This window comes from Schistocerca nitens, chromosome 7, assembly GCF_023898315.1.
Source record: "Schistocerca nitens isolate TAMUIC-IGC-003100 chromosome 7, iqSchNite1.1, whole genome shotgun sequence".
NCBI lineage: Eukaryota > Metazoa > Arthropoda > Insecta > Orthoptera > Acrididae > Schistocerca > Schistocerca nitens.
This window is the reverse complement of record NC_064620.1, coordinates 559,762,239-559,834,327: the sequence shown is the minus strand read 5'-3', so window position 1 is coordinate 559,834,327 and position 72,089 is coordinate 559,762,239. Positions and strand designations below refer to the sequence as shown.

Genomic DNA, 72,089 nt, shown 5'->3' with positions numbered 1-72,089 from the left:
GCAATAATGAATCTTACAACCGTCGTTTGCAGGGCTGTTCTCTCTGTGTCTGGAAACTGAAATCAAGGCGGTTCCAGATATGTTGCTGTTCTAACTGACCGAGTGTTTATAGATGCTGTGGTTAGTGGACTGTTACCTAGTTCCCAGCTACGGAAGCTGAGGTGTAATAAAAAGGAAGATTAGAGTTTAAAGTCCCTTTGACAATGAGGTAAGCAGGGAGAGAGCACAAGTTCGGATAACGGAAGGATAAGAAGGTGATGTTTCAAAGGAATCATCTCGATATTCCCCTTAAGCGATTTAGGGAAATCCGAAATCTGGATGGCTGCATTCGGATTTGAACCGACGTCCTCCCGAATGCAAGTCCAGTGTGCTAATAATCTATAATGGCTTCACAATATGCACCACCTGACACCTTTCAGTCGTTCTGCATTTGACCCTGACTCGTGTGTCGCCTTCCAACCCTGATTACTGATTATTACTTTAATCGTCTCAAGACCCTCCTTTTCATTAACACAGAAATTGTGATGAGATGTAGCACGTACTAATTTAGCTGCATGTCTGACGTGAAAGGCCATTCGAATCACGCGCTCAAAGCATCGTAAGCGAGTTTCAATGGAAAGCATGCGTTAAAATTTCCGTCATTACTTTATCAAGGCCATCCAGAATTTTAAAATCCTCTTCTTTTCGAAGCACAGTGGGAAATACAGTTTTAATCCTGTGCAACTTCATATTTTCGCTGCGCAAATACTTCAAATACTACAAAATTGGATTTTTTTTCTAAACATAAAGTTTAAAACGTAACAGCTCATTCATTTTTTCATAAATTAAATAGATTCTAGAGTTTCAGACACCCGTAACTATGGTTTTTACGCTGTGCAAAATTCATCGAACAATGTCTCTTACTTATGAAGAAAAGTGTACCTAGAGCAACAAATGCAGCCAATAGTAGGTGAAAAAATAATGAAATTTCACATGTAAAAAAAATATTTTGTTATGTTTTTGATCTTCCGCTGCTACGAGTGTGAATCCTGCATCCTTCCTGGTCATGCTGACAAAGTTTTATGAATATACTTGTAAAAGTATAGACAGTGGAAATTAAAATGTCCTGTGGTGCCTCTCCTGCTCCAAGTCGGCCCGTTTGACGTCCTACGCCCCTTAAATGAAAGTGACATGCTTTCATTGATGAAGATTGTGACGAAAAATAAGAGTACAATGTTGAAGCCTCGTTAGCTCCTTTTATGTCGTCTAGTTGTCTCTGTAGAGCTGATGTTGGTTGGTGGGCGGTGTCCTCGTTCTATAACACAAACTGCACGCAATTATTAACTGATTCCTTTATTAACATAAACAAAGATCTACAAACGTAATCTTCCATGTATTGTGGTACAAGCTGTGCTACATAGTCCACTTTAGCCTCGCTGTCGGTGAAGTAAAAGTCCACTATGTTCACTATAAGGCTACTATGTGCTGCCTGTCGCTGTGCTAGAGGCTCTGACTCGGTGCCACGCTGGAACTCACTAGATGCAACAGGCTCCAACTAACTCGCCGTAACAGGTTCGAACTAACTGAACTAACTGGTCTCTGGTTCGCTGCGGTGATCCTAAATACTGGCGACCGAGAGGGCGTTGGCGGGCCGTTTTCAGCGAGTCTGTCGGTGGCATCGATCGATCTCTTGTAACCTCTATGCTGCATGGTGTGGTAGCGTCAGCATACGCCAGCACAGGCAAAAGCTGCAAAACTCACTGGAGAACTGATCACACTTGCGAACACTGTCAGCATTACATGAAAGGAGCTCCATACGGAGGGAAATCAGGACGGCCTGGAATTCCAAAGCCACTCATCAGTGATGCAAACCCTCGTAACAGGACAACGAGGTGCCGAAGCCATAAAATCTGGGATATGGAGCGAAGGAAGAAAGTAATTTGGTCGGATGAGTCTTGTTTCACACTGTATCCAACCTCTGGCCGAGTTTACGTCCCAAGAGTGAAACACGGCAGGCGTTCAGTGATGTTTTAGGCAGACATACCACAGTATTCCTTGGACTGCATGGTTACTCTGCAACCCTGCATTACTGTCAAGGATTATGTGACCATGAGGCTGATTAGGTCTATCCCATGGAACAACAGGGGAAGCCTAATAGTGATACTGTGTTCCAGGACGACAGGACCCTGTTGGTACAAATGGCTCTGAGCACTATAGGACTTAACATCTGAGGTCATCAGTCCCCTAGAACTGATAACTACTTAAACCTAAGGACATCACACACATTCATGACTGAGGCAGTATGGTTTGTATTCTGTGCAAAATTCATCAAAGAATCTCTCATACTTGTGAAGTAAAATGTACATATAGCAACAAATGCAGCCAACAGTAAGTGAAAAAATGGTGAAATTTCATATCTAAAAAAATTTTTTTTGTTATGTTTTTGCACTTCCACTGCTATGAATGAGAATCCTGAATCCTTCCTGGTCATGCTGACAAAGTTTTATGAAGTTATTTGTTGAAGTATAGACAGTAGAAAACAAAATGTCCTGTGGTGCCTCTCCTGCTCCAAGTCGGCCCGTTTGACGTCCTACCCCCCCATAATACACAGTTTTCTCCCCCTTGTGATAAATTTGATGATATTTTTCCGCTTTCCCTGTATGCAGTTTAAATTTTCGATACGGTGCCTCTTGAAACACTTCAGCTCCTTTGGTTACGGATGCACCCACCATATAAGAACAAACAATTTGCTCACATTCTAATTCACTTAGCTCCAACGTAATATACTCACAACTACACGAATCGCTGTTCTGACCTCGACTGAGATTTTCACTGCACTGAGGACATTACACAGCTGCCGTTCGTGGTCTAATACAACAGCACAACCTACAAACATTCATGCACTCATGCTCAAGCATGAATTTCTCGCAGTTTTTCCACATTTTTGTCGGACGCTTGCATATGGAATGTCTCATCATGACGCACAGTTAATGGAAATAAACAGTATAGCACCTTAAAACCCAGAATCAATTTCATACAAAGCATTGAGGCTTACTGATGAGAGAGAATACAGTGTATTAAAAGTAAGCAAATACGAGAGGTATGGGATGAGGTGTATATGGAAAGAGACACTAATGTACGATTAAATTTATTCCATAGTAATTTTGTGTCAATATTTGAAAGTTGCTTTCCTAAAAAATTATCCAAAAGATCCATTAAAAAACTAGTGAGCTGTGCATAACTGTGGGAATTAAAATTTCATGTGAGGGGAAGAGGGAAATTTATGTAAAGGTCAGAGTAAGTCAAGATCCGACTTTAATTGCATACTACAAAAAATACGATAGTCTTTTTAGGAATGTCATTAAAATGTGCAGAAGTATGAATATACTGACAGAAGTAAATAATGCAGATAATAGTATTAGAATTATATGGGACATTGTTAAATGGTAGGCAGGACAGCCAATCAGTACACAAGAGACTATAACACTTAAAGTAAATGAGAATGCCATGAGCGACAAGTCACAAGTTGCAAGTACTTTTAATAATTACTTTCTATACGTAGCAGCAAGTATAGGATTAAATGATTCAGTTCAAGAAGCAAGAGAGTATATTAATAAGGTCACTCCACAAAATTTTAAGCCACTAGAATTAGCACCAACATCTTTCACTGAAATTAATACAGTTACAAAAATTCTAAAACAACAAAAGCACTTGTGGGACTGATGGAATCTCAAACAGAATTCTGATAATTTAACGTAATAAGTAAGGTAATTAGCTGTATAGTATGGAGTGCAACACTGTCACAGAGAATTTTTCCATACAGTTTAAAATACCTAATTATTAAACCATTTCATACGAAAGGTGAGAAGATTCCTGGCTGACATCTTTTCCCAAAATAATCGAAAAAGTATTGTATTCAAGAGTAGTCCAACACTTAAGCCGAACCGGTTCACCTAGAATATCACAGTCCAGATTCCAGAAAGGTTGCTCGACTGAGAAGGCTATTTATACGTCCACTCATCAAATAGTACAAGCCTTACATAACAATATATCACCAGCTGGTATTTTTTTTCGTCTCTCCTACGCCTTCGATTGTGTAGACCAGGACACTCTCTTAGAAAATCTCAAGCTTTTTGGAACTGATGGCTTTACATACAGCTAGTCTGGATTATACTTGACAAACAGAATGCATTAGGTTGTGCTGAATAATTCAGTGTCGAAAGTGTGGAACATTTTACTGACTGGGGTAAAAACTGAAAGAGAGTGCCACAGCGTTCGATTTTGGGTTCACTGCTATTCCTTGTATATGTAAACAATCTTCCACTCATCATTCAACAAGAAAAATAGGTACTTTATGAAGGCCATACCAGTGCAATAAATCCCATTACTGAAAAACAACAGAAGAGTTGGTAAATGATATTTTCCAAAGAGTTATTGAGTGGTTCTCAGAAAACGGATTCTCCCCAAATTTTGAAAAAACGCTCTACATTCAGTTCTGTACAACAAATAGTCATACCAACAACTGATGTAGCACATGAGCGGCAGTAAGTAAATAGGGTAGAAGGCTCCAAATTCTTGGGTGTATATATTGACGAAAACTTGAAGTGGAAGAAGCATATTACTGAGCTTCTCAAACAATGAAGTTCAGCTACTTTTGCTCTTGGTGTAATTAATCTTGGAAACAAACGTATCAATCTTCTGAAATGTTTTGCAGATTTCCACTCAATAATGTCTTACAGAATAATAAGCTGGGGTAACTCATCACTTCGAAAGAAAGTGTTGGTTGCACTAAGAATAATTTGTGGTGTTAACCCACGGTTATGTAGGTACCTCTTCAAAGAGCTATGCATTTCAACCGTGCGTCACAACACATGTTTTCGCTAATGAAATTCGTCATGTACACTGAAGAGCCAAAGAAACTGGTACACCTGCCTGAATTAGTATGGGGCCCCCACGACCACGCCGAAGTACCGCAACACAGTGTAGCATGAACTTGACTAATGAAACTTACTGGCAGCTTAAAACTGTGTTCCGGACCGGGACACGAACTCGGGACCTTCACGTTTCGCAGGCAAGTGCTCTACTAACTGAGCTACCCAAACACGACTCACGACACGTCCTCACAGCTTCAATACTGCCGGTACCTCGTCTCCTACCTTCCAAATTTCATAGAAGCTCTTCTGTTTGCAGGGCCGCAGAAGAGCTTCTGTGAAGTCTGGAAGGTAGGAGACGAGGTATTGGCAGAATTGAAGCTGTGAAGACGGTTCGTGAGTCGTGCTTGGGTAGCTCAGTTAGTAGAGCACTTGCCTGCGAAAGGTAAAGGTCCCGAGTTTGAGTCTCGGTCCGGAACACAGTTTTAATCAGCCAGGAAGTTTTAAATCAGTGCAGATTCCGCTGCAGAGTGAAAATCTCATTCAGGTAACATCCCCCTGGCTGTGGCTAAGCCATATCTGCGCAATATCCTTTTTTTCCTGGAGTGGTAGTTCTGCAAGGTTCGGAGAAGAGCTTCTGTGAAGTTTGCAAGTTAGAAGAAAAGATACTGGCAGAATTGAAGTTGTGAGGACGAGTCATGAGTCGTGCTTGGGTAGCTCAGTTGGTAGAGCACTTGTCCACGAATGACAAAGGTCCCGAGTTCGAGTCTCACTTCCTCACACAGCTTTAATCTGCCAGGAAGTTTCAAATTAGCGCACACTCCGCTGCAGAGTGAAAATTTCATCCTGGACTCGACTAATGTCTGAACTTGTGCTGGAAGGAACTGACACCATGAATACCGCACGGCTGTGTATAAATCCGTAAGAGTACGAGGGGGTGGAGATGTCTTCTGCACAGAACGTTGCAAAGCATCACAGGAATAGTCAATAATGTTCATGTCTGGGGTGTTTGGTGGCCAGCGGAAGTGTTTAAACTCAGAAGAGTTTTCCTGGATCCACTCTGTAGCAATTCTGGACGTATGGGGTGTCGCATTGTCCTGCTGTAATATCCCAAGTCCGTCGGAATGCACAATGGACATAAATGGATTCAGCTGATCAGGCAGGATGGTTATGTACGCGTCACTGGTCAGAGTCGTAACTAGATGTATCAGCGGCCCCATATCACTCCAACTGCCCCTTCCCCCACCCCCCCCGCCCTGCCCCCCCCCTGCCCAACATCACCATTACAGAGCCTCTACCAGCTTGAAAAGTACCCTGCTGACATACAGGGTCCATGGATTCATGAGACTGGCTCCATACCCTACATGTCCGTTAGCTCGATGCAATTTGACCTGAGACTCGTCCGACCAGGCAACATGTTTCCTTTAATCAACAGTCCAATGTCGGTGTTGACGGTCCAGGTGAGGCATGAAACTTTGTGTATCAAGGGTACACGATGGGGACATCGGTTACGAAAGCCCATATCGATAATATTTCGTTGAAGGCTGACGCTTGTTGATAGTCCAGCATTGAAATCTGCAGCTGTTTGAGGAAGGGTTTCACTTCTGCCTCGTTGAACGATTCTCTTCAGTTGTCGTTGGTCCCGTTCTTGTAGGATCTTTCTCCAGCCCCAGCGATGTCGGAGATTTGATGTGTTACCGGATTTCTGATATTGACGGTACACTCGTGAAATGGTCGGACGGGAAAATCCCCACTTCATCGCCATCTCAGATATGCTGCGTCCGTTCCATTGCTCTTGCGCCGTCGACAACAAGACGTTCAAACTTACTTAATTCTTGTAGCCTGCCATTGTAGCAGCAGTAACCGATCTAACAATTTCGCCAGACGCTTGTTCACTTATATAGGCGTTGCTGCCCACAGAGTTCAATATACAGCAATACATTTTTTTAAATCGCTCAGTAATATAAAATTTGTGACAAGTAGCGAAGCAAGATTTAAATCTAATTTGAAATAATTTGTCCTGGACAACTCCTTCTATTCCACTGACGAATTTATACTTAAAAACTGGTAGCAAATAAAACACACACACACTACGTTTTTAAGTGTATTTGAACGAGTAGGAATAAAATGATAATGTTATCATCATGTATACATATCCTGCAGACTGACTTGTTCCACATCATTTCGATAAAAAAATCATTCAATTGTCCTATGGAATACATAATTAACTAAGAATCAGCACTGTCTGAGGCAGGATAAACATCAAACGCAGTGGAGACTGAGAGATTAGTTCTTACTTTACTGAAGAAACCTTCAGAGGTAGGAGATACGCACAATTTCTTACGAAAATGCTACCGGCTGTCCTGGAGGAATTACCACATTAAATAAGCGGATCTATGAGTCGCCAACCCAACAGGTGACCGCCTCACTACTGACTTGGTTTTAGGAAAACGCTCTCCTAGCTCTTTCCTCGTTGTTGGATTGGACGTGGAAGCGCTATGAGCTGGCCTGCACGTTCGCCTGATTTGATGCCACTGGAGTTTTTTTTACTGGGGTAAATACAAAAGCAAAAGTTCCGAAGTCACAAGAGGATTTAAAAAATCGCGTTGTTGCAGCATGTACAACGAAATCGAAGCAATCTCTTCAATTTGTCAGGAAACGCTTGTGCCTTGATCCACCGACATGTATGCAGTATAAGGAGCGAATTTCTAGAAGCAGATATTCTAATTGGAATTTATAGTAGTTTTTATTACAATATTCTATCATGAGTTCCTTTTCACTTCCGTTGCTGATGCAATTTTGCTATGTAAGTGTGTATACTGACATTAATCTCACTATATGAAGTTATTATTTGACACTCTTTATACCTAAATTTCGTGTTTTATCAGAGGGTAGTGTCACTACCAAGCTGTAAGTGAAATTAAGAAGAAGTAATATAGCCACTGTGAAGTCTGGTAGCCGTAGTGTGGCGAGATGTGTTTAAGAAGGGCAGTAGGAGTAATCCATCGAACTACAGACCTATATCATTACGTCGGTTTGCAGTAGGGTTTTGGAGCATATACTGTTTTCAAACATTATGAATCACCCCGAAGGGAACGATCTCTTGATACGTAATCAGCATGGTTTCAGAAAACGTCGTTCTTGTGCAACGCAGCTAGCTGTTTATTCGCACGAAGTAATGGCCGCTATCGACAGGGGTCTCAGGTTGATTTCGTATTTATGGATTTCCGGAAAGCTTTTGACAGCGTTCCTCACAAGCGACCTCTAATCAAGCTGCGGGCCTATGGGATATCGTCTCAGTTGTGCGACTGGATTCGTGATTTCCTGTCAGGAAGGTCGCAGTTCGTAGTAATAGACGGCAAATCTTCGAGTAAAACTGAAGTGATATCCTGGGACCTCTGCTGTTCCTGATCTATACAAATGACCTGGGTGACAATCTGAGCAGTTCTCTTAGGTTGTTCGCAGATGATACTTTAATTTACCGTCTAGTAAGGACAACCGAAAATTTCACTAATTCCCACTATATCCAACTTTAACCTATCCATTTCCCTTTTTAAATTTTCTAAACTACCTGCCCGATTAAGGGATCTTGTAACAACAACGACGTTGTACTACTGTACATATAAATAATTTTTTTTCCATCTGATTTTTCGTTAAACTTGAGTAATTGATGTTTTGATTTCATTTGTTTTCTTGTTTCAAGCCATTGTGTTAAGAAAACTGTAAACAATTTTCAGTGTGAATATTAATGTTTATGTCAAATGTCAAACAATATTGTAATAGAATTGAAATGTAACAAATGTTGAGACTGTTGTAAGATGTTTAAAATTGTAACTGTGCGTCTGGTCCATACGTAGGCAATGTGTTAGAATATGTAGAATGCAAAACCTCGGGTGAATACCCTGTCTGTAAGGGAGCGGTAAAAGGTGGATGGCAGGCGAGCGCGGGAAAATGCGCACGGGCGCTGCACGGCACAACGGGCTCAGCAGTAGTAGTTGGAGTTTAGCATTGGTCTGAGCAACACGTTCTGGAGCGAGGAGGCTCTCCTGGAACACGTAGTTTCATTGAGCCTCGGGTATGCTGCTCCAACGCCCATACAGCATGGCAAAAGTATTGCGACGCTAAGAAGAATTAAAGTGCCGATACGTCATTAGCCATAGCTGTGGTTGTATATGTGCTCTGTGCCTCGCCATCTCGCCGCCTGCCAACCGCCGCATCGATACAAACAGGTTGAAACTTTTAGTACTGTATTCGTATGGACCAGTGTTACTTTTGTTCCATACTGTTCAATAATAACTTAAATTTTACCAGAACTTTCCTATCATTTAATTATCCTCACAACTAACCTAGATAGGGTACATTCCAAATGTTGTGCAATCCGAGTGTCCCGAGATGAAAAATTAAAGTTTGTGTTAATAATAATTACCTGCAGATCTAGCTATGTTAGAATGGTGTATAAAGAACTGTTTTGTTAATGAACCAATAAATGAATAACGAAGGTCTGATAAAGTTGGAAGATAACTTTAATATTGATTTAGTAATGAAGTTTAATTATTTCGAGACAGATATAAAGGTATTTAAATGAGTAGGAAATAAGATAAAGAGAGTAGTAACTCATATATTGGAAATCTTGAGCGCATAACGGTGTCAGTAATTAATTTTTTTAATACAGTGATCACAACAGTTTCAAGGTCCCCCCCCCCCTTTTTTTTTTTATTCATCTGAATTCTGAAGTGTTCTAAATTGATTTGACCAGCAAAAGTTAAAGTCAATATAAAAGCCAAAATTTATCAGTGTTTTATATTTATTAAAATTGACATTTTGTTTGTGGCTTGAAATTACTATTTCTAGGGTAACCTATGCCCGATTTTAATCAGATCAATAGACAGTACGAAGTTTTGTAGAATACATTATAGTGTAGTGTTATGTATTTATGGTTTTTCCATATCAGTACAGAACGTGAAACTATCAGTTTAATAGATTTTCTGGTTCTAAAATTTACTATATTATGCAGTGTTACTACGTGTTGGTTTGCATGAATATACACCAACTTGTACAGGAAAGAAACTCAGTTAATGCCTAATTAGGCTGGCGACCGTATTATTAACAAATTGGTAGCATCTTCTGTGATGTTTCTTGTCCGTCCTGACGTGTAGTTGCATTTCGGACTTACTTGACATATCATTGTTATTACAGAGTGGGTGTAAGTCTGATTTGCCACCATTCAGGTACACGCGGTCAATATCTATACAAAAATCCTGTCTCGTAAAGTGAACCCCACGCACTTTCCATAGTACAGGCTGTAATGAGTATTGTGTGCCCCTCGCGCACGTTACAATCTGACATTCCACGCTCCGATCGGAAGAACGCCAGTTTTCGTTCTCCTAATAACGACGTACTCCTCAGTTGTCCCCGCCCGCAGATCCGAATGGGGGCCTATTTTACCTCTGGAATATTTTACCCAAGAGAACGCCATCATCATTTAACCATACAGTAAAGCTACATTTAAAAGTGAGGATATCGTAATCTTGGTAGCCTGACAATAATGCCTCGTCGCCTGAAGCGATCTGTGCTGTTGCCTAGGAACATTGTGAGTTCGAATCACTGTCGCGTCCTCTGCTGTACTTTCGGAATTGCTCTGAAGAAACTGAAACTCGGCAGTGAATTTTGACAAGATAGTTGTGAAAGCTTCATATCACCACCTGAGAAGAAGCCTAAACATCCATTTCTGCAGCCGGACACTAGTTCATCGGAACAGGTATGTAATAAGCGATCCCATTTGTCCTTGTTCACGACTGGACAGACACCACCTACGCACTCACAGCATCATAATCATTTGTGAGGTATACGTCAGCTAGAAACTGAAGCAGCGTCAAATAAGATATTTTTGCAACATAGAGACTAAAGATATCGGTTTAGTAATTTAAGAATTCGGCTATTCTAGGGATACTGTCCAGAAGAATTAGATTGCTTCTACCGTTTGTCGTAAAGAATAATGTGTGTATTCAAAACTCCGACAACATTATATGTAATTTTTAATGCCGACATCTTTTGTTGTTTATGGGCACATTAATTACAATCAGCAGTACGCCTATGGGTGACTTCCAAGAAACGGTGCCCATCCATGTCGCAGCCTCACTGCGAGCTATATACACTGAAGTGGCAAAGAAACTGGTATACGCATGCGTATTCAAATACAGAGCGATATAAACAGGCAGAATACGGCACTGCGGTTGTTAACACCTATCTAAGACAGCAAGTGTCTGGCGCAGTTGTTAGAACGGTTACTGGGCTACAACGGCAGTTTATCAAGATTTAAGTGAGTTTGAACGTGGTGTTATAGTCGGCGCACGAGCGATGGGACACAGCACCTCCGAGATAGCGATGAAGTCGGGATTCTCCCTTATGACCATTTCATGAGTGTACCGTGAATATCAGGAATGCGGTAAAACATCAAATCTCCGACATCGCTGTTGCCGGAAAAAGATCCTGCAGGAACGGTACCAACGACGACTGAAGAGAATCGTTCAAAGTGATAGAAATGCAACCCTTCCGCAAATTGCTGCAGATTTCAGTACTGGGCCATCAACAAGTGTCAACGTGCAAATCATTCAACGAAATATTATCGACATATGCTTTCGGAGGTGAAGGTCAACTCGTGTACCCTTGATGACTCTACGACAGAAAGCTTTACTCATCGCCTAGGCTCGTCAACACCGACATGGGGCTCTTGACGACTGGAAACATGTTACCTGGTCGGACGCATCTCATTTCAAATTGTATTGAGCGGATGGTTATGTACGGGTATGGAGACAACCTCATAAATCCATAGACCCTGTATGTCAGCAGGGGACTGTTCAAGCTGGTGGAGGTTCTGTACAGATGTGGGGCATGTGCAGCTGGAACGATATGGGACTCCTCATACGCCTACACTACTAGCCATTAAAATTGGTACACCAAGAAGAAATGCAGATGATAAACGGGTGTTCATTGGACAAATATATTATACTAGAACTGACATGTGATTACATTTTCACGCAATTTGGGTGCATAGATCCTGAGAAATCACCCAGAACAACCACCTCTGGCCGTAATAAAGCCTTGATACGCCTGGGCATTGAGTCAAACATAGTTTGGATGTCGAGTACAGGTACAGCTGCCCATGCAGCCTCAACACGATACCACAGTTCATCAAGAGTAGTGACTAGCGTATTTTGACGAGCAAGTTGCTCGGCCACCATTGACCAGACGTTTTCAGTTGATGAGAGAACTGGAGAATGTGCTGGACAGATCAGCAGTCGAACATTTTCTGTATTCAGAAAGGCCCGTACAGGACCTGCAACATGCGGTCGTGCAGTATCCTGCTGAAATGTAGGGTTTCGCAGGGATCGAATGAAGGGTAGAGCCACGGGTCGTAACACATCTGAAATGTAACGTCCATTGTTCAATGTGCCGTCACTGCGAACAAGAGGTGACCGAGACGTGTAACCAATGGCACCTCATACCATCACGCCGGGTGATACGCCAGTATGGCAATGGCTAATACACGCTTCCAATGTGCGTTCACCGCAGTGACGCCAAACACGGATGCGACTATCATGTTGCTGTAAACAGAACCTGGATTCATCCGAAAAAATTACGTTTTGCCATTCGTGCACCAAGGTTCGTCGTTGAGTACACAATTGCAGGCGCTCTTGTCTGTGATGCAGCGTTAGGGGTACCCGCAGCCATGGTCTCCAAGCTGATAGTCCATGCTGCTGCAAACGTCGTCGAACTGTGCCTGCAGATAGATGTTGCGTTGCAAACGTCCCCATCTGTTGACTCAGGGATCGAGACGTGGCTGCACGATGCGTTACAGCCATGCGTATAAGATGCCTGTCATCTAGACTGCTAGTGATACGAGGCCTTTGGGATCCAGCACGGCGTTCCGTATTACCTCCCTGAACCCACCAATTCCATATTCTGCTAACAGCCATTGGATCTCGACCAACGCGAGCAGCAATGTCGCGATACGATAAACCGCAATCGCGATAGGCTACAATCCGACCTTTATCAAAGTCGGAAACGTGATGGTACGCACTTCTCCTCCTTACACGAGGCATCACAACACCGTTTCACCAGGCAACAACGGTCAACTGCTGTTTGTGCATGAGAAATCGGTAGGATACTTTCCTCATGTCAGCACGTTGTAGGTGTCGCCACCGGCGCCAACCTTGTGTGAATGCTCTGAAAAGCTCGTGATTTGCGTATCACAGTATCTTCTTCCTGTTGGATAAATTTCGCGACTGTAGCACGTCATCTTCGTGGTGTAGCAAGATTAATGGCCAGTAGTGTATTTTCCTGACGACCATCTACGCTACATATGGTGAAACGGTCATAGTGACAAGATAGGAGGAATCAGAAAATGTATGAACAGATTCAGCTGTTCCTTTTTACTTACCAGGGAAGTACTTGAGCTCGAACAAACACAAATACACCAAAATCGTGTGAGAAATAATGCAAAGGTCTCTTATTGCACTAGTGACACTCCCGCATCTGCAAAACTCTGCAGTCGTCCGTTACAGGCCTCTGCGTATGCCATGCCGCATTGCACACTGACCTGCCGGTACGCCAGTCGGCACCAGTAGGGACGGTGCAGTGTACCTCTGAAGTTGCGTTTTGTGACATTATTTGTCTATTGAAGCGTCAGATGGCTCGGCGATTGGTAAGCAATCCTGCTAATGTATTGCGATTGGTTGAGATGAAGTTACGAAGAACCCTTCTTCGTGAAGATGGTATTGGTGTAGAAGACGAATCATTCGCATGTTTTCTGGTATCTATTATAGTGCAGAAATATGAGCATAAGTTAGAAACAGATACTGTTGTAACACTAACACATAATGAAGTTGATAGGAATGATAATGACGAACAACTCATTGCAAACGGTAGTGCTACGGCAAGTGCGGGAAGAGGCGATGGAAGCAGTGACAGTGAATACCAACCGTCTCCCAAGAAGAAGGTTAAAGTTGTAAGTATCATCACGGCGTTTGATGACAACACACTGGAGAACATGTACGATGATTATTACGTAAGAGGTTTCGACACATACGACAAGCTTCTGAAAAGATACCCTAAACTGAAGTCTAAAAGCAATATCAAAAACATACAGGATTACGTGGCAAAGAAAAGAGAAGGAAATACAGTTTTCAAGGGAAATCGTACACTGCTGTTCAAGACTATCAAGGAGCGTGTAATGGCGAAATTCGATGAAGTGCGAGAATGCGGTTCCGCCGTTCATTATTGGCATTTACAACATTGGGCATTGGACCTAGCCAGAAATCTCGAGTGTACAAACTTTACAGCATCACTAGGATTTATTACTAATTTGAAAAAGGAGTTTACGATAACATCACTCCGTATCACTATGCTCCAAGCACGAAAAAATAAGGATGACGAAGGAGAGCTGATTGAAAGAGCTCAAACGTTTGTTGCTGACGTCAATGAGCATATCACGAGAGAAAACACCGATATTAGTTCTGTATGGAACTGTGATCAGAGTCAGTGCGACTATGAACTTTTTTGTGACAGAACACTATCCATGAAAGGGGAGAGAAACACTGTCGCGATGTTGCAATCAGTTAACTGTACAGCACATAGTTACACGATCGATGTTGCTATATCAATGGACGGACGATTGGCAGACAAACTCTACATTTGCTTCCAAGAATCCAGTGTAAAGTCTGGACCCCGCGTGTCAAGGGAAATAGAAACGCGGTGCCCTCCAAATGTCGTCGTCGATGTAAGTGTGAGTGGGAAGGTGACGAAACAACATCTGAAGACGTTTTTCCTGTTAGTTTTGAATCCGCATTTGCAGAGAAAATCTTTAGTACTTTGTGACTCCTGGTCTGGACATAAGGATGAACGAGTACTACTGGAAGCATCTGGCGGAAAACATGCAGATTTAAAAACGATTCCGCCTAAAACTACAAAATATGCACAACCTCTGGATGTGTATTTCTTCAGGAAATATAAAATATGTGCCAAGAGAATAACAGACTTCATTAAACTACGTTCCAGTAATACGCAGCCGAAATTGCACGACAGATTCTTTATCATGAGTATGCATTCTGTCATTTACAATCAGTTATCTGCGGGAGTATACAGACCAATGCTTCGTTACGCGTGGAGGAACGCTGGCTACGATATTGGTGAACCAGTGAACAACTTCAAAAGTGTCACTGACGTGGCGTTCAACACTGATATTATAGAATGTGCAAATACGCCATGCGATCAACTTGCATTTCTTCACTGTGCGTTTTGCAGTCATTCGTATTGCTCGGAGCATTTTATTGACATTCCGCATTTACATTTATAGTTAAGATTGCTGCATTGCGTATGGCGTCTACAATTATATCTACAGTGATATCTAGAGCATCACTGCAGAGTTTTGCAGAAAAACGTCACCCACCAGCACATTCAGGGGGACATAATGGTCCTGTAACCAAATGTTCATACAGATCTGTTTGTTCGAGCCCAAGCAGTTTCCTGGTTTGTGCTTGTCCAGAGTGAAACGGTCGAGAAATAGTCTGAAGATGGTTTGATGAGCCTTTTGCGAAGCATTTACATGTGAACTGCAGAGTAGTCACATAGATGTAGATGTACATATTTGATGGAGTGTGAGTCTTGCTCAACATAAATTACATTCCAGTGAATTTTCTAGTCGAAAGCGACAAGCTAGTGTCACTGGGCCGTATCTGATACGAAGATGCTTGAAATTCTGTGTGACTTCAGAGCTCCTGACCAACTAGAATGGACAGATATTTTAACGTATTCCATGATGGCGGCTTCGTCCTAGTGGTTTCGCGATCACCCTGTGATATAATTGTACTCAGCTGATCTGCTAATACTTTCAATACGTAACATCAGTAGATCAGATGTATATATGAATGCATATGTAACATTTTAACGACTGGGTTTGTAGATGACTAGTTTTTATTTATAATTTTAACGATTGTGACTGCTCGTGCCACTATTTTGGGAACGGGCATGCTGACCTGCTGTTTACTGGCCAAAATTTAACCTACACAAACATCCATAACTTATATAACCATGCCTCCATCCTTGCTACCCTCCCTGTTCTCCTTTCCCTGTTGTTTCATAACCTGGGTTGTGAGTAACTGAGTCCACTTTCCCTTCTTCCCTTTCTTTCCCCTCTCTCCTCCCTGATGAAGGAACATTTGTTCCGAAAGCTAGGAACGCAAATTTTCGGTTCTGTTTTTTGTGCATCTATCGGCTGTACTGAGCTAAGTACTGGCCAGCCCCTCTATCTCTTTGTTAGTATTTGTTTCATAACTTATATTCCAGTGGAAATGATTTAAGAGTGTTTTCCGGAAGACCCTGACCAACTATCCGTTGAGCAGCCGTTTGCCAGACGTGTGCGAGAAGCCATATTTCAATGGCACGTGCCGGTGGAGCAGCAGTGGTCTCGTCACTCTGCAAAGAACAATTTATTTCTGGCCACGTCTGTTGTTAAAATCGGCCTCATGTCATACGTATCGGGAACACACGTAGTACCCCACGCATATGTACACATCCACATTATATCCCATTTATCTTACTTCTGCCGTTGTCTTTAGCCCTGCTAGGGTAAGTAATAATTTTGGTATTTTATTTTGTGTCGTGTGCTTATAAAATCGGCTTTATGTTGTATGTATCGGGAACACATGTACTACCCCTCGAGTATGCACACGTCCCCGTTACATCGTATTTAAATTATTTTTGCCATTATCTGTATTCCTGTTACGGTAAGTAGTAATTTTGATATTTGGGTCTCATGTTACCACCATTATGCTCTTCTACTGCCTGTTACCAACCGGAATGTAGACGATCTGGGCGATAGGTCTAAACAGAAAATCTCCTTGCCCCTGAGAGAGGACCTTCGGTGAGATAACGGTAATTTCGTGAAACTACAATGAGTACATAGGTCACCAATTGTCATCGGTTTTGCACTCACGGGACAGTGCTTTCAGTAGCTACGGTCACGGTAAAGTTTGACACGGAACGAATGTTTGAAACTGTGCAGGTCTTCTTTTCTTTCATTTTAACCAATGTAACGTCGTGTCACCGTTAGAAGTAGCGTAGAAAGAAATTCTTATTGATTAGGCGCCCATTGGAGAGAAGAGTCTTATGACATTACGTTCTGTGATTTTGGTGGTGTTCAGAAGTTCATCTCGGATACTTGTGACTCATTTTGAAAATTGTAGGATATAGGTTCCGCCTTTTATGCAAAACACCATCTTTTCTTGTTACCGATACATGTTTCGGCACCTCTGTGCCACCATCAGTGAAAAGTCAACATATTTTAGGTTGTAACTGATCTAACAAAATGAGTCCTAAAGATAGTGTTTGTTCGTCTGTGTTTTTACCTTGATTTTATATTATACGCTTTTGCAGGACCTTCTGTATGGTGTCCTACTTTGACAGCTTGTCATCCGCAAAGCAAACGATGTAAATGTGAATCTTATCCGCGAGTTAACAGATCTCTTGATTTTTAAAAACTGTGATCCTTGTATGACAAAATGTTTTGCGTATAGATTTGTTATTACTTACGTTTTATTATGACAGAACTTTCATCTTTCGTGTTATGAGAGCACTGCACACACATATTAAATGTACCTTTTAGTATTTTGGTTTAGTAAACGCCTTTTCACTTCGTAAAATGCGGTGTAAACGATGTTGTGAGTCATAACCCAGTTGGCGTTCATTTGCTCCCGAGTGAGTTTAGCGCCGAATTTGAATTTCATATACTTCTCTGTCTCTCTGTATATATATATATATATATATATATATATACGAGGGCCGTTCAGAAAGTAACCTCCGGTTGATTTAAAAAAATACACCAAGTTAAATAAAAATATTTAATATATACATCTTACAACTACATCTTTGCACTATTTTTCTACATAGTCTCCATAGCGATTGAGGCACTTATCGTATCTCTTCACAAGCTTTGAAATTCCTTCTGCATAAAAATCACCCGCTTGTGCCTGGAGCCAGCCTGTGACCGCATCTTTGAGCTCTTCGTCGTCATCAAACCGCTGTGACCCGAGCCATTTCTTCAAATGCATGAAGAGGTGATAATCACTTGGCGCCAGGTCTGGGCTGTAAGGTGGATGGTTGATAACGTCCCACTTGAAGGACTCAAGAAGGGCCGTTGTTCTGCGAGCAGAGTGAGGACGGGCGTTATCGTGCAAAAAAACGATACCGGAAGTCAGCATACCACGGCGTTTGTTCTGTATAGCCCGTTGTAACTTTTTTATTGTTTCACAGTACACGTCTTGATTAATGGTCGTACCACGTTCCATGAATTCAACCAACAACACCCCTTTGGCATCCCAAAACACCGTTGCCATCAGTTTTCTGGCAGAAAAATCTTGCGAGGCTTTTCTTGGTTTGGTAGGCGAATTTGAATGTGCCCACATCTTTGATTGTTCTTTTGTCTCAGGGTTCACGTACTTAATCCAGGTTTCGTCACCGGTCACGATTCTGTTTAACAATGGTTCTCCTTCGTCCTCATAGCGTGACAGAAAGTCTAATGCAGAGGCCATTCTTTGAGTTTTGTGGTGGTCGGTAAGAATTTTGGGCACCCATCGTGCACAGAACTTACGGTAACCCAATGTTGCTGTCACTATCTCGTACAAGAGAGTCTTAGAAATCTGTGGAAAACCAGTAGACAACTCCGACATTGAGAAACGTCGATTTTCACGAACATTTGCATCAACTGTCTGAACGAGTTCGTCAGTCACCAATGATGGTCTACCACTCCTCTCTTCATCATGAACGTTTTGTCGTCCACTTTTAAATAAACGTACCCATTCACGGACAACTCCTTCACTCATAACTCTTGGTCCGTACACGGCACAAAGCTCACGATGAATAGCTGCTGCAGAATATCCTTTGGCTGTAAAAAACCTTATGACAGCACGCACTTCACATTTGGCGGGGTTTTCTATTGCAGCACACATTTCAAACTGCCACAAAAAATAAACTAGCGCAGGTACGACGTTCACTCGACCACGGCTTGATGCCGACTGACCTGTTGAGTGCGTGAACGCACAGATGGCGTCGCTACTCCCCCCACAACCCGCACTGTGACCAATCGGAGGTTACTTTCTGAACCGCCCTCGTATATATATATATATATATATATATATATATATATATATATATATATGTGTGTGTGTGTGTGTGTGTTCCTTTAACTGTTTGTGTTGCCTTTTCAGTAAAGTTCCTTTGACGTGTTAAATAATGTGCCTTCACAGAGTGAAACGTATACACTGAAAACTTGTTTGCCTTCTGTTATTGCCTTCCGTATATGGAAGTTTTATTCTCTTTTTAGTTTCTAGGATAGGATGTGGCTGGATTTGGGTATATTTTAAATCTGTTGCTATTGTTGTTGGGTGGTGGTTGTGGGCTAGTAGGTGGTCAGCAAATGTGCTATGGGTGCTGTTACTTTCTAGTGCTCTGAAGTGTTCTGAGTATCTCTTTTTAAAGTTCCCGCATATTTATGCTATGTATACTGTACTCAAGTGTTGCATTTGAGTTGATATATTCCTGCTTAGTTGAGTTTGCCTGTGGATGTCTCCTGTGTTCTGGGATTTTGCTGTGTTATGTTGTCTGTCCTGCATGTTATTTGAAATCCCTGTTTCTTCAGTATGTTATCTACTGTGTGGACAGTTTTGTTATTGCAGGTGAGTATGTGCCATTTTGTTTTATGTATGCGTTGCTGTATTATTGTGTCTTGCATGTGGTTATTGTTTGTGTGTTGTTCTGTATTGTGCAAGGTTTTATATGTGCGTGTGTGGTGCGTTTTTTCCTTTTCCGTTTACTAATTTGTTGGTTTAATTTCTCTGTCATATGGGGCTTGTAGCCATTTTTCAGTGATATTTGTTTTATTGTGTTCAGCTCCAGCTTGTAATTCTGTTTGCTAATGGGTATTCTGTTCAGTCTGTGGAGCATGAATCTGAAGGTTGCTTGCTTGTGTGCCACCGGGTGATTCGGTAGATTGTGAATGTTGTTGCCCGTTGTTTCGTTTTCCATACTATTTTGAACTCGCTGATGTTTGTTTTTCTTACGGTGAGATCCAGAAAATTTATTGTGTTGTCTGTTTCTATTTCTAACGTGAAGCGAATTTTTGGATGTAAGTTGTTTATTTCACTGTGCAGCTGTTATATGTGGGTGTCTGTGGTTCACAGATCAGGCTTATTATGTCATCGACATAACGGTACCGGTGCATAACTTTGGACTTTTTTGGTTTTTATTGCGTGTGTAAAGATCTTGTTCTCTAAGTTGTTCATGCATATGTTTGCTAGGACGCCACTAATTTGCGATCCCATGGGCTGTCCTTCATGTTGGGGATAAAATTCTTTGTTGTACATATGTAAGTTTGTGCCGTTATGGTCTTGAGTACGGTTGCTGTTTCATTAATGAGTTAGTCTGGTGTGTTTCCATGTTGTTTTAGGCTTTGTAAGATGCAGCTGATTGTTTCATTTATTGGAATGCAAGTACATTGATGTTGCATCAAATGATATGAGGCGTGAGCGAGACGCTCTGTAGCGTGAACTCCATTGACCCCAAACCACCGTCACTTGAGATTTCAGCTGTGTCAAGCGAGTGTCCATGGAAGGAAAGGGAGGAGGTCTGTCATGTTTTCTGACGAAGGCTGGTTCTTCTCGGTACCATTGATGGCCGTGTGTTGACTAGAAAGAGGCCAGCTGAGGGTCTGAAGCCAAATTGTGTGCGTACTAGATACACTCAACCTTTGACCGTCTGTCATTTCCGGGAGGACTGCCATTTTCTTAACCACTTACGTTGTAGTTTGTGTTTGTCAACTGAGTTACTAGCCGTTTTAGCGAACGACGTGCGGGCTATCGATCGCGTTTCATTTTAAAAGGTATCATATAGATTATATAATGGCAAGACAGAGATTTAGGAACCAGGTTCTAAATTGTAAGACATTTCCAGGGACAGATGTGGACTCTGGCCATAATCTATTGGTTATGAACTGTAGATTAAAACTGAAGAAACTGCAAAAAGGTGGGAATTTAAGGAGATGGGACCTGGATAAACTGACTAAACCAGAGGTTGTACAGAGTTTCAGGGAAAGCATAAGGGAACAATTGACAAGAATGGGGGAAAGAAATACAGTAGGATAAGAATGGGTAGCTTTGAGGGATGAAGTAGTGAAGGCAGCAGAGGATCAAGTAGGTAAAAAGACGAGGGCTAGTAGAAATCCTTGGGTGACAGAAGAAATATGGAATTTAACTGACGAAAGAAGAAAATATAAAAATGCAGTAAATGAAGCAGACAAAAGGAATACAAACGTCTCAAAAATGAGATCGACAGAAAGTGCAAAATGGCTAAGCAGGGATGGATAGAGGACAAATGTAAGGATGTAGAGGCTTATCCCACTAGGGGTAAGATAGATACTGCCTACAGGAAAATTAAAGAGACCTTTGGAGAAAAGAGAACCACTTGTATGAATATCAAGAGCTCAGATGGAAACCCAGTTCTAACCAAGAAGGGAAAGCAGAAAGGTGGAAGGAGTATATAGAGGGTCTATACAAGGGCGATGTACTTGCGGACAATATTATGGAAATGGAAGAGGATGTAGATGAAGATGAAATGGGAGATATGATACTGCTTGAAGAGTTTGACAGAGCACTGAAAGACCCGAGTCGAAACAAGGCCCCAGGAGTAGACAACATTACATTAGAACTACTGACAGGCTTGTGAGAGCCAGTTCTGGCAAGACTCTACCATCTGGTGAGCAAGATGTATGAGACAGGCGAAATACCATCAGACTTCAAGAAGAATATAATAATTACAATCCCAAAGAAAGCAGGCGTTGACAGATGTGAAAATTACCGAACAGTCAGTTTAATAAGTCACAGCTGCAAAATACTAACGCGAATTCTTTACAGACGAATGGAAAAACTGATAGAAGCCGACCTCGGGGAAGATCAGTTGGGATTCCGTAGAAATGTTGGAATACGTGAGGAATAATGACCCTACGACGTATCTTAGAAGAAAGATTAAGGAAAAGCAAACGTGCGGTTGTAGCATTTGTACACTTACAGAAAGCTTCTGACAGTGTTGATTGAAATACTCTCTTTCAAATTCTGAAGGTGGCAGGGGTACGATACAGGGAGCGAAGGGCTATTTACAATTTATACAGAAAGCAGGTGGCAGTTATAAGAGTCGAGGGGTGTGAAAGGGAAGCAGTGGTTGGGAAGGGAGTGAGACAGGGTTGTAGCCTATCCCCGATGTTATTCAATCTGTATATTGAGCAAGCAATAAAGGAAACAAAAGAAAATTTCGGAGTAGATATTAAAATCCATGGAGAAGAAATAAAAACTTTGAGGTTCGCCGATAACATTGTAATTCTGTCAGAGACAGCAAAGGACTTGGTTGGTTGGTTTTGGGGAAGGAGACCAGACAGCGTGGTCATCGGTCTCATCGGATTAGGGAAGGATGGGGAAGGAAGTCGGCCGTGCCCTTTCAGAGGAACCATCCCGACATTTGCCTGGAGTGATTTAGGGAAATCACGGAAAACCTAAATCAGGATGGCCGGACGCGGGATTGAACCGTCGTCCTCCCGAATGCGAGTCCAGTGTCTAACCACTGTGCCACCCCGCTCGGTAGCAAACAAAGGACTTGGAAGAGTAGTTGAACGGAATGGACAGTGTCTTGAAAGGAGGGTATAAGATGAACATCAACAAAAGCAAAACGAGGATAATGGAATGTAGTCGAATTAAGTCGGGTGATGCTGAGGGAATTAGATTAAAAAATGTGACACTTAAAATAGTAAAGGAGTTTTGCTATTTGGGGAGCAAAATAACTGATGATGGTCGAAGTAGAGAGGATATAAATGTAGACTCGCTATGGCAAGGAAAGCGTTTCTGAAGAAGAGAAATTTGTTAACATCAGGTATAGATTTAAGTGTGAGGAAGTCGTTTCTGAAAGTATTTGTATGGAGTGTAGCCATGTATTGAAGTGAAACGTGGACGATAAATAGTTTAGACAAGAAGAGAATAGAAGCTTTCGAAATGTGGTGCTGCAGAAAAATGCTGAAGATTATATGGGTAGATCACATAACTAATGATGAGGTATTGAATATAATTGGGGAGAAGTGGAGCTTGTGGCATAACTTGACTAGAAGAAGGGATCGGTTGGTAGGACATGTTCTGAGACATCGAGGGATCACCAATATAGTATTGGAGGGCAGCGTGGAGGGTAAAAATCGTAGAGGGAGACCAAGAGATGAATACACTAAGCAGATTCAGAAGGAAAAAGTAGCATGGTGAGCTGCATCAAACCAGTCTCAGGACTGAAGACCACAACAACTTAGCAATATGGAGAAAGCCATTTAATTTTTAGTTCACGACCTCTATTTCTCCATGGCGTATTTCCTAGTCTTCACTCCACTTCCCTGTGTTTAGATGTCTCCTCTTCCGTCGATTGGGATTAACGTGTAGTCGTTTTTAACCCCTCTCTTTGTCTTCATGTTCTACAGTTTCGACACGGGCGGGTAAGGCACTAGTTGTTTTGCGCCCTAAAACAAAACAAACAAGCACCTGAAATTACGATTTGGGTTGCGGTTTGGTATGACAGTAGGAACATTTTCGTGCTTATCCCACGCAGCCTGGTGGCAAATTTTTATGTTAGTCTGGTGATTCTACCTGTTGAGCCGCCATTCGTGAACACCATTCCAGGGGATGTTTTCCAATATAGTAACGCTCGTCCACGTACCGCAGCTGTAACCCAACTTGTTCTACGGAGTGTTGAATACTTTCGTGGCCTGATCAGCCACTAGATCAGTCCCCAAATTGGTTTAAATGGCTCTAAGCACTAGGGGACTTAACATCTGATGTCATCAGTCCCTCCGCCAGTCTCGAATCGAGTACCTGCTGGACATCATCAGATGACAATTCCAGCGTCATCCACATACAGCGTCGACCTTCACTGTATCCACCGATCACCTGCAGCAGGAGTGGAACTGCATCCCGTGAACTGACGTCTGTCACCTGTACAACACAATGCATGCATTTTCGCATGCTTGCATTTGACATTCTGGCGGTTACACCGATTATTAATATACCAACATATCATATTGTAAATGTCTTATTTCGCCCTTACATTATCCCGTGATCTTGCAAAGTCGCTCAGTTAAATATGTTACCTAGACAAATGTATTCCCGAAATTTCATTCCTCTACATTAATTAGGTTTTGGTGTTGTGGTATTTTGCCTTTAGTGTATATTCGAGGGTTGGAACTTAAATAGTGGCAACTATTTATTCACAACCGATACAAAAGAGTTAGATCGTTACACCTGCTACTGTCCTTCAGATTAGTCACAGCGTTGTGTAGAACCAGTTGCCATGTTGCGATGTGGAAGGCGTCGTATACCGTTAGCAGAGCCTGTTCTGTTGATGGTGCGAATGGAGCTGTCTAAAGTTATGGTGATTCTCGTATACGACTGTGATGCTGTTATCCAAACGCATTATGTTCCTCCACGGCAGACCGTCAATGCACGGTATTACTGGTCGTTTTTGGAGCATCATCTGCGACCAGCTTTGCGAAAGAAGCGGCGACACTTTCTGCGCAACCCACCCATTATTTTGCACGACAATTCCCGGGCGCATACAGCGCGAGCTGTGGCTGCTCTGTTCGGTTGACGGTACTGGGAAGTACTGTGCCATCCAGTTCTTCTGACTTTGGTTTGATTCCGAAGATGAAGGAATCACTTCGTGACGTTCGCTTCAGAACTGTTCCAGAGATTCGACAGGCAGTAGACCGCTGCATTCGCACCATCAAAAGAACAGGCTCTGTTAACGGTATACTACCCTTTCCACATCTCTGGCAACGGGTTCTACACAACGCTGGTGACTACTTTGAAGGACGGTAACAGGTGCAAACATGTAACTCTTTTTTATCGGTTGTGAATAAATAGTTGCCACTATTTAAGTTCCAACCCTCGTACTACTGAGAATAATACTGAATATATACATATAAATTGTTATTTAAAGCGTGCTTACTTCAGAATATTGTAAGAATATTGGAAGATATTTAAGATATAAGTACTAGGTAAACAAAGCTATTGCTCAACATTTTAGTGATCAATGATAACATATTGCTCAAATAGTACAGACCTGGCTAAAAATACTTTATTTTATAAAATCTGTATCTCTGGAAATCCGAAACATAAACGATAATATAAGGTATCGTGAAGGTATAAAAATAAAAGCTGAAATGAGTATTTTATTAAAAAAATCAAAGTTTTCCAGAATGTTACGATGACGTAGTTCCAGTTGTCCTTTTAGTTTCTGCTCGGGAAACTGGATTATGCACAGCTACATCATTCCAAGATTCTTACAGAAAAACTGATATTGCAGCGATGAATCCTTCACCTCCAAGGATCCGAGTAACTATTAAGCTATATGAAGAAATTATAAAGAACACGATTGTGAATGCACGGAATGGTGTGCGTTATAATACTGAGAAGCTTTTATCTAAGTACATAAACCAATGCCATCAACACACTCATACCTATAGCATCAGTAACAGAGAGCATTTGATAGAGGATCTCCCAGTTTTAAGTATCCCACCCAAAACGCAAATGGTACCTAGGATGTAAAAAATATGTGCACAAATATTTGATCGGACCGCGTTCAAGACATGGTCGCACATGATATAAAAACACATAGTGGTGAAATTATTAACGGTCTCAGGCCCTTGGAAGTCGGCTTGAGCTTCAGTTAATTCCGACTTCGTGACGATATTTTTATGCAGAAACTGGACCTTGCCATGGGATCACCATTGCTATATTGCTTGGCCAGCGTGTTCACGACATCCTTTGAATATGATGCCATGACCCAGTTCCCTGCCTACACCAAAATAGTCATCGCCTTGTGTGGATATGTGGACGACATCCTTTTCCTTTGTACTGGGACGATGGAACAGTGCAATACGTTCATAAAGGATATTAAAGAGCTCCGTGATAACATTCAGCTCACACTGCAGTACAGCAAAGACGTGATGCTTCCCTATTTAGATCTCAACATCTGTTTAAATGTGGGTCTGCTGACCTTCGAGTTTTACCGAAAGGCAACAACAACGTATTTATTCGTCCACGGAAAACCATGTCACCCCACTCAACATAACAAAGTCACCTTTAGGTCTGTGTTACATAGACTCTGTTCTGTGTCCAAACTAAGGAAGCCTTCCAAAGAGTACGAGGACCTCAACATCTGTTTAAATCTGGGTCAGCTGACCGAGTTTTACCGAAAGGCCACAACAACGTATTTATTCGTCCACGGAAATCCATGTCCTCCCACTCAACATAAGAAAGTCACCTTTAGGTCTGTGTTACATAGACTCTGTTCTGAGTCCAAACTAAGGAAGCCTTCCAAGGAGTACGAGATTATTCTTTACATTGCTCTTGAAAATAACGATGATAGGAAATCCGTTGATACGGGAGGCGTGTACAGAATTGCGTGTAACGATTGGCCAAAATGTTATTTAGAGCAAACCGGTAGGAGTTTTAATATTAAATTCAAACAACAGCTTGACAGTTCGAGCATTAAATTGGAGCTAAGTTCCCATTTTCTGGAACAAGGGCATACGGCTGTTGATCCGACCTCGAAAATTTCCATTTTACATCGAGAAAATAAGAGGAACATACTTCTAATCCGTGAGGAAATGGGAATTATGAGGTCCATTAAGCAGTATCCCGAGTAGACACTAAACGGATAACTGGAACAACGTCTTTGCAACATTCTGGATAACTTTGATTTTTAAAATAAAAGAATCAGGTAAGTTTTTCTACACTTGTACTTGATGGTTTCTTTAGTACTGGACCAATGATTCCGTTTTTTTATGGTTTCACTGTTCCTTACTTTATCGCTTATGGTATGAATTTCTACGGACACAAATTTAATAACATAATGTACTTTTTAGCCAGGTCTGTACTATTTAAGCAATGCTGTCATTGTTCACTAAAATATTCAGTAGTATGCTTTGTTTAATTATTACTTTAATCTTACAATTTTCTCAGGTAAGCACGCCTCAAATAATAATTTAAATGTATATATTCTGATAATTATTTTTGCCATAATTATTCTTAATTAACATAAGACAAAATGAAATATTTTCTGCTCGTGGTTCTTTACCGCCTGTTATTGTTCTATTACTTTATTCGGAGCAGGATCCTAATATTTTTTGTCTACCAATGTTACCTCACCACGCGAAATTCTATACATCATATTGCCCCACTGCGCATGCGCACACCTGCTTTGCGCCATCGACACGGCTTATCCGTCGGCCCATAGCTACTAGACACTTTTACGACTGCATCTTCATGCTCTGCAATCTGCTGTACTTACGGTAGGTCACGTTCACACATATTTCCCCACCAGTCGACGCCTTTATGCTGTTTTTATTACTATGTGGGTTCTTGTTGATACTTCCCACATTTTCATTAACTTTTAAGCACTCTCGGTGGTTTGTGCCGTATATGTAATGGTTAACTGGTTATGTTCTGCATATTGCCGTCCGTTTGGATTCATTGTAGGTGTTTTTAATTTTTAATTTTTTGTTCAGTGTTCCAGCCCATTATTGTTTTCTGTAGCATTTAGTTGGGAGTATGTTACTGGACGGTCCTCATTGTTCGATGCAGTCCACGATGCAACATTAATGTCAAGAGTCACCACGTAAGTAATTTTCTCTATTTCTCATTGTTGATTGTCAGCATAGTTTGACTACAGTCGTAGTGAACGCTTCTTGTAATTTAACAGATTTAACCTGATGATGTTGTTTCTAGGCTACGAAACTGGTCGTTAAACAAATTATTTACAAGAGCAGCGAAACAGTTATTATTCAAGACGTCTACTGGTGGCTTCGGTTGTCCCTCGGAATAAGTTCAAATGGCTCTGAGCACTATGGGACTTAACATCTGAGTTCTTCAGTCCCCTAGAACTTAGAACTACTTATACCTAACTAACCTTAGGAAATCACACACATCCATGCCTGAGGTAGGATTCGAACCTGCGACCGTAGTGGTTGCTCGGTTCCAGACTGAAAAGGAATAAGTGATTTTGTATTGCACAGTTTGACATAATTTCAAATGGTCTGAGCTCCAAATAATCAGCAGGAGTGAATTTACTGAACTCTATGGGAGATGTGTGAGCTGGAAGGTATTTGAGCTTAAAGAAACAACTTACTATCATGTGTGATCTGCGGTTTTCCCGGCGTACAGAAATCCTAAAAATTTCCCGGGTATTCAGTCGGGTAGCGTCGTCCACAAAGCGCGATATTTCGGCAAGCCGACTTCTTGCCATCTTCAGGGGTATGACACCAGAACGCCTGAAGATGGCAAGAAGTCGGCTTGCGGGAATATCGCGCCTTTTGGAATACACTACCCGACTGAATACCCGAGAAATTTTCAAGATTCAACTTACTATCTGATTTGCTGAAAGCACTACTACTATCTTACCAACGAATGAAGCTTTAGAAGAGCGTAAAAGCTATAGAGTGAGCAGGCTGACAAGTAAGGATTGTGAGTTTCTGATCAGAATGAAGTGCAGAAGAATCGAAAGAAAAATACAGTAGACAAAAGAGACGAATGAGCTTCGATCCAGAAAGTGAAGAGGTGCTTGGTAAGGCGTTGCAACAAATTCATTAGTAACGGAAGGCACTTCGGCGAGATACCCGGATACTTTCCTGTCATTTGTGTGCGTAAAGACAGTATTAGAAAATAGAAGGTGGAATAAAGTGAATACTTTTGGAACGGGAATAGAGATGCAGAGGCGACAGACATCAATGGTAATGTTCGCAGACGAAACACTTCTTGCATGATGTAAGGAAGACGTAGGACACATTCTGAAAGGACTCAACAGAGTGCTTAGCACAGAATATGCCGTTAGGATACGAAGGTGATGAGGAGTAGTAGAAAGAAAAATACCGAGCTGTTCAGCATGAGAACTGAGAGCGACTTAATAGTGGAAGAAGGGAAGTAATTCTGCAGACCTAGAAGCAAGGTTGCACCCGATGTCCGCAGTAAGTATGCAGGCTGTATTTCATCAACTAGCCAGTAGGTGGGGAAGGAGTATGAGGAAAATCCTAACCAGAAGGAGGACCGGTTAGTGGCACACCTACTGCATTCCTAGTTAACTTGGTGCTGCAAGCAGTCGCAGAGGCAACGACTGGAATATGCAAACACGTTATACCGTGGGATGCAGCCGGGTGATGTACTCGTCCTGACACAGTATTTCGGTGGACCAACTGGTCGCCGTCTTCAGCTGAGTATGCTGATGCGCAACCTCGACGGAACTGAGTACCAACAGAAACGGCGACTTTTTAATATTCCGCGGCCGGCCCAGCGCGCATGCGCGAGAAGCAGCACTGATGACTTCAAGCGTAGTGCATCCGTGGAAGAAGTAGGCAAAACGATATGTCTCTGGAAGAACATAAAAAGAATCTGCTGGGCTAATTGGAGACCGTTGTTGTTTAATATAAGATAAAACCGGATTCCACGTCTTCCTTAAGGGAAACTCTTTTTGTTTTTCCGGGTCTTCTGACAGCCTTGATGCTGCCCGCCACCTTTTCCTGCCTGTGCCAACCTCCTCATCCCAGAGTAGCACCTGCAACCTGTATCCTCAGCTACTTGCTGAATGCATTCCGATCTCTGTTTTCTTTTACACTTGTTATCCCCTATAGCTCCCTCTATTACAATATATGCTATTGCGTGACGATGTCTTAACAGATGTCTTACCACCATGTCCCTTCTTCTTGTCAGTGTTTTCGATTCATTACTTCCCCCGCCGATTCTCCGTAGAACCCCTTCATTCCTTATTTTATCAGTGCACCTAATTTTCAACGTTCTCATGTAGCACCATATCGCAAATGCTAAGATTCTCTTCTGTTCAGGTTTTGTCACAGTCCATTCTTCACTACCATATAATTCTGTGCTACAAACGTTTATTCCCAGAAAGTTCTTCTTCAAATTAAGGCCTATGTTTGCTACTAGTAGACTTCATTTGGCCATGAATGCCCTACTTGCCACTGCTAGTTTGATTTTTATGTGCTCCTTCCTCCGTTTGCCATGGATTATTTTGCTGCCTGGCTACCAGGCAAATTCATCTAATTCGTGATCACGAATCCTTATGTTAAGTTTCCCGCTGTTCTCATTTCTGCTACTTCTCATCACTTTCGTCTTTCTTCGGTTACCTCTGAATCCATATTCTGTACATACTAGACTCTTCATTTCATTCCACAGATGTGGAATTCTTCTGCATTTTTCCTAGTGATAGCAATGTCATCAGCAACCATTTTCATTTATGTTCTTTCACCTTATTTTAATTCCACTCACAAGCCTTTATTTTATTTCCATCATTTCCTTCTTGATATATAGATTGAACAATAGGGGTGAAAGACCACATTCCTGTCTTAGACACTTTCTAATCCGAGCGCATCGTTCTTAGGTTTCCACTCTTATTGTTCCCTCTTTGTTCCTGTTTGTAATGTATATTAAGCGTCTTTCCCTAAAGATTGCTCCACGTTTTCTTAGAATTTCGAATATCTTGCACCATTTGTCATTGTCGAATGCTTTCTCCAGGTCGACAAATCCTACGAATGTGTGTTGGTTGTGTTCTAACCTATAGTAACCGCGGCCCGAACGGTCGCGGGGTGGCCAAGAAAGCGCGGCGGGACCAAGCGGAGAGCCGACCGCGAACAAACAAACGAACGGAAAGGACGGACACGAAACAACGACGGACGATGGAGAGAGACCTTACGACGACAACACGCAAGAAGCAACGGAGTGATAGACAACCAAACGAATCCAAGACGTCCTCTAGTAATGAAAACAAAGAACGGTAAACACGCTGTCTGTTGTCGAGGCAATGTCAAGACTCACGCAACGATTAGACTTGCTGGCTCAGTTTTTTTTTACCTTCAATGTATTTGGATTCCCCCTCCCCCCCCCCCCCCCCCGAAGGGGGCGGGCTGGCAGCAGCTTATTACACTGCTCTGCAGCCTACAGACTTTTTTAAAATGTAAGGAGAAGTTAACAATAAAAGCAGGCGATAAAATGGGGACTTAAATTGTAAAACGGTGGAAAATTGTGGAAAGTTAAAACATAAAGGAAAGGATTGGCAAAGCAAATAAAATACACAGGATGCAGACAGCTAACATAGTAGACAGACAATTAAAAAAACATGGCGACAGTCTGGTTTCTGTTGGCAAGAAATATAAAATCACACCTAGCGACAGTATGATGGCCGTTCGCAACACTTCGGAAAAGACACACAACACTGAACACTCACTGGAAACGTTGCACAAAGAGGACACACAATAGCCTAGGGCAGACTGGAGGGGGGGGGGGGGGTTATGGACCTGGACAGATGAGGGGGAAAACAAGGAGGGAAGAGAGGAAAAACGAAAAACGAAAGGGGGGGGGGAACCAAAGGAGGGAGACGACTCATAATAGGGGGGGGGGGGCAGGGCAGACGCGAGAGGGAATGGGAAAAGGCAGAGGAGGCAAATGCAAAAGGACTCGGGGGTGAGATGGGGGACAGAGAGAGGGGGTAGGTGGAAAAAAAAGAGGATGGAAGGGGTGGAGAGGGAGCCCAAAAGGATGGAGGAAAGGAGGGTGGGGGTGAGGATCAGAGTTGATAGGAGGGATAAATGGAGGGAGAGAGGGCATCATCTGGAAGGGGGAGTTGATGGAAGCCACCTTGGGAAAGGAGATGAAGGGTGTTGAGGTGGAGGGTAGGGGGGACACAACAGTGAAGACGTGGCAGAGGGCGGGTATGGGAGAGAAGAGGAGCAACCAGGGGGTGAGGGGGATCGAGGCGGCGGGAGGTGTAGAGGATGCGGATATGTTTGAGGAATAGGAGCAGGTGGGGGAAAGGAATGAAGTCATAGAGGATCCGCATGGGGGACGGGAGGCGTATATGGAAGGCGAGGCGGAGTGCATGACGCTCAAGGATCTGGAGGGACTTATAGAATTGGGGGGAGGGGGGGTGGCTCAGTGAGAGGCAGGCGCTTAAATACTCTATTGGGGCCCCCCTATTGGCCGCTGGAACCACGTGTTCCACTGTGGTGCCCTCACACTAAATGCGGGCCAGGACGCGAGCGCCACCACAGCTTACAGTGCTATGGTGCAGAGTCCTCTAGGGGTCTTCAACATCCATGACGTCTGGTGGGGATTCAAATTACGTGGCACGCGATACCAGAGGTTCTTTTTTTAGTCTTGCTTGTATTATCAGCCTCAACTTCATAACTGCCTCTCTGGAGCCTTTTCCTTTCCCAAAGCCAGACTGTTTGTCACCTAATACTTATTAAGAATATTATTGGATAATAGAGTTTCAATAGATTCGTTTTGAACACATTCCCAGTAGCGGGAAACAGGGGCTATACTTTTCGTCTCATGATACATCATCTTATGTGTGCATCAGCATACTCACCTCAAGATAGCGTGCAATTGAAATATTGTGTCAAGATGATTGCAATATTCGGCTGCATACCCAAGAAGAGCATTATCAGTCATTACGCCGGTAAAGGCTACGTAATCACATGTTATAGGGTGACTTGGGGGTAGAAGTTAGGTTCCGGTGTGAAGAGCAGCACATGGTGGAAGAAGCAAGGGCGATTAGGCTTTAACGCCCCGTCAACGTCGAGGTGATCAGATATGGAGCAGAAGCTCGTAGTACTTCCAGGATGGGGAAAGAAATCAGCAGTGTCTTTTCAAAGGAACTGTCCTGGTATTTGCCTGGAGCGGTTTAGAGAAACAGACAATGCAGGGACATGGATTAGAAACGTCGGCCTTCCGAAAGTGAATCCAGTGTGTTAACCACTGCACCACCTCGTTCAGTCACATTGAATCGAATCAAAGCTAAGAAATACAATTAACGATAAACTGGATTTTTTAATTACTACTATCTGCAAAATAAAATTTGGTGAACTTGCTGAAATTTGTTAAAAGTTGAAAACAATGAGGTGTACTGTACTCATAAGGAACATTAGATAGCTATTAATAAATACATTGATTTGTTAACATATTGCAACATACATCCGGTGACATGTACTGTCCAACAGCGGTACAGGCTAAGTAGGTGGATCCACTTTCAAACAGTAATCCATAAAAGAGTGAGTGTGAAAGTGATGTCACGGTGACTAATTTTAATGGTCTGGACCTTTAACGATTTTTTTGACGTTGAGAGAAAAATAGAGATGCTTTCCTACTGTCTACAGACAGATAGTAATGACCGAGCGAGGTGGCGCAGTGGCTAGCACACTGGACTCGCATTCGGGAGGACGACGGTTCAATCCCGCGTCCGACCATCCTCATTTAGGTTTTCTGTTATTTCCCTACATCGTTCCAGGCAAATGCCGGGATGGTTCCTTTGAAAGGGCACGGCCGACTTCCTTCACTAATCCTATGAGACCGGTGACCTCGCTGTCTGGTCTCTTCCCCCAGAGGCCGGCCGGAGTGACCGAGCGGATCTAGGCGCTTCAGTCTGGAACCGCGCGACCGCTACGGTCGCAGGTTCGAATCCTGACTCGGGCATGGATGTGTGTGATGTCCTTAGGTTAGTTAAGTTTAAGTAGTTCTAAGTTCTAGGGGACTGATGACCTCCGATGTTAAGTCCCATAGTGCTCAGAGCCATTTGACCCATCTTCCCCCAGAACAAACCAATCCAAGATAGTGATGGAAGCTGAAGAATTGAATTAAGATCTGTGTCATTGCCAGGACTCGACCACAGATCATCTTGCTTACGAGGCAGAAATGATGACCGTTTCACAATCGCATTACACTACTGCTTTGGTGCAATGGTCAGCATTTCTGCCCAGTAAGCAAAGAGATCCGGGTTCGAGTCTCAGTCGTGGCACAATTCTTAATTCATTTCTTCAGCTCCCATCATTATCGTACATAGAAATGAACTCAAATGTCTTGCGGAAAATTAAGTATAACATCTACAGGGTTTCGTTGCACCAAATATTGATAGGATTTTTATTTCTCGCGAGTATCGATTCGGACAGCGTTACAAGATTGCGTTATTCTCTATTCTAAGTGTGAATCAATGAGAAAGCATGTCATTCACGCAGAAAGTCACACAATATTTAGCGTGGGCAATTAACCACTCGACGCGGTTTGAAAAGCGAGAATATTTTATTAATGGGTATCGCCGGGAGAACATGCATTCGTACATAATATATGGAGTGTTTCTTTTCTGCAGATGTTCCGCTCGATTCGACGATGTCTGTCCTGCTGCATCAGAGGCGAGGGGATCGAGGCAGACGATCCGCCAGTTGAGAGGACTGCCCCCGACCACCCACTGGACAGCATGGAGGTGAGGGACGCCGTGGTGCCTGCCGGCTGACGGGTACACGGTGGTAGTGAGGCTTCGCAGCAGCCAAGTACTTTTAACAGCACCATTTCTGTCTCACTGCACGCTCTTCTGTTAAGCGGTCAGTCCTTACCCATCGATGGGAATGAAAAGTATCACTTAGATTAGGCAAACATATATTTGTTTGAAAACGTGGACTAAGGAACTAATGGCCAAAATTAATAGGGAGATAGTTACCAGGGTAACAGAAGAGCTGCGTGTTAAGTGGTAGTCTAATACTGGTTGTCTAACCATTTTCTCCATTGAGTACTGCAAAACAGAAAGCTTGCTCTTGGCATTGAGAACACGTGACGGTGTAAGGGAAGCATAAAGCCTGCGGAGAAACGAATGAGGAATCTAACGACCATACGGACCGCAAATGGGGAATCCACTGACTTTGGGAACTGTCACTTTTTTATGGCAACGCACTTGGGCTGCAGCATTCGGAAATGGTATACTTGGCCGGTTGTTCGCGTGCAACTATCGTAATCTATTTTGTAAATTTGTGGTAAGATCTTATGGGACCACTCGCAGGCCATCGGTCCGTATCGTGATCTATGAAAGAATACTGAAGGACGGTGAATCCAAGAGTAGGTGACGAGATCGAGGATGTCCACTCCTCATCATAGAATGTAGAGAGGTATTCAGCTTGAAAACTTTGTAATGCAGGATAGGAGATCTGCAGACAGACTACAATTCTAGTACAGTCACAAGTGTTTCGGACCAAAGCGTTCAGCGCAAATTATTAAACTTGGGCTCCAAAGCAGACGTCCCCTACTTGTTCCGATTTTGACCCAAAGACATAGTTTCGATTGTAGCTGGCACAAGATTATCGATATTGGGCCATGGATAGCTGGAAATGGGTCGCCTAGTCGGATGAATTACGTTTATTTATACACCTGGCGAACGGTCGCACGAGAAACACAAAGCTCCCTGGATACAGGCAGGCGGGCTTAGTGTCAAGCAACGGGAGACGTACACTAGGGATTCCACGGGGCCTGTGGTACTACTCGAAGGGACTACGGCAAGTGGAGAGAACGTGAACGTGAACCTCCATCCCCTCATGCTTCATTTTCCCGGCGGCGATGGCATCTACATCTACATCTACATCTACATTTATACTCCGCAAGCCACCCAACGGTGTGTGGCGGAGGGCACTTTACGTGCCACTGTCATTACCTCCTCGCGGGAAGAACGACTGTCTGAAAGCCTCCGTGCGCGCTCTAATCTCTCTAATTTTACATTCGTGATCTCCTCGGGAGGTATAAGTAGGGGGAAGCAATATATTCAATACCTCACCCAGAAACGCACCCTCTCGAAACCTTGCGAGCAAGCTACACCGCGATGCAGAGCGCCTCTCTTGCAGAGTCTGCCGCCTGAGTTTGCTAAACATCTCCGTAACGCTATCACGGTTGCCAAATAACCCTGTAACGAATCGCGCCGCTCTTCTTTGGATCTTCTCTATCTCCTCCGTCAACCCGATCTGGTACGGATCCCACACTGATGAGCAATACTCAAGTATAGGTCGAACGAGTGTTTTGTAAGCCACCTCCTTTGTTGACGGACTACATTTTCTAAGGACTTTCGCAATGAATCTCAACCTGGTACCCGCCTTACCAACAATTAATTTTATATGATCATTCCACTTCAAATCTTTCCGCACGCATACTCCCAGATGTTTTACAGAAGTAACTGCTACCAGTGTTTGTTCCGCTATCATTATAAAGGATCCTTCTTTCTATGTATTCGCAATACATTACATTTGTCTATGTTAAGTGTCAGTTGCCACTCCCTGCACCAAGTGCCTATCCGCTGCAGATCTTCCTCCATTTCGCTACAATTTTCTAATGCTGCAACTTCTCTGTATACTACAGCATCATCCGCGAAAAGCCGCATGGAACTTCCGACTCTATCTACTAGGTCATTTATATATATTGTGAAAAGCAATGGTCCAATAACACTCCCCTGTGGCACGCCAGAGGTTACTTTAACGTCTGTAGACGTCTCTCCATTGAGAACAACATGCTGTGTTCTGTTTGCTAAAAACTCTTCAATCCAGCCACACAGCTGGTCTGATATTCCGTAGGCTGTTACTTTGTTTATCAGGCGACAGTGCGGAACTGTATCGAACGCCTTCCGGAAGTCAAGAAAAATAGCATCTACCTGGGAGCCTGTATCTAATATTCTCTGGGTCTTATGAACAAATAAAGCGAGTTGGGTCTCACACGATCGCTGTTTCCGGAATCCATGTTGATTCCTACAGAGTAGATTCTGGGTTTCCAAAAACGACATGATACTCGAGCAAAAAACATGGTCTAAAATTCTACTACAGATCGACGTCAGAGATATGGCATCTTCCAGCAGTACAACTGTCCTCGGCAAAGGGCCAGAATCGTGTTACAGTGGCCAGAGTAGCATCACAGTAAATGAGGTTGATGCCATGGTCGCCAAATTCCCCCGTACCGAACCCGATGTAGTAACGTCCAGGACGCTATCTGTCGCCAGCTCCGTGCCCATTAACCTCTGGCCCATAATTTAAGGGGACTGCGCTTCGTGTACTTAGACATCAAGCGCCACATGCCGCCAGAAACCGGCCAAGGACCTGTCTGATCCATGGGAAACAGAATCACTGCTGCTCTTTGCGTTCCAGGGGCACTGTTTTTCCGTTAGGACAGTTATCAACATTCCTCTTGACTGGAGTAGCAATTAAAAGGAGCGTCCATGCCGAGCAGTTGAACTAGTTACCCACAGGTGGATAACCTTCCACTTCCACGCAAGAGGCACTTGACCGTCGGATTGATTCCACAGCATTTATAGAGAGCGAGTGGATCGATTGATGGCATGAATCTGTTTCACTCTAGGTTCTGGCACAAAATAGTATGAAAGAGTAGAGCATTTGAGGAAAATCATGACACCATTACGTCTGATACAGCTGTCCAGTAGCATTCGTTCAAATTCTGACAAGGACAACCATAGAGATACGAATGATGCCCCGTGAACAAATATCACTACAGGACTTATGTGTTCGATGAGACATAAAAAGTACATACAAGAAAACAATATTCAGAGTATCATGGCAGGTCGTAGGAAGACACATTTGCAGTCGATAATAACATTCTGTACTTGGAACCAACATTCAAAACATAACAAGAGGTTAACAAGTGTCAATATTATTCGTTATGTGCTAACGAAAATTCGAATGGAAGGAAGGAGAAAAACGGCAGTAAAACGAAATCAAGCAATAGAACACTTGGGCGTAGAGTAGCACCTACAAACACAACCGCTGATGACACCTTTTTCAAATAAAGCCAAAGATTACATGGCATGATAAATTTTGTTTTATTTAGTTGTGTATAGACTGACCTAACTTAAAATTTATCGACATAATAATAATACAGGCTATACTTCGTTGCACCCCCCCCCCCCCCCATGAACCATGGACCTCGCCGTTGGTGGGGAGGCTTACGTGCCTCAGCGATACAGATAGCCGTACCGTAGGTACAACCACAACGGAGGGGTATCTGTTGAGAGGCCAGACAAATGTGTGGTTCCTGAAGAGGGGCAGCAGCCTTTTCAGTAGTTGCAAGGGCAACAGTCTGGATGATTGACTGATCTGGCCTTGTAACAATAACCAAAACGGCCTTGCTGTGCTGGTACTGCGAACGGCTGAAAGCAAGGGGAAACTACGGCCGTAATTTTTCCCGAGGGCATGCAGCTTTACTGTATGATTAAATGATGATGGCGTCCTCTTGGGTAAAATATTCCGGAGGTAAAATAGTCCCCCATTCGGATCTCCGGGCGGGGACTACTCAAGAGGATGTCATTATCAGGAGAAAGAAAACTGGCGTTCAACGAATCGGAGCGTGGAATGTCAGGTCCCTTAATAGGGCAGGTAGGTTAGAAAATTTGAAAAGGGAAATGGATAGGTTAAAGTTAGATATAGTGGGAATTAGTGAAGTTCGGTGGCAGGAGGAACAAGACTTTTGGTCAGGTGACTACAGGGTTATAAACACAATGTCAAATAGGGGTAAAGCAGGAGTAGGTTTAATAATGAATAGGACAATAGGAACGCGGGTAAGCTACTACAAACAGCTTAGTGAAGGCATTATTGTGGCCAGGATAGATACGAAGCCCACACCTACTACAGTAGTACAAGCTTATATGCCAACTAGCTCTGCAGATGACGAAGAAATTGAAGAAATGTATGATGAAATAAAAGAAATTATTCAGATAGTGAAGGGAGACGAAAATTTAATAGTGATGGGTAACTGGAATTCGGTAGTAGGAAAAGGGAGAGAAGGAAATGTAGTAGGTGAATATGGATTGGGGCTAAGAAATGAAAGAGGAAGCCGTCTGGTAGAATTTTGCACAGAGCACAACTTAATCATAGCTAACACTTGGTTTAAGAATCATGATAGAAAGTTGTATACTTGGAAGAACCCTGGAGATACTAAAAGGTATCAGATAGATTATATAATGGTAAGAGAGAGATTTAGGAACCAGGTTTTAAATTGTAAGACATTTCCAGGGGCAGATATGGACTGACCACAATCTATTGGTTATGACCTGTAGATTAAAACTGAAGAAACTGCAAAAAGGTGGGAATTTAAGGAGATGGGACCTGGATAAACTGACTAAACCAGAGGTTGTACAGAGTTTCAGGGAAAGCATAAGGGAACAATTGACAAGAATGGGGGAAAGAAATACAGTAGAAGAAGAATGGGTAGCTTTGAGGGATGAAGTAGTGAAGGCAGCAGAAGATCAAGTAGGTAAAAAGACGAGGGCTAGTAGAAATCCTTGGGTAACAGAAGAAATACTGAATTTCATTGATGAAAGGAGAAAATATAAAAATGCAGTAAATGAAGCAGGCAAAAAGGAATACAAACGTCTCAAAAATAAGATCGACAGGAAGTGCAAAATGGCTAAGCAGGGATGGCTAGAGGACAAATTTAAGGATGTAGAGGCTTATCTTACTTGGGGTAAGATAGATACTACCTACAGGAAAATTAAAGAGACCTTTGGAGATAAGAGAACCACTTGTATGAACATCAAGAGCTCAGATGGAAACCCAGTTCTAAGCAAAGAAGGGAAAGCAGAAAGGTGGAAGGAGTATATAGAGGGTCTATACAAGGGCGATGTACTTGAGGACAATATTATGGAAATGGAAGAGGATGTAGATGAAGATGAAATGGGAGATACGATACTGCGTGAAGAGTTTGACAGAGCACTGAAAGACCTGAGTCGAAACAAGTCCCTGGGAGTAGACAACATTCCATTAGAACTACTGACAACGTTGGGAGAGCCAGTCTTGACAAAACTCTACCATCTGGTGAGCAAGATGTACGAGACAGGCTAAATACCCTCAGACTTCAAGAGGAATATAATAATTCCAATCCCAAAGAAAGCTGGTGTTGACAGATGTGAAAATTACCGAACTGTCAGTTTAATAAATCACAGCTGCAAAATACTAACTCGAATTCCTTACAGACGAGTGGAAAAACTAGTAGAAGCCGACCTCGGGGAAGATCAGTTTGGATTCCGTAGAAATACTGGAACACGTGAGGCAATACTGACCTTACGACTTATCTTCGAAGAAAGATTAAGGAAAGGCAAACCTACATTTCTAGCATTTGTAGACTTAGAGAAAGCTTTTTACAATGTTAACTGGAATACTCTCTTTCAAATTCTGAATGTGGCAGGGGTAAAATACAGGGAGCGAAAGGGTATTTACAATTTGTACAGAAACCAGATGGCAGTTATAAGAGTCGAGGGACATGAAAGGGAAGCAGTGGTTGGGACGGGAATAAGACAGGGTTGTAGCCTCTCCCCGATGTTATTCAATCTGTATATTGAGCAAGCAGTAAAGGAAACAAAAGAAAAATTCGGAGTAGGTATTAAAATCCATGGAGAAGAAATAACAACTTTGAGGTTCGCCGATGACATTGTAACTCTGTCAGAGACAGCAAAGGACTTGGAAGAGCAGTTGAACGGAATGGACAGTGTTATGAAAGGAGGATATAAGATGAACCTCAACAAATGCAAAATGAGGATAATAGAATGTAGTCGAATTAAGTCGGGTGATGCTGAGGGAAATAGATTAGGAAATGAGACACTTAAAGTAGTAAAGGAGTTTTGCTATTTGGGGACCAAAGTAACTGATAATGGTCGAAGTAGAGAGGATATAAAATGTAGACTGGCAATGGCAAGGAATGCGTTTCTGAAGAAGAGAAATTTGTTAACATCAAGTATAGATTTAAATGTCAGGAAGTAGTTTCTGAAAGAATTTGTACGGAGTGTAGGCATGTATGGAAGTGAAACATGGACAATAAGTAGTTTGGACAAGAAGAGATTAGAAGCTTTCGAGATGTGGTGCTACAGAAGAATGTTGAAGATTAGGTGGGTAGATCACGTAATTAATGAGGAGGTATTGGATAGGATTGGGGAGAAGAGAAGTTTGTGGCACAACTTGACTAGAAGAAGGGATCGGTTGGTAGGACATGTTCTGAGGCATCAAGGGATCACAAATTTAGCATTGGAAGGCAGCGTGGACGGTAAAAATCGTGGAGGGAGACCAAGAAATGAATACACTAAGCAGATTCAGAAGGATGTAGGTTGCAGTAGGTACTGGGAGATGAAGGAGCTTGCACAGGATAGATTAGCATGGAGAGCTGCATCAAACCAGTCTCAGGACTGAAGACCACAACAACAACAACAACTTCGTTGCAAAATAATGTACATCCCTCCTGTGTGAGAAGGTTTGAAATTTTGTTGGTTAAACAGGCAATCATAGTCGATACGAGCATAATATCCCCTCTTTAATGTGTCTAAGTAATTTGGTGTAACGAATGTAATTACCGCAAAATGTGCATCTGCGGCGAAAATGTAATAAGTTAAACCACAGCTGCAACCACGCATCATGCTACACCCGATCCCGTACCCTGGATATAATTATAATTCAAAATGCTCTACACAGAAAACATCTACATAAAGTTTAGATTGTTATTTACAGATCTTGCAGCACATTAAACAACGTATTAACGAAATCCTATATATCTTTTACTTATAGGAGCCAGCAACAGAAAACCCAGTGTCGTTGGCATCTGCGTTGTCAGCCTCAACACAGGTGGTATCGCCAACCACGTCACCAGCCGTAGCACTAATGAAGTCAGATGATAGAGCACAAATGGAGTCGCTAGCTGTGTCGCCAATCACAGCGCAAGTGAAATCCGAAGATAGAAAAGAAATGGCGTCGCCAGCCATGTCACAAGTTATCACTCAACTGAAGTCCAAAAATAAAATACGGATGACATCACTAGTCACAGAACAAATGAAGTCAGAATATACAATAGAAATTGCATCTCTAGCCATGTTGCCAAATCATATGGCACAAGAGAAGTGCAAAGATACAACAAAACTGATGTCATCATTTGCATTGTCAGTTACAACACTAGAGACGTCGGAAAATATAACACAAATAATGTGGATAGCCATGTCACCACTCATGGCGCAACTGAAATGTGGAGAAACAATTCACACAGCATACCCAGCTGTGTTGCCAGGCACAAGACAAGAGAAATCTCAAGATATGATACAAATATCATCGCCAGCCATGTCAACAATGATGGGACAAGTGAAATGCAAAGAAACAACAAAATTGGATTTGGCAACTGTGTTGCCAGTTACAATGCAAGAGAAGTCTCAAGATATATCACATACGAATTCACCAGTCATAGCTGAAGTGAAGTCAGAAGATAGAACACAAATAATGTGGATAGCCATGTCACCACTCATGGCACAACTGAAATGTGGAGAAACAATTCACACAGCATACCCAGCTGTGTTGCCAGGCACAAGACAAGAGAAATCTCAAGATATGATACAAATATCATCGCCAGCCATGTCAACAATGATGGGACAAGTGAAATGCAAAGAAACAACAAAATTGGATTTGGCAACTGTGTTGCCAGTTACAATGCAAGAGAAGTCTCAAGATATATCACATACGAATTCACCAGTCATAGCTGAAGTGAAGTCAGAAGATAGAACACAAATAATGTGGATAGCCATGTCACCACTCATGGCACAACTGAAATGTGGAGAAACAATTCACACAGCATACCCAGCTGTGTTGCCAGGCACAAGACAAGAGAAATCTCAAGATATGATACAAATATCATCGCCAGCCATGTCAACAATGATGGGACAAGTGAAATGCAAAGAAACAACAAAATTGGATTTGGCAACTGTGTTGCCAGTTACAATGCAAGAGAAGTCTCAAGATATATCACATACGAATTCACGAGTCATAGCTGAAGTGAAGTCAGAAGATAGAACACAAATAATGTGGATAGCCATGTCACCACTCATGGCACAACTGAAATGTGGAGAAACAATTCACACAGCATACCCAGCTGTGTTGCCAGGCACAAGACAAGAGAAATCTCAAGATATGATACAAATATCATCGCCAGCCATGTCAACAATGATGGGACAAGTGAAATGCAAAGAAACAACAAAATTGGATTTGGCAACTGTGTTGCCAGTTACAATGCAAGAGAAGTCTCAAGATATATCACATAAGAATTCACCAGTCATAGCTGAAGTGAAGTCAGAAGATAGAACACAAATAATGTGGATAGCCATGTCACCACTCATGGCACAACTGAAATGTGGAGAAACAATTCACACAGCATACCCAGCTGTGTTGCCAGGCACAAGACAAGAGAAATCTCAAGATATGATACAAATATCATCGCCAGCCATGTCAACAATGATGGGACAAGTGAAATGCAAAGAAACAACAAAATTGGATTTGGCAACTGTGTTGCCAGTTACAATGCAAGAGAAGTCTCAAGATATATCACATACGAATTCACCAGTCATAGCTGAAGTGAAGTCAGAAGATAGAACACAAATAATGTGGATAGCCATGTCACCACTCATGGCACAACTGAAATGTGGAGAAACAATTCACACAGCATACCCAGCTGTGTTGCCAGGCACAAGACAAGAGAAATCTCAAGATATGATACAAATATCATCGCCAGCCATGGCGCCACAAGTGAAGTCCAAAGATACATATCAAATATCGAAGCCAGACATGCCATCACTCACATCACGAAGACAATCAGCAGATATGACGCATATGGAGTCACCAGCTGCGCTGCCAGGCATGTCTGCATCTGCCAGGCGAATGGCGTCAGCACCGAAAATGCAAGTGGCATCCCAAGAGACATCTTCAGCCGCAACACGAGTGGCGTCTATGAGCAGTGTTACATGCTGCTATATGAGTGAGAATGCAAACCCTAATGTCACTTACAACTTGAAACACAAGTCCAACCCCGTCATGAGCCACAATACAAGATGCACCTCCAAACCCATCAGCGGCTTCATTACAAGAGGCATCTTCCAACCATTTGCAAGCTACAATGCAAGAGGCGTCTCCCAACCTTTTTCCCATTACAAAGCAAGAGGCATCTCCCAGCCCATCGCCAGCTGGAATAGAAAAGGCATATTCCAACCAATGTCCAGCTACGTTGGAAGAGACATCTCCCAACCTATTTCCAGTTACAGGGGAAGAGGCATCTACCAACCCATCGCCAGCTGGAATAGAAAAGGCATCTTCCAACCGATAGCCAGCTACATTGCAAGAAACATCTCCCAACCTGCTTCCACTTACAGTAGAAGAGGCATGTCCAATCCCATCGAGAGCTACAATAGAAGAGGTATCTCTCAACCGATCGCCTGCTACAATGCAAGTGGCATCTCCCAACCTATTTACAGTTACATTAGAAGAGGCATCCCCCAACCCAAAGCCAGCTTCAAGAGAAGAGGCATCTTCCAACCGAACGCCAGCTTGAATGGAAGAGGCATCTCCGAATCTACTTCCAGCTACAATAGAAGAGTCATCTCCCAATCCGTTGCCAGCTATAATACAAGATGCATATCCCATACAACCACCAACTACAATACTAGAGGCATATCCCAACCCTTCGCCAGCTACAGCGAGAATCGTAACATCGGCCACATCACCAGCATTTCCAAATACAACATTAGTCATGTTGCCTATCCAATCGCAGTTTACAACACAACTCGTGTCAACAGTGCCACTGCCAGCTACAACAGCAGTCATGTTTCCAGCGTTTTTTCTAAATTTCGGTGAAAATTTCATTGGTTGTTGTTATACTCTTAGTTAAATAAAATCAAAATTTTATGTGATATTTACTGAGCCTTTTTCTATCAATGCTGGTGCGGATGCGTTATGTGTATTAAGTTAAAATTAGTAATATATCTGTTTGTAGTTTCTGATAGTTCATTTGTTCCACATAAATTTTCACATGCTAAGTCTTCTTCATTGTTAACTGACGAGAAAAAGAAAAAAACTTTTGTTGTTTAAAAGTGAAAGGCATGAGTTTTTGTTTGGTACAGCGTTGCGAGTATGTCATGTTCACAACAGAATATTTTGCACTTCAATATGCAGCCTAAAATGTCCCTCTTCACTCTGAACTCGTCGGGATATAGGAAAGAGTGACACAGCATTACAGTTTAACAGATCATTCGCATTTTGAAAAAAAATTTAAATTGAACCTCTCTTGCTGTGTGCCTAGAGTGGAAAATATTCCTACGAACAACGTCATTCCTTCAGACACAATTTGTGAAGGAATGAGTTTGTGTGTACTGCTTGCACCACTTGACAAACGCTTCATATTTACATCAAACCGAGCAAGGGCTACATGGTCTTACAGCCACATTCTCTGGTGAGCCAGTAATTTACTTCAGCCAGTACTGTTGGGAAAACTGCTGCGAGAAATTTCGATTGATGCTTTTACAACTGTCGGAATTAAATACGTCCAGTAATCTAGTTACTCCTTATCCATGCTCATAGGGTCACACTAATGTTGTGCTTGTTACATCTAAACGATTGTGAATGTGGATTCTAGTCTGCACAAACATGAGTGCAATGGATATTCACATTTTTGACTTAACAAAAGATGCATCATCCTTCAAAGTGTCCATTGTCCGTGTTTGTTGATGGAATATGGATCGCTGTAAATACTAATGTACAAAATGTTCTTCCCCAGAGGTGTGGCCGTTTATAATTGCGAATGACTTCTTTAGACGGTATGGATGTTCCTCCTTTATACAGATAATTCTTGTATTGCTAACATGAAAGTTTCCTTCCTCTTACGCTACTGTGCAATATCAGGTGCATGATTCCTCTTTTAATTGTTCCTAAACGTTCCAAAACGCCCACTACAAATATAACACAGCGAACCAAGTACTGATGGCCAACATCTGCTTTTGAAATATAATAATGGGATTAAATTCGGTACAACTCTTACCATATTAAAAAGTCTTCCCACATCTTCAGTAAATTTCTGAACGACACCCAGCGTTGCTGTAGGTACCATAAAATGTGTCAGACACTGAAGGTATACTTTACTGTACACATGCTATGATTCTGGATACACTCCAGGCAGTAAATATGAAAATGATACCCAATTTCGCGATATATTTCATCTATTGCTCCTCAATGTTCGCAAATGATCAAGATCACTTAGATAACAACTCAGGAATTCAGATTGAAACATCTAAATATTTTTTAATTGACAGATTATTTTCAAATTTTATTTAACATAGTGAAAATACGTAGAAATAAATTCTGTGACAATGGCTCAAAAATGCGTGACAAGACTCGTAAAACCGTGATAGTGAGATCGTAAGTCCGTGAGACCAAGAAAAATGAACATAAAATACACAGAACCACCACTTTCTAGCTTTCTATTGTGATCCAATACATTGTGTTAATATTGAAAACATATTAATATAATGAAAAAGGCCTAAATGGCAAAATTCACACAAACGTATTGCGCCTAAATCAGAATATAACTTATATAAGAGAAAAAAAGAGAAGAAAATTGTGAAACGGCGAAGTAAATGAAGGCACGTAAATCAGCTTCTTAACCTAACACAGAAAGGGAAACCAAAGTTTGTCGCTTTGTTCAAACAAACGTCTTCGTCATAAATATCCCCAGACCCTCGTACTTGTTTTGATGCCACTGAAGATAGCAACAACACTGTATGTACTCTGGTCCAGTACGATTCTGTATTTCATATTCATAGTCTAGATTCCACACGGATCATGCAGTGTTCTCATGAGGTTAGCGTTTTTTCCCTCGTTTCCCCCTTCAGGTATAGCTTGAACTCAAAGAAATAGTATCGACAGCAACTGGGAAATTTATAGCAAATAATTAACAAACGACAGAGCTGATCCCCCTTAGGAGACAAAACTGGTCACAACACTGTTGCAGATAGAACGAAAAAAAGCATGCCAAATTTGAACGAACGCAAAATCCCAAATTAGCGATCTTTTATGCGATGCTCGAAATTTGGTGCAGGTTTCCATGCGAGATGCTTGTAATAGTTTCCGTGACGAAACTTTGTCTAGAAACCGGACAGAAAATTCAATGTGATTCTTGTCGTATATAAGTATGCTAGCGGCAAGACACAGTCAATGCCTGCTCTGTGTGATAGCAACGGAAATACTACTGATCAAGCTGCTGCTAAAGCAGAGTTATTAACCACAGCTTTCCGAAATCCTTTCACCGTAAAAGACGAAGTAAATATTCCAGAATTCAAGAACAGCTGTCAACATGAGTAACTTAAAAGTAGATATCCTCGGAGTAATGAAGCGACTTAAATCGCCCCGTGAATGTAAGTCATCCGGTCCAGACTGTATAGCAATTAGGTTGTTTTGAGCATATGCTGATGCTATAGCTCCATTCTTAAAAATTATATACAACCGCTCGCTCGGCGAAATATTCGCAGCCGCGCGAAATGGCCGCGCTCTTTGAGGCGCCATGTAACGGATTGCACGGCGCCTCCCGACGGAGGTTGGGGTCCTCTCTCGGGCATGGGTATGTGTGTCGTTTTGTCCATAAGTTAGTTCAAGTAGTGTGTAAGCCTAGGGACCGATGACCTCTGCCGTTTGGTCCCTTAGGAATTCACACACATTTGAACATTTTGAAAGATTCGTAACCAAAGACTTGGAAATTTGCACAGGTCACACCAGTATTCAAGAAAGGCTATAGGAGTAATCCACTAAATTATGCGCCAATGTCATTAATGATGATTTGCAGGAGGATCTTGGAACATATACTGCATTTGAAAATTATGAATTAACCTCGAAGAGAACCGTCTATTGATACACAGTCAACATGGATTTAGAAAACAATATACTTGTGAAACACAACTAGCTCTTTACTCACAAGAAATGCTGAGTGCTGTCGACAACAGATTTCAAACTGATTCCGTATTTCTGGATTACCAGAAGCTTTTGGCACCGTACCAGACAAGCGCCTTGTAATCAAATTGCATGCTTGTGGAATATTGTTTCAGGTATGGGACTGGATTCGTGATTTCCTGACAGAGAGGTCACAATTCGTAGTGATTGACGGAAAGTCATCGGGTAAAACAGAAGTGATATCTAGTGATCCCCATGGTAGTGTTATAGGTCCTCTGCTACTCCTTATCTCTATAAACTATTTAGGAGACAATCTGAGCAGCCGTTTTAAGTTGTTTGCAGATGACGCTGTCGTTTATCGTCTAGCAAAGTCATCAGAAGATCAAACTAAATCAATGGAATCTAAAGGCCGTCAATTTCTCGTTGCGGTGGGATCTTCTCACGAAATTTCAGTTGGCTACCCTTCTCCTCGCAACACGAAAACAGTTTGTGACGCCGACCTACATAGGAAGAAACGGTCATCGTAATAAAATAACGGAAATCAGAGCTCACATGCAAAAAGATGTGGGTGGTCGAGATTGGAATAGTAGAGAATTATTGTGAAGGTGGTTCGATGGACCCTCTGCCAAGCACTTAAGTGTGTTTCGCAGGGTATGCGTGTAGATGTAGACGTAGATTTCTTCCCTGTGGTTTTTTAGAAAACTGACGAGGTTCACGACCTGTATTGCTTATAGTTGTGGAGGTGGTTCAACTTTTGCAGGCAGTGATTTTCGACAAGTGTTCCCAGCTGGTTCACTTGCGGGAATGGACTGTATCTTCACTTCCTCTGAGGAACGATCCACTTCAGCAGATGTTTTATTGAGGCCTGAAGAGGGTGCTAGGGCCTCTGGTGGAATTCCGTCTCTGTTAAAAGGGAATTCTAGCGTAATAAAGTTTACTTGACAACATTTTCCGCCATTTTCGCACATTAGTGATTAATGAAAATTATACACTGAAGAGCCAAAGAAACTGGTACACCTGCCTAATATCGTGTAGGGCCTTTCGCGCTCCAATATTTTTTCTGTACACTGGTTTACTTCGGTTAATTGTATGTTGCGAACAGATGAGATTAATTATTATTATAGTGGAACTGTCTTCTTACTAAATGAACAGTTTTGTTACTGTAACTCAATAGAATGCACAACAACTACATCTCTGCAACAACTACCGTAAAAATGTTCTGATATTATTTCTGTTATGAAAAATAATAAAGTTACCGTACGCAATGCTTAAAGAACCTCAAACCTTGCAGTGGACTTTTCGTCAACATTAATTATTAATCAGTGCCACGGCTAATACTAGAGCATGAGACAACCATTATTAACCAGAAAATTATTTTTCTATAACTCTTACCAGTCCATAATTTTGCACAGCAAGATTTCCTTTTGAAACATGAAAGGATTTTAACTTTGACACTGTTAAAGTCTACAATACTAGCAGCCCGCGTCCGCCTGTGAAACACAACGTAAAATCTGCTCCTGTGTACTCCGATCTCTAACTGCTGTAAGAAACAATAGTACCACGCGAGTTCTCATTAAATAACTATATTTAAAACTCGTATAATAACAAGTTCACACACCTTTCTTTATAATCAGCGCCTAATGGCGTCCAGCTTACAATCTTGACAAATGAAAGCTACCTATGCGTTAAACATAGCGTCACAGGTTTCTCCTCTCTACGTGACTCCAAGAAGACGACAACGACATTATTATTCTTACACTACTATTTATACAACGGCTGATTGTCATGAAATCTCCGAGTGTTTCTTTACTAATTATTTTCTGTGGCGGTTTCAGAACTCGCCGACACAGATATTATTTCACAAATCCAGTACTTAATCCTTTACAAATACAAAATATAACATAATTGTCTCTACTCTATTATCATTCAGAGTCCACAGACGTAATCAGTGCCTATATATAAATAAAATTGTAATCGCATTGTTATAAAGCATATTTTACCAGGAAACGTTATGGCCCCACGAGCACGCAGAAGTACCGCAACACGACGTGGCATGGACTCAACTAATGTCTGAAGTAGTGCTGGAGGGAACTGACACCATGAATCCTAGAGGGCTGCCCATAAATCCGTAAGAGTACTAGAGGGTGGAGATCTTTCTGAACAGCACTGCAAGGCATCCCAGATACGCTCAGTAATGTTCGTGTCTGGGGAAAAAGTGTTCATATGTGTGTGAATTCCTAATGGACCAAACTGCTGAGGTCATCGGTCGCTAAACTTACACACTACTTAATCCAACTTATGCTGAGAACAACACACACCCTTGCCCAAGGGAGGACTCTAACCTCCTGGGGGAGGGTCCGCGCATGAATACCTCACGGTTACTAAAGGAGCCCACGTAAAAGTTTTTTGAACGAAATGTTTGATTTACTTCACACGATGCCGCATTCCGCAAGCATCTATGATTCACAGCTTTGTTTTACTTGAATTTGGAAGTCAATAACGTTTCAAGCGCAAACCCTGTACATTACAAACTGATAACCTTGGGAGAGCCAGTCCTGACAAAACCCTACCAGCTGGTGAGCAAGACGTATGAGACAGGCGAAATACCCTCAGACTTCAAGAAGAATATAATAATTCCAATCGCAAAGAAAGCAGGTGTTGACAGATGTGAAAATTACCGAACTATCAGTTTAATAACCCACTGCTACAAAATACTAACACGAATTCTTTACAGAGGAGTGGAAAAACTGGTAGAAGACGACCTCGGGGAAGATCAGTTTGGATTCCGTAGAAATGTTGGAACACGTGAGGCAATACTGACCCTACGACTTATCTTAGAAAATAGATTAACGAAAGGCAAACCTATGTTTCTAGCATTTCTAGACTTAGAGAAAGCTTTTGACTGACTGTAATATTCTCTTTCAAATTCTGAAGGTGGCAGGGGTAAAATACAGGGAGCGAAAGGCTTTTACAATTTGTACAGAAACCAGATGGCAGTTATAAGAGTCGAGGGGCATGAAAGGGAAGCAGTGGTTGGAAAGGGAGTGAGACAGGGTTGTAGCCTCTCCCCGATGTTATTCAATCTGTATATTGAGCAAGCAGTAAAGGAAACAAATGGAAAATTCGGAGCAGGTATTAAAATCCATGGAGAAGAAATAAAAACTTTGAGGTTTGCCGGTGACATTGTAATTCTGTCAGAGACAGCAAAGGACTTGGAAGAGCAGTCGAACGGAATGGACAGTGTCTTGAAAGGAGGATATAATATGAACATCAACAAAAGCAAAACGAGAATAATGGAATGTAGTCGAATTAAGTTGGGTGATGCTGCAGGAATTAGATTAGGAAATGAGACGCTTAAAGTAGTAAACGAGTTTTGCTATTTGGGGAGCAAAATAACTGATAATGGTCGAAGTAGAGAGGATATAAAATGTAGACTGGCAATGGCAAGGTAAGCATTTCTGAAGAAGAGAAATTTGTTAACACTGCGTATAGATTTAAGTATCAGAAAGTCGTTTCTTTAAGTATTTGTGTGGAGTGTAGCCATTTAAGGAAGTGAAACATGGATGATATATAGTTGAGACAAGAAGAGAATTGAATCTTTCGAAATATGGTGCTACAGAAAAATGCTGAAGATTAGATGGGTTGATCACATAACTAATGAGGAGGTATTGAATAGAATTGGAGAGAAGAGAAATTCGTGGCATAACTTGACTTGAAGAAGGGATCGGTTGGTAGGGCATCTTCAGAGGCATCAACGGATCACCAGTTTAGTATTGGAGGGCGGTGTGGAGGGCAAAAATCGTAGAGGGAGACCAAGAGATGAATACACTAAACAGATTCAGAAGGATGTAGGTTGCAGTAGGTACTGGGAGATGAAGAATCTTGCACAGGATAGAGTAGCATGAAGAGCTGCATCAAACTAGTTTCTGGACTGAAGACCACAACAACAACAGTCATAAACAAAATATCTTTTACTTACATTGCATTCATCATCCGTGAACAACACAACAGAAAAATATTACTGCATGCAAAGATAAAATGTAAGTTTGTAACTGGACATCCTCGCCTACCATTACTTTTCCTCAACAGAAGTTATCGATACCAGTATTATTTTTCGAATTTTGGACAGGTCATTATTATCTCAGTTGTTTTTCTGAAAACTTTCATCCAATTTTATAGACACCATCCTATATTTCAGGCTAAGCTTTATGAAAAGGAATTGCTTTACAAAATATTTTAGTTTCCACGTTTTAATCGATAAGTGCTAGTTTCGGATGTAAGTTAAAAATATTTTTTAGAAACATTTGAAATTACGGATTATATGTACACTTATAATTTCTATTATTAATTAGCAATCCTGTACTGTTTACTATGTTTATTTCTGGATTAATTTATGAAATAATAACCGAAATTAATATGGCAACGAAACCTAGTAGGAATTCATTTGTCAAGAAAAATTGTAAACTCCTTGGAATACTGTTTTTGTCGGCAGAGTGTGAGAGTCGAAAGTTCACCTCTGATGTTATCAGACTTACTTTTGTGTAATAGGTGCGAACAATGTAATTTCGGCTTTGATAATGTGAAAAACCAAAATACTGTATGATATACTAAAACTGAGGAAATATATTTACGTAAAAAATTCTGCAACAAAAAAAAAAATGGATTTGAGCACTATGGGACTTAACTTCTAAGGTCATCAGTCCCGTAGAACTTAGAACTACTTAAACCTAACTAACCTAAGGACATCACACACATCCATGCCCGAGGCAGGATTTGAACCTGCGAACGTAGCGGTGGAGCGTTTCCAGACTGTAGCGCCTAGAACCGCTCGGCCACCCCGGCCGGCTGCCACAACAATCTTCTGATTTATTTAGTTCAGACCAACCGCGAGGACCTGATTTTAGATTTTCAGCTTCATGAATCAGACCCCCACACAAGAAGAAGTTGAGCCATCTCAACATGACAAGCTAAGTAATCTTGAAAGTTTGTTGTAATCTTCGCTCCTCTCAAATCTTCGTGAAAGACTTTGCTTATTAATTACTTGGACTGGGCATTGTTAAATGTGGGCAATACGTGGCAGCAGGAAGGAGGGGGAAGGTTACAAGCTGTAGTTATGTTATAGTACGTACGTAAACAAACAGTATTTTATTAAATCTTCTCTCTCTACATATGTAAACTGCAGCACACTGCTTGCTTCTCTTTTTTATGTTCGGGCTACTCTTAGTAACCACTGTAGAGATTTTGATACTGTCTTCAAATTACAGGGATAGATACACTCCTGGAAATGGAAAAAAGAACACATTGACACCGGTGTGTCAGACCCACCATACTTGCTCCGGACACTGCGAGAGGGCTGTACAAGCAATGATCACACGCCCGGCACAGCGGACACACCAGGAACCGCGGTGTTGGCCGTCGAATGGCGCTAGCTGCGCAGCATTTGTGTCAGCCAGTTTGCCGTGGCATACGGAGCTCCATCACAGTCTTTAACACTGGTAGCATGCCGCGACAGCGTGGACGTGAACCGTATGTGCAGTTGACGGACTTTGAGCGAGGGCGTATAGTGGGCATGCGGGAGGCCGGGTGGACGTACCGCCGAATTGCTCAACACGTGGGGCATGAGGTCTCCACAGTACATCGATGTTGTCGCCAGTGGTCGGCGGAAGGTGCACGTGCCCGTCTACCTGGGACCGGACCGCAGCGACGCACGGATGTAGTCAAGACCGCAGGATCCTACGCAGTGCCGTAGGGGACCGCACCGCCACTTCCCAGCAAATTATGGACACTGTTGCTCCTGGGGTATCGGCGAGGACCATTCGCAACCGTCTCCATGAAGCTGGGCTACGGTCCCGCACACCGTTAGGCCGTCTTCCGCTCACGCCCCAACATCGTGCAGCCCGCCTCCAGTGGTGTCGCGACAGGCGTGAATGGAGGGACGAATGGAGACGTGTCGTCTTCAGCGATGAGAGTCGCTTCTGCCTTGGTGCCAATGATGGTCGTATGCGTGTTTGGCGCCGTGCAGGTGAGCGCCACAATCAGGACTGCATACGACCGAGGCACACAGGGCCAACACCCGGCATCATGGTGTGGGGAGCGATCTCCTACACTGGCCGTACACCACTGGTGATCGTCGAGGGGACACTGAATAGTGCACGGTACATCCAAACCGTCATCGAACCCATCGTTCTACCATTCCTAGACCGGCAAGGGAACTTGCTGTTCCAACAGGACAATGCACGTCCGCATGTATCCCGTGCCACCCAACGTGCTCTAGAAGGTGTAAGTCAACTACCCTGGCCAGCAAGATCTCCGGATCTGTCCCCCATTGAGCATGTTTGGGACTGGATGAAGCGTCGTCTCACGCGGTCTGCACGTCCAGCACGAACGCTGGTCCAACTGAGGCGCCAGGTGGAAATGGCATGGCAAGCCGTTCCACAGGACTACATCCAGCATCTCTACGATCGTCTCCATGGGAGAATAGCAGCCTGCATTGCTGCGAAAGGTGGATATACACTGTACTAGTGCCGACATTGTGCATGCTCTGTTGCCTGTGTCTATGTGCCTGTGGTTCTGTCAGTGTGATCATGTGATGTATCTGACCCCAGGAATGTGTCAATAAAGTTTCCCCTTCCTGGGACAATGAATTCACGGTGTTCTTATTTCAATTTCCAGGAGTGTATTTTTAGCTGTGTCTGTGTCTTGGGATACTGGCACGAGTTCCAAGAAGCATTACCTGTTGCTTGTATTGCAGACACAATTCGATAGGCGTCTGACTGTATGGACAGGGGCAATCTACATGCAAAGAATTCCCACTGCTGCAGGAGTACCCATTGGGATCATCCATACATGTGTCTCTGTGGTACGAATGGTGTGACGATTCGAATGCAATGTGCGTCTCACTCAAGTGGTGTACCCTACCTAGCTAACGACACTCCGTCTACCAAGTATCAACGGTGTAAGTTCCAGCACAAAGGATGGCCGAGCGGTTCTAGGTGCTTCAGTCCGGAACCGCGTGACTGCTACTGTCGGAGGTTCGAATCCTGCCTCGGGCATGAATGTGTGTGATGTCCTTAGGTTAGTTAGATTTAAGCAGTTCTAAGTTTTAGGGGACTGATGACCTCAGAAGTTAAGTCCCATAGTGCTCAGAGCCAGCACAAAGGGAATGCTGCAAGGTAGACCACACAAATTATATCCAAGTGAGCCACGTACGATGTCATAACTGAATAATTTTGTGCATTGGAAGTTATCTTAGGTTGTAGATATTACAGTGCTAAATACCACATTAAGCTGTTTAGTTGAAGAGGTATGGTCATCTCTAAATAGGCGAATCGCAGATGTTGGGCATACAAAGATACATACGATGAACACGGCTTATAATAAAACGTGGGTAACAGAAAAAATACATCGTTTGGGCGGAAAAAGAAGAAAATACACAAAAGTGTTCTAGAAATGAAAGCAATAGAAAAATACAAGTCCCTTAGAATGAAATTACTGTACTCTGTAGCAAATAAGTAAGCACAGTTGTAGTTACAGCATGTACTGCCCTTGAGACATCAATACATTTCATCTAGATCTAGATCATACTACGAAAGCCACCCAATGGCGTGTGGCGGAGGGTACTTTTGGTACCACTATCTGATCCCTCCAACCCCGTTCCACTCGCTAATAGTGCGTGGGAAGAATGACTGTCGGTAAGCCTCTGTATTGGCTCTAATTTCTCGAATTTTCTCCTCGTGATCCATACGCGAGATATATGTGAGGGGAAGTAATATGTTCTCCGACTGCTCCTGAAAAGTGCTGCCCAGAAATTGAAATACTAAATCTCTCCGTGATGTACAACGTGACAGAGGAACAATACTCAAGAATCGGGCGAACAAGCGCCCTATAAGCCATTTCTTTCGTGGATGAGTTACATTTCCTTAAGATTCGTCCAATGAATCTGAGTCTGGTGTCTGCTTTTCCCATTATCTGTTTTATGTGGTCATTCGACTTAAGGTCGCTGTGGATAGTTATGCCTAGATATTTTACGGCAGATGCTGTCTCCAGCTGTTTGTAATCAACAGTGTATATATAGTCTGTCTGTAAACTCAAGAGCGAGCAGCGCTTTTGGTGGGGGAAGTGGCCTTTCCCGGAAGAACCCTGCCACTGGCCTACAGGGCAACCCAAAACCTGTTGCCCGTTACCTATCTAGCGGTGTAGTTCGGCGTGCAGTGATATACATCGTTTCTGTTTGTGGGACCTTAGTTGCCACTATCAGTCAGTTAACTTTGTGTACTCACTGATATACACTCCTGGAAATGGAAAAAAGAACACATTGACACCGGTATGTCAGACCCACCATACTTGCTCCGGACACTGGGAGAGGGCTGTACAAGCAATGATCACACGCACGGCACAGCGGACACACCAGAAACCGCGGTGTTGGCCGTCGAATGGCGCTAGCTGCGCAGCATTTGTGCACCGCCGCCGTCAGTGTCAGCAAGTTTGCCGTGGCATACGGAGCTCCATCACAGTCTTTAACACTGGTAGCATGCCGCGACAGCGTGGACGTGAACCGTATGTGCAGTTGACGGACTTTGAGCGAGGGCGTATAGTGGGCATACGGGAAGCCGGGTGGACGTACCGCCGAATTGCTCAACACGTGGGGCGTGAGGTCTCCACAGTACATCGATGTTGTCGCCAGTGGTCGGCGGAAGGTGCACGTGCCCGTCGACCTGGGACCAGACCGCAGCGACGCACGGATGTACGCCAAGACCGTAGGATCCTACGCAGTGCCGTAGGGGACCGCACCGCCACTTCCCAGCAAATTAGGGACACTGTTGCTCCTGGGGTATCGGCGAGGACCATTCGCAACCGTCTCCATGAAGCTGGGCTACGGTCCCGCACACCGTTAGGCCGTCTTCCGCTCACGCCCCAACATCGTGCAGCCCGCCTCCAGTGGTGTCGCGACAGGCGTGAATGGAGGGACGAATGGAGACGTGTCGTCTTCAGCGATGAGAGTCGCTTCTGCCTTGGTGCCAATGATGGTCGTATGCGTGTTTGGCGCCGTGCAGGTGAGCGCCACAATCAGGACTGCATACGACCGAGGCACACAGGGCCAACACCCGGCATCATGGTGTGGGGAGCGATCTCCTACACTGGCCGTACACCACTGGTGATCGTCGAGGGGACACTGAATAGTGCACGGTACATCCAAACCGTCATCGAACCCATCGTTCTACCATTCCTAGACCGGCAAGGGAACTTGCTGTTCCAACAGGACAATGCACGTCCGCATGTATCCCGTGCCACCCAACGTGCTCTAGAAGGTGTAAGTCAACTACCCTGGCCAGCAAGATCTTCGGATCTGTCCCCCATTGAGCATGTTTGGGACTGGATGAAGCGTCGTCTCACGCGGTCTGCACGTCCAGCACGAACGCTGGTCCAACTGAGGCGCCAGGTGGAAATGGCATGGCAAGCCGTTCCACAGGACTACATCCAGCATCTCTACGATCGTCTCCATGGGAGAATAGTAGCCTGCATTGCTGCGAAAGGTGGATATACACTGTACTAGTGCCGACATTGTGCATGCTCTGTTGCCTGTGTCTATGTGCCTGTGGTTCTGTCAGTGTGATCATGTGATGTATCTGACCCCAGGAATGTGTCAATAAAGTTTCCCCTTCCTGGGACAATGAATTCACGGTGTTCTTATTTCAATTTCCAGGAGTGTACTTCAGTATCCGGAGGTGATGGATAATCGCCCTGCATTGCATGAAAATGTGCAGAATACGAAGGAGATATATGCGCAGAACGAGCGTTCGATCGTCTCTACCGTTATTACAGCTTGTGTTAAGGAGGCTGCACAAAAAGAACTGTTGGCTAATATTACCAGTCCCAATCAAAGGGCTCCAGTTTATGCAAACGTCAGCCTCACCAAAATATGACGCATAAGGAAGGAACGCGAAAAGAAGGCGCATGGTTTACTGGAATAGCCGCGAAGGAAAACTAATAATTTAGGGAGGAAACCCATCGTTAGTGACAGTTTCACAAAATCGGTCATTCGACAAACGATGGAGAACTTTTACATAAACCAAAAAATAATGCCCACATTACGGAAATTACTCACTGGCGTGAAACAAAAAATACATTTTCGTCGCAGAAAGATATCTTACACAAGACATTGCGTGAAATGGGATTTACCTGGAAATACTTTTCAGACATGTTCACGAAGACAATGACAAAAAAAGCAGTGCGAATCGAACTAATACAACACACGTAATAATAAATATCTGGTTACTTTTTAAACACTCTTGGTGTTTCAAGAATTGTTAAGTTTTAATGCAGCCCTTGAAAGATAACTTCTACCTTTTAGTAGAAACACAAAGTAAGAACATGCCTTAAATTCTTCAGACTGATTGTACTATATCTGGTTCGTCTTACGAATAGAGGAACATACATTCATATGAATAGGCAATCGGTTCTATGTTTGTAGTAGAATCCTGATTTCCGTTCCTATGTTAATATCATTTACTCTATAATGTTTTGTTTCGAAGAAGCTATCGTCTTTTGTTTTCCTTATACTCTTCACGCATTTGTCTAAAAATAAACGCAGACGGGATGTATCTGTACACGGCGTCGCCACAGATTTAAAGCGCGCGCCGCAGCAGGGACTGTACTACATTGTGGAACAGCCTGTAGAAGCGCCCTGTGACGTAGCAAGGTAGGCAGAGTGGGGACTCGCGCGCTCGCTCTTCAGTTTACCGACAGACTATATCCGCAATATGTTACATCTATTTACGTTTATGGTCAACTGCCATCAACTGCCAGAGCCTGCATCATTCATCAATTCTCTGCAGGTTGTTATTCAAATTCTTATTATCTTCTGGCGTTGCTGCTTTGGTATAGACAACTGCATCATCTGCGAATAGCCTGAAAGAGCATCCGACACCTTCTACTAGATCATTTATACATACTGCAAAAAATAACGGCCCTATCACACTTCCCTGTAATACTCCAGATATTACCTTAACATCTGTCGATTTAGTGTAATGTCAGTATCTGTTTCGATAACTTAAATAAACTTACATTCGATAACCTAACCATGCAGGCTCATAAAAGCCATACAATTTGTGTAAAAATTTCTTAGATCGTCGTTGAGCAGCTACCACCTGATATTTCAAAGAATATTTTACGCGCCATGGCGCAGAATACGAATTGGTCATAAATTGTATCGATAGTGATATTTTGTGTTTCTTATTTTTTGACAGCTGAAGAATTGTAATCCTCTTCTGTTACCACAGTCCTGATATATTTTTTAAAGACGGCGGACGTGTATGTGGCGTGGTACGCAATCACTAATTAGTTATTACAAAATATTACTATTGTTCAGTGCTATGTAAGAATTTGTGTGCATCTAAGATGAAATATCGAAGATAGAACATTAAAACTGTACGGAGCCTCTTGTTAGCAATACTGACTAAGGTAATTAAATTGGTTACTGTGCTCTCAAATGCTGTAGCGCCTCCTTATTACTTAAAGTATTTCTTTGCTATCCATCTCCTATTAATGGCAACAGAAATAACGGTGTTTTTATAGTTTTCATACAGCTACCAGGGACCGACTACATGTCGGCAAACGTCGTAGTTAAGGCAGAAGGCGCATTGCCATTTACCTTGTTTGTGATTTAAATCCAATTTCTTTTAACGTGTGGTGTAGTGTAGCAAAGAAAATTTCCAGTTCTGTCTGATCCCTTAGGTTTCTCTGTTCGTAGTTGCTATGTCTCATATCCGGTCGTGGTTGAACATGATCACGACACAAATAAATTAAGTGGCAATGCGAACTCTGTGCTTGATCTTGAGATCGCTACGCCTTCTGCAAACGATTTCAGGTGACATATAAACTATCACATATAGTACTTAAGTTTTTGAAAAGTCTTTGCTCTTTCCGCCAAGAAGTGGTGCAAAACTCATAACAGATTTCTGAATCTTCACAAGAGAATAATAATTTAATCAAAATATAAATATTTTTTAAAAAATCACCACAAGTTTCGTTAAGAGCGAAGTGTTGAGTTCTTATGCAAGAAAGTCTTGAAGCCAATAGCATGTCTCCTCCGGTACTCCAAGCTCGTATGCCTTTTATTAAACAGCAATGCGGGACGGTGTGAAATGCCTTACTGAAATAAAGGAACACTGCATCAACCTCACCGCCGATGTCCACTGCGCTGTGGATCTCATGAAGAAACAGAGCGAGCTGAGTATCCCAGGACCTCTGTTTGCGAAATCCATATTGATTTTTATAGAGGAAATGTTCATTTTCCAAAAAACGTCATAATTCTTGAGCATAAAACATGTTCCATAATCCTACAACAGATTGACGTCAACGATACAGGTCTATAATTCTGTGGATCTGTCTTACGGCATTCCTTAATAACGAGAATCACTTGCGCTTTTTTCCACTCGTTGGGTACCTTCCGTTGCTCTAGGGATCTACGATAAATTTCTGCTAGAAGGGGAGACAGTTCTTTCGTACAATCATTATAGAATCTTATAGGTGTCTCATCTGATCCTGACGCCTTTCCACTACTAATCCATTGTAGCTGCTTTTCAATTCCGCGATCGGCTATCACAATATCTGTCATTTCGACGTTCGTGCGACGATTGAAAGGAGGGACAGTGCTACGATCTTCCGCGGTGAAACAACTTCGGAAGACCGAAATCAGTATTTCGGGATTCTCTCTGTTAATCTCAAATCACGAGACGCTTTTCTTCGAGAAAATTCAAAGTAAATATGGAAATAAGCGAAGCAGAAGAAACTGACACTTGACGTATCAGAATTTCGCGTCTGCCACAAGATGCAATCAGTTATATTTGATATTAACGTGACCGAGCACACAAGAGAGGCCACGGTAGCAGAGATATCGCAAGCTAATAGTTCAGAATATCGCCTGTAGTCGACCACTGCTGACAGAGACGAAGTCCCGCGTCAGTACCGCCTGCTTTGTGGCTAGTCATATCGCCGCCTTCGTAGTTCCCGGCAGCCGTTAACCCTATAGTGCTCATGGTCCGCGCCATCGGTGTGTCTTCATCCAACGATGGTAGAGATACGAGAGACATCTGTAAGAGGTGTAGGGAAAATAAAGCGAATTGAATGCAGGAGAAATGTGACAATATGGGAATTGAAATAGTCGTTTTAAATGAAAGACAGGAAAGTTGAAACAAATTTCTGTAAAATTGAAAGCAGAGACGTCAGAATTAATACTGCAAAAGAAACTTCACTGGTAAATGCTGAGTAGGGATAGAAGTGGAAATAGTACACTGAGGACCTCTACGAGGGAGAAGAACTGACTGCTGACGCGATACAATGAGAAATGCATGTCGATTCTGGGAGACATACGGGGGTCAGTCTTCGACTTCGAAGACTTGCGAGCAAATAAAGGAGAAGTGTTAGATAACCTGCCCTTATTGGTAACCAATTCTTCAAGTTAGGATTCAAATGGCTCAATTGGCTCTGAGCACTATGGGACTTAACTACTGAGGTCATCAGTCCCATAGAACTTAGAACTACTTCAACCTAACTAACCTCCAAGGACATCACACACACCTATGCCCGAGGCAGGATTCGAACCTGCGACCGTAGCGGTCGCGCGGTTCGAGACTGTAGCTACAAGAACCGCTCGGCCACCCTGGCCGGCCAAGTTACGGTGTAGAATCTATGAGGCTTGGAGAGATACCATCGGACGCTATGAAAAATGTCATCCCCACAATACCCGAAGAAGCCACAGGCAAATAAATACGAAAACTATGGCACAATGAGCTTAATCGTTCATGCATTTTTGTTCCTGGCACAAGATTGGAAAAGAAAATCGGGGATTTATTTAAAGATAAAGAGTTTGGCTTTAGAAAAGATAAAGGCACCTGGGAGGCGATTCTGAAGTGGTTGATAATTGAGGCAAGACTTAAATACAGTGAATACAGTTTCATTGGGAGTAGTCTTCTGGCGTGGTGGCCCAGCGGCAAAGCGCGTGCCTCAAAAAAGTAGCACGACCGAATTCCTTCCGGAAGGAAGATTGGGTTTAACGTCCCGTCGACGTCGACTCCATTAGATAAAAATGGTTCAAATGGCTCTGAGCAATATGCGACTTAACTTCTGAGGTCATCAGTCACCTAGAACTTAGAACTAGTTAAACCTAACTAACCTAAGGACATCACGCACATCCATGCCCGAGGCAGGATTCGACTCTGCGACCGTAGCGGTCGCTCGGTTCCAGACCGTAGCGCCCAGAACCGCACGGCCACTCCGGCCGGCCGACTCTATTAGAGACGAAACACAAGTTCAGATTGCGTCACGGATGGTGAAGGAAATCGGCCGTGCCCTTTGAAAGAATCCATCCCGGCATTTGGTTGGAGTGATTTAAGGAAATCACGAAATGCCTAAATCTGGATGGCCGGACGCGGGTTTTGAACCGTCCTCCTTCCGAATGCGAGTCCTGTGTGCTAACCTCTGTGCCACCTCGCTCGGTGAATCCCATACGGATCACCGCATATTTCAGTCTTCATTTAATCTAGCCGTCGCATCTCAATGTTGCGGAGATTCGCCTGGGACGGCATGTGGTTTGGACTGAACATGAAACTGTCGGTTCCCTTTCCCCAGTAGTTTACTGCGGTAGGTTAGGAGCCAGCAAGTCGCCAAAATTGTCTTCCAAGTGATAGACTCCCACAGGGTTGTTGGGGGACACTGAATTTTACTTAGTGTTAACCTAGAGAAGCGTTAGACAACATAAAATGGTGCAAGATGTTAGAAATTTTGAGAAAGTTAGAGATATGGTATAAGGTGGTGGTGGTAAGTTCCTATGAGACCAAACAGCTGAGGTCGTCGGTCCCTAGTCTTACTCACTAATTGATCTAACTTAAACTAACTTACGCTAAGGACAATACGCACTCCCATGCCGTAGGGAGGACTCGAACGTCCGACGGGGCGAGAGGCGCGAACCGTGGCAAGGCGCCTCTGACCGTGCGGCTAACGTATAGGGAAAGACGGGTAAAACGCAATCTATATGAGAATAAAAATGGAACAGTAAGAATGGAAGACCAAGTTCGAGGTGGTCAGATTATAAATCGTCTAAGGAAGGATCTTAATTTGAGGAAGAAATTTCTGAGAATGTACGTCTCGAGAACAGCACTGTGCGTTAGTGAGTTATGGACAGTGGGAAAACTGGAACTAAAGAGAATTGAAGCGTTTGAGATGATGTGCTACAGAATAATGTTGGAAATTAGATGGACTTATAAGATAAAGAATGATGAAACTCTCCGCAGAATTGGCGATATTAATACATGGAGAAAGCTGATAAAAAGAAGGGACAGGAAGATATGACTTGGGTTATGACATCAGGGAATGGTACTAGAGGCAGCTCTGAAGAATAGAAACTGTAGAGGAAGACAGATTGTAAAATATTCAACAAGACGAAGAGGTCGGCGCAGTAGAGGATTCGTGGCAGGCTTCATCAAACTAAGATTGATGGCTGAAACCAAGCTGTCCTGTAAGTAATATGAAATCAGACTTAAACAGCCTGATCATATCAGAATAATTAATCACCACCGACTAAAGAGATGTACATCAGTACCAGTGACTGATAGTAGCTAATGAACGTAATTTACATTTTTACACAGAACTGCATGGTTACTCGCAATAAGACGCCACTCTGGAAGCATGTTTTATTTTGCTGCAAGCAAGTAGGCGCAATCAGGTAACGTAGGCAGTCAGGAGAGCCGATCCCACTCGTCATGAGTTCCCAGAGGGGACGAGCGGGCAGCCTCACAGATCAGCGCCTCTTGCCTGACCAGCTTCCTTTGATGTTACGCTGCAGGGCAGGCACTACTGGTCACTGAGGTAAAGATATCATTTCTCACGGGATAATCAGCACAGACCGTTTAGCTTCTCGAAGGTGATAGGAGCAGAAATGTGTTTTTAGGAAGGTTCGGATAGGACACTTTTGCAAGCAAAACGTAGAGAAATACTTCGCCCGCAAGGTAAGATCGAAACGTTGACTGGGAACGTACAGTCAGGCTCCATTTGCGAGCGTGAGATGCCACCATGGGGCAGGCACTGCAAAATTACCAGAATGTAAGAGTCGCCAGAACTCGATAACGTAAAATAAAATAGCAGTTAGAAAGAGAACACCGCTGTGCTGTCGGGGACCCACCTCACTGACCATAGCAAAAGACAAAACAGAGGGCGTGACGCTGTTTTTCAGCGTCAAATACACTCCTGGAAATTGAAATAAGAACACCGTGAATTCATTGTCCCAGGAAGGGGAAACTTTATTGACACATTCCTGGGGTCAGATACATCACATGATCACACTGACAGAACCACAGGCACATAGACACAGGCAACAGAGCATGCACAATGTCGGCACTAGTACAGTGTATATCCACCTTTCGCAGCAATGCAGGCTGCTATTCTCCCATGGAGACGATCGTAGAGATGCTGGATGTAGTCCTGTGGAACGGCTTGCCATGCCATTTCCACCTGGCGCCTCAGTTGGACCAGCGTTCGTGCTGGACGTGCAGACCGCGTGAGACGACGCTTCATCCAGTCCCAAACATGCTCAATGGGGGACACATCCGGAGATCTTGCTGGCCAGGGTAGTTGACTTACACCTTCTAGAGCACGTTGGGTGGCACGGGATACATGCGGACGTGCATTGTCCTGTTGGAACAGCAAGTTCCCTTGCCGGTCTAGGAATGGTAGAACGATGGGTTCGATGACGGTTTGGATGTACCGTGCACTATTCAGTGTCCCCTCGACGATCACCAGTGGTGTACGGCCAGTGTAGGAGATCGCTCCCCACACCATGATGCCGGGTGTTGGCCCTGTGTGCCTCGGTCGTATGCAGTCCTGATTGTGGCGCTCACCTGCACGGCGCCAAACACGCATACGACCATCATTGGCACCAAGGCAGAAGCGACTCTCATCGCTGAAGACGACACGTCTCCATTCGTCCCTCCATTCACGCCTGTCGCGACACCACTGGAGGCGGGCTGCACGATGTTGGGGCGTGAGCGGAAGACGGCCTAACGGTGTGCGGGACCGTAGCCCAGCTTCATGGAGACGGTTGCGAATGGTCCTCGCCGATACCCCAGGAGCAACAGTGTCCCTAATTTGCTGGGAAGTGGCGGTGCGGTCCCCTACGGCACTGCGTAGGATCCTACGGTCTTGGCGTGCATCCGCATGCCCACTATACGCCCTCGCTCAAAGTCCGTCAACGGCACATACGGTTCACGTCCACGCTGTCGCGGCATGCTACCAGTGTTAAAGACTGCGATGGAGCTCCGTATGCCACGGCAAACTGACTGACACTGACGGCGGCGGTGCACAAATGCTGCGCAGCTAGCGCCATTCGACGGCCAACACCGCGGTTCCTGGTGTGTCCGCTGTGCCGTGCGTGTGATCATTGCTTGTACAGCCCTCTCGCAGTGTCCGGAGCAAGTATGGTGGGTCTGACACACCGGTGTCAATGTGTTCTTTTTTCCATTTCCAGGAGTGTATTAGGGAGCGCTTTACAGGGTTAACTGCCAGAAATCAAAGTCAAAGAGGCATCTTTTTACTGGTCCGTGTTCAGGATACCCACAACTCAGGCAACTGAAATGAAGTAAAAAACGAAGGCGACAAACGAGTCTTCCTTTCCGGAAGCAGACAGGAGAAGTTCACTTCATCGTGACAGGTCTTCTCGGGCCCACGACCTTCATTGCCAGACGACTTCACCACCCTTCGCCATCGGCCAGTAGGCGCACAGATGAGAGCCTGTTGGAGCAGATGAGCTGGAGACTTAGTAATGTTTCGAGATGAGCAGCACTTAAGCGCCGACCCAGGTTGTTGGTGCAACAACAATGACTGATTTTGCAACCACCAAACAAGCGTCCACCTGCAGATTAACAAGGTGAGACCGAGCCGCGATAGCAAGGCTAACTGTAGGTACAGTCGAACCATTTTCAACAAGTTTTAGTAATTTTCAAGCATCACTTTGAATACTTGCTTGCGGATTTTTACTATTAATATGCTGTAAACTCTGGCCGTAGATGCAACGCATACCTTTCCACAGTGCTACCTACCTTTTTAAACTAACGTGTCCGCCACCGGTAGCTGAGTGGTCAGCGCGACAGACTGTCAATCCAGCGGGCCCTGGTTCGATTCCCGGCTGGGTCGGAGATTGTCTCCGCTCAGGGACTGGGTGTTGTGTTGTCCTAATCATCATCATTTCATCCCCATCGACGCGCAAGTCGCCGAAGTGGCGTCAAATCGAAAGACTTGCACCAGGCGAACGGTCTACCCGACGGGAGGCCCTCGTCACACGACATTTCCATTTTAAACTAACGTTTCAGTGACCACGATGCGAATTTGGAAACATTACTGTTTTATACACGTACGTAACTATTGGAACCAGAGCCCCGACATTTTATTCAAATGTGCGAAGGTAATACCCTGAACAGCCAAAGAGAGTGCTGTACATGACTAATATCGAGTAGGGCCCCCGCGAGCACGCAGAAGTGCAGCAACACGAAGTGGCATGGACTCGACTAATGTCTGAAGTAGTGCTGGAGGGAAATGACCATGAATCCTGCAAGGTTGTCCATAAATCCGTAAGAGTACGTGGGGGTGGAGATCTCTTCCGTACAGCACGTTGCAAGGCATCCCATATACACTCCTGGAAATGGAAAAAAGAACACATTGACACCGGTGTGTCAGACCCACCATACTTGCTCCGGACACTGCGAGAGGGCTGTACAAGCAATGATCACACGCACGGCACAGCGGACACACCAGGAACCGCGGTGTTGGCTGTCGAATGGCGCTAGCTGCGCAGCATTTGTGCACCGCCGCCGTCAGTGTCAGCCAGTTTGCCGTGGCATACGGAGCTCCATCACAGTCTTTAACACCGGTAGCAAGCCGCGACAGCGTGGACGTGAACCGTATGTGCAGTTGACGGACTTTGAGCGAGGGCGTATAGTGGGCATGCGGGAGGCCGGGTGGATGTACCGCCGAATTGCTCAACACGTGGGGCGTGAGGTCTCCACAGTACATCGATGTTGTCGCCAGTGGTCGGCGGAAGGTGCACGTGCCCGTCGACCTGGGACCGGACCGCAGCGACGCACGGATGCACGCCAAGACCGTAGGATCCTACGTAGTGCCGTAGGGGACCGCACCGCCACTTCCCAGCAAATTAGGGACACTGTTGCTCCTGGGGTATCGGCGAGGACCATTCGCAACCGTCTCCATGAAGCTGGGCTACGGTCCCGCACACCGTTAGGCCGTCTTCCGCTCACGCCCCAACATCGTGCAGCCCGCCTCCAGTGGTGTCGCGACAGGCGTGAATGGAGGGACGAATGGAGACGTGTCGTCTTCAGCGATGAGAGTCGCTTCTGCCTTGGTGCCAATGATGGTCGTATGCGTGTTTGGCACCGTGCAGGTGAGCGCCACAATCAGGACTGCATACGACCGAGGCACACAGGGCCAACACCCGGCATCATGGTGTAGGGAGCGATCTCCTACACTGGCCGTACACCACTGGTGATCGTCGAGGGGACACTGAATAGTGCACGGTACCCAAACCGTCATCGAACCCATCGTTCTACCATTCCTAGACCGGCAAGGGAACTTGCTGTTCCAACAGGACAGTGCACGTCCGCATGTATCCCGTGCCACCCAACGTGCTCTAGAAGGTGTAAGTCAACTACCCTGGCCAGCAAGATCTCCGGATCTGTCCCCCATTGAGCATGTTTGGGACTGGATGAAGCGTCGTCTCACGCGGTCTGCACGTCCAGCACGAACGCTGGTCCAACTGAGGCGCCAGGTGGAAATGGCATGGCAAGCCGTTCCACAGGACTACATCCAGCATCTCTACGATCGTCTCCATGGGAGAATAGCAGCCTGCATTGCTGCGAAAGGTGGATATACACTGTACTAGTGCCGACATTGTGCATGCTCTGTTGCCTGTGTCTATGTGCCTGTGGTTCTGTCAGTGTGATCATGTGATGTATCTGACCCCAGGAATGTGTCAATAAAGTTTCCCCTTCCTGGGACAATGAATTCACGGTGTTCTTATTTCAATTTCCAGGAGTGTATGTTCCATAATGTTCATGTCTGGAGAGTTCGGTGGCCAGCCGAAAGTGTTTAAACTCACAAGAGTCTTCCTGGAGCCACTCTGTAGCAATTCTGGACGTGTGAGGTGTCGCATTGTCCTACTGGAATTGCCCAATGTTCGTCAGAATGCACAATGGACATGAATGGGTGCAGGTGATCAGAAAGGATGATTACGTATGCATCAACTTCTATAGTCGTATCTAGACGCATCAGGGGACCCACATCACTCCTACTGCACACGCGTCATAACATTACAGAGTCTCCACCAACTTGAATAATTCCATGCTGACATGCAGGGTCCATGGATCCGTGAGGTTGTCTCCATACCCGTACACGTCTATCCGCTCGATACAATATGAAACAAGAGTCGTCTAACCAGGCAACATGTTTCCAGTCATCAGCAGTCCAATGTCGGTACCGACGGGCCCAGGCGAAGTGTAAAGCTTTGTGTCGTGCAGTCATCAAGGCTACACGAGTGAGGCTCCGGCTCCGAAAGCCTGCATTAATGATGATTCGTTGAGTGGTTCGCACGCTGACAGTTGTTGATTGCCCATGATGCCGTGTGAATGGACTAACAAGACTTCCGAAGTGAAGCAGCAGCACGCCAGATGCGTTAAAACACTATTTTTAACGCAACTAGTGTGTTATGTCTTCACATTGGTATTTTCAAAAACAGTTGAAACTTACGAGCAAAGACCTAAATGAGAAGACTGGTCTTTGCGGTTGGTGGAGATGTGTGAGGGGAAGTGCTGACGTAGTCGGCGCTCGGCGCTACCAATGGAAACTGCAACTTTCAGCGTCAGTACGCAGTTTTAACACTAAAACTGCTAGGTCGCTGGCGTTGGCAGAAATAAGAAAAAAGGAAGTAGACATGAAGTGTTCCGACAAATTCGATATGTCACGAAACCTAACAATGGACTCATCTGTCACCTTACCTTTTATTGTGCCACTTACGAGTAGCTACATTTTTTAGCAATGTGGTTCTCACCAAGAGTAAACGCGCATTGTTTTCCCTTCAGTTATTGCTCTAGACGGATAGGCAGGCTTCTAGCTCGTTTACATAAGATCTAATACAACGAAGCGCCAAAGAAGCTGACACAGGCATGCATATTCAAATACAGAGATATCTAAACAGTCAGAATATGGCGTTGCGATTGGCGACGCCTATATAAGACAACTGGCGCGGACATCCGTTACTGCTGCTACAATGGCAGGTTATCAATATTTAAGTGAGTTTGAACGTGCTGTTATAGTCGGCGCTCGTGCAATGGGACACAGCATCTCCGAGGTAGCGATTTAGTGGTTGTTTTCCCAAATGATCATTCCACGAGTCTAACGTGAATATCAGGAATCCAGGAACATCTCCGAAATCGCTGTGGCCGGAAAAAGATCCTGCCAGAACGGGACCAACGACTACTGAAGAAAATCGTTCAACGTGACAGAAGTGCAACCCTTTCGCAAAATGCTGCAAATTTCAATGCTGGGCCATCAACAAGTGTCAGCGTGCGAACCACTCAACCAGGAGAGGCGTAGAGCTTTGTGTCGGGCAGTCAAGGGTACACGAGTAGGCCTTCGGCTCCGAAAGCCCATGAACGTGTTGCCTAGTCTCGTTTCATATTGTATTTTGAGGATGGGCGTGTACGGGTATGGAGACAACCAAGTGAAACCATGGACCCTGCTCGTCGACAGGGGACTGTTCAAGCTGGTGGAGGCTCTGTAATAGTGTGAGGCGTGTGCAGTTGGAGTGATATGGGACATATGATACGTCTAGATACGACTCTGAAAGGTGACGCGTACGTAAGCATCTTGTCTGATCAGCTGCATCCATTTATGTCCTTTATGCATTCCGACAGACTTGGGCAATTCCGCCGACCGGAGTGGCCGAGCGGTTCTAGGCGCTACAGTCTTGAGCCGCGCCACCGCTACGGTCGCAGGTTCGAATCCTGCCTCGGGCATGGATGTGTGTGATGACCTTAGGGTAGTTAGGTTTAAGTAGTTCTAAGTTCTAGGGGACTGATGACCTCAGAAGTTAAGTCCCATATTGCTCAGAGCCATTTGAACCATTTGGGCAATTCCAGCAGGACAATGCGATACCCCACAAGTCCAGTATTGCTGCTGAATGGCTCCAAGAACACTCTTCTGAGTTGAAACACTTCCGGGTGGCCACCAAACTCCCCAGACATGAACATTGTTGAGCAATTCTGGGATGCCTTGCAACGTGCTGTTCAGAAGAGATCTCCCCCCTAGGTCTTCAGTATAAAAAATCAATATTTAAATACAGACCTCTGAAACCTGCAGTACATTTGCAATGTGCATTCGATATTTTTGCAGACTGATACGTCGAAATATTTCGCGTAGGTATATCGATACATTACTTCGATATATCGAGAGCAGTTAGAGATGTTTCTTCCATAACGATATATCAGATTCGCGATATCTTTAAAAACGTCAAAAGTCCTATGGCCGGGCGCTGCGCGTGGCTCTGCCCATGACAGACATGACGTACTCGGCTGGGCCGCACTTTAAATGCTTGTTCTTGACGCTGCATTAGCGGAACGGCTGCGTTTGTTGGCCGCCGCAAGCCACGTGAAACGGACAGTGGCCGGGCGTCTGGCGTTAATCGGCAGCGCACGTTGACGAGGCGTAAGTCGGACAAACCGGAGTGACTGGTTGAAGGCTGGCCCCATAGCACTGACGTCCGGAATGGTGTCCCGGAAGTCTTGCTGTTGCTACCTAAGCTAAGGGGTACTGACAGATGAGGTGCGACGGCCAGCTACGGCCGATGACCATGATTTGTGGTCTGAGGTCGTACTCCAAGTTCTGCTACAGTTCATCGCGTTAAAAGTGAGGAGATCGCTGATGGCATTGCAATCCTCACAGAAAATGAGAAAGAGTTAAGGGACCAGTTGAATTAGGTGGCCTTTTGAGCACAGATTATAGATTAACAGTAAGCCGAAGGAAGACGAAAGGGATAGGGAGAAACAGTTGCGTGATATGCGACAGTTTTCACGCTAGTACTCGGGATCAAGTACCAAATGAAGTAGTAGACAACGTGCAGCAATGCTACCACTTTGAAAGCAAAAGACACTGAGGTGACAAAAGTCGTGGGACACTTGCTAAAATGAAGTCGGACCTCCTTTGGCTTGTTGTAGTGCAGCTACTCCATGTGGCATGGACACAAGTCGTTGGACATTCGCTGGAGAAATACTGAGCCAAACTGCCATTATAGCCGTACATAATTGCGAAAGTGTTGCCGATGCAGGATTTTGTGCCGGCCGGTGTGGCCGAGCGGTTCTAGTCGCTTCAGTCTGGAACCGCGCAACCGCTAAGATCGCAGGCTTGAATCCTGCCTCGGGCACGGATGTGTGTGATGTCCTTAGGTTAGTTAGGTTTAAGTAGTTCTAAGTTCTAGGGGACTGATGACCTCAGATGTTATGTCCCATAGTGCTCAGAGCCATTTGAACCATTTGCAAGATTTTGTGCACGAACTGACATCTCGATTATGCCTCACAAATGTTCGATAGGTGGGCAGAGCATTCGTTCAAACTGTCCAGAATGTTCTTCAAACCAGTCGCAACAATTGTGGCCCAGTTGACATCGCGCACTCTCATCCACAAAATTTCCATCGTTTCTATGGGACATGAAGTCCATGAATGGCAGCAGATGGTCTCCAAATAGCTGAACATAACCATTTCCAGTCAATGATCAGTTCAGTTGGACCTGAGGACCAGCCCATTCCACGTAAACACATCCTACACCATTATGGAGACTGTGCCTTGTTAACAACCCTCGTCCATGGCTTCGTGAGACCTGCACCACACTCGAATCCTATCGTCAGCTCTTACAAACTGAAATCGGGACTCATCTGAGCAGCTCCCGGTTTTCCAGTCGTCTAGGGTCCAACAGATACGGTGACGAGCCCAGGAGAGGCGCTGCAGGTGACGTCGTGGTGTTAGCAAAGGCACTGGCGTGGTCATCTGCTGCCATAACCCATTACCGCCAGATTTCACCGGACAGTCCTAACGACTACGTTCGCCGTACGTCCGACATCGATATCTGCGGTAATTCCGCACAGTGTTGCTTGTCTGTTGTCACCGACAACATTTCGCAAATGCCGCTGCTCTTGGGCGTTAATTGAAGTCTGTCGGCCGCAGCATTGTTTTTGCTGAGAGGCAATGCCTGAAATTTAGTATTCCCGGCTCACTTTTGCAAGTGTGGATCTCCGTATACGTAATTTCCTAACGGTTTCTGAAACTCAACATCCCATATATCTAGTTCCAACTACTATTCCGCTTTCAGAGTCTGTTAATTCCCTTCCTGCGGCCACAATCACGTCCGCAACCTTTTCACGTTAATTAGCTACAAGTATAAAATATTGCCCTTAATCTGAAAATGAAGTTTATAAGAATGTACTTCTGGAGTGCAGTGTTTAATGAAAGCAAATGATTTAT

General features: G+C 43.7%; 1 protein-coding gene across 1 annotated transcript; it reads left to right on the top strand.

Moving 5' to 3' along the window:
- Positions 1 to 41,520: 41,520 nt before the first annotated feature.
- Positions 41,521 to 44,439, top strand: LOC126195747 (uncharacterized). Its single transcript, XM_049934374.1, has one exon. It carries the CDS (start codon positions 41,521 to 41,523, stop codon positions 44,437 to 44,439), a length of 2,919 nt encoding a protein of 972 aa, XP_049790331.1.
- The last annotated feature ends 27,650 nt before the right edge of the window (positions 44,440 to 72,089 follow it).

What these genes read in the sequence shown, in the direction of transcription:
- LOC126195747 (XM_049934374.1), top strand. Translation starts at nt 41,521, where the DNA reads ATGGCGTCGCCAGCCATGTCACAAGTTATCACTCAACTGAAGTCCAAA.